The sequence below is a fragment of the Lolium rigidum genome, chromosome 6 (assembly GCF_022539505.1).
Source record: "Lolium rigidum isolate FL_2022 chromosome 6, APGP_CSIRO_Lrig_0.1, whole genome shotgun sequence".
In the NCBI taxonomy this organism is placed as follows: domain Eukaryota; kingdom Viridiplantae; phylum Streptophyta; class Magnoliopsida; order Poales; family Poaceae; genus Lolium; species Lolium rigidum.
The window spans coordinates 223,431,163-223,499,858 of NC_061513.1; the positions used below are offsets into that span (position 1 = coordinate 223,431,163).

At 48.1% G+C, this 68,696-nt stretch overlaps 4 protein-coding genes across 5 annotated transcripts; 2 read left to right on the forward strand and 2 right to left on the reverse strand.

The window, feature by feature from the left end:
- The first annotated feature begins 18,791 nt into the window (after positions 1 to 18,791).
- Positions 18,792 to 28,684, forward strand: LOC124663794 (pentatricopeptide repeat-containing protein At5g57250, mitochondrial). Its single transcript, XM_047201455.1, has 7 exons — positions 18,792 to 22,134; positions 22,217 to 22,297; positions 22,392 to 22,477; positions 22,562 to 22,742; positions 24,874 to 24,966; positions 26,549 to 26,852; positions 28,128 to 28,684. Exon 1 carries the CDS (start codon positions 18,792 to 18,794, stop codon positions 22,068 to 22,070), a length of 3,279 nt encoding a protein of 1,092 aa, XP_047057411.1. The 3' UTR covers positions 22,071 to 22,134; positions 22,217 to 22,297; positions 22,392 to 22,477; positions 22,562 to 22,742; positions 24,874 to 24,966; positions 26,549 to 26,852; positions 28,128 to 28,684.
- LOC124666807 (peroxidase 72-like) lies at positions 25,167 to 26,861 on the reverse strand. The gene is made up of 3 exons (XM_047204135.1): positions 26,625 to 26,861; positions 25,843 to 26,034; positions 25,167 to 25,751 (listed from the first exon to the last, which is right to left on the reverse strand). Exons 1-3 carry the CDS (start codon positions 26,850 to 26,852, stop codon positions 25,167 to 25,169), a joined length of 1,005 nt encoding a protein of 334 aa, XP_047060091.1. The 5' UTR covers positions 26,853 to 26,861.
- Positions 28,685 to 32,917: 4,233 nt separating the features above from the next.
- Positions 32,918 to 34,606, reverse strand: LOC124667348 (peroxidase 72-like). Its single transcript, XM_047204641.1, has 3 exons — positions 34,370 to 34,606; positions 33,615 to 33,806; positions 32,918 to 33,502 (listed from the first exon to the last, which is right to left on the reverse strand). The coding sequence occupies exons 1-3, from the start codon at positions 34,604 to 34,606 to the stop codon at positions 32,918 to 32,920; spliced, it is 1,014 nt and encodes a 337-aa protein (XP_047060597.1).
- Positions 34,607 to 56,164: 21,558 nt separating this feature from the next.
- Positions 56,165 to 64,338, forward strand: LOC124666327 (peroxidase 72-like). Of its 2 annotated transcripts, XM_047203670.1 has the most exons (5): positions 56,165 to 56,172; positions 62,915 to 63,125; positions 63,294 to 63,485; positions 63,575 to 63,740; positions 63,815 to 64,338. In XM_047203670.1, exons 1-5 carry the CDS (start codon positions 56,165 to 56,167, stop codon positions 64,234 to 64,236), a joined length of 999 nt encoding a protein of 332 aa, XP_047059626.1. In that variant the 3' UTR covers positions 64,237 to 64,338. The 2 variants fall into 2 exon arrangements, with proteins under 2 accessions (XP_047059626.1, XP_047059625.1); XM_047203669.1 differs by lacking the exon at positions 56,165 to 56,172 and having other exon boundaries at positions 62,895 to 63,125.
- The last annotated feature ends 4,358 nt before the right edge of the window (positions 64,339 to 68,696 follow it).

Sequence of the window (68,696 nt, forward strand, 5' to 3'; positions counted from 1 at the left end):
CCTATGGACAACTCCTACAAATATAACTCAATGCAAACATTAGTCCATAGGGATTGTCATTAATTACCAAAACCACACATGGGGGCTCCATGAACTTTCACCAAGTTCTATCTAACCGACACGTATCCTACTATATTTACAGATACACGGGCAAACTAGCCCAAACTTTGTACACAAGGCCGATTCATGTATATCTTCCGTGTATACCCTTCAAGCCCATCCTAATCGCGGCCCACCTCTGATCCGGTCAAATTCTGGTGATAACACATGCCCCCCTGGTTTTGGGAATGTTAATTCCAAAATCACTCTGCTTTTCTTCGTCGGGTCATGTCGTGGCAGAGCAGAACCGTCGCAGTACCCTTCATCATGATGCCTTGCCTTATCAACTTCTCCGCAACATTTGATAGCTTTAACATCACTTCCTCGGAAACCGTAGTGGCATTAAACCTCCACTATACCCCCCTTATTTAACTGTGCCGAACGGCTCGCCTCTTCATCCCCTTGTTCTGTTCCAACCATCGGCACCAAAAAACCCTCTTTCCCTGTAGCAATGTCTTCCTCTTCCTCTGCCTCATCAAGCCTTTCTTTCCAATCTTCTTCCTCGAGCGAGCAAGAGTGGAACTTTGACTGCGTGCCAGATGGCCCACCCGAGGCCCTCGTCGGGTCAGATGGTGACTTACCCCTGACCGATGGGGATGACGACCTCCAGTTCCTCATCGAAGGGGAGCTGGAAAGCGAGAGCAAGGACGACCTCCACTCCTGGGCGAACTCCACCTCCTCCAACGAGGAGGAGGAAGAAGAAGAAGAAGAGGAAGAGGAGGAAGAGGAGGATGATGAATCCTCCTCCTCCGCTGGGTATCCGCCGGTGAAGCGCTTCCACGCTTGGGCGCATAGCGAAGACGATGATGATGACGAGGAGGAAGAGGCTCCGGCCGAGGGCTGGGGCAGCAGCGACGAGGAACTCTCCGGAAGCAGCGCCGACGGCAGCTACGATGCCGACGACGAGGCCAGCGAGGATTAGTAGTGTAGGGCTAGCAGTTCCTGAGCAATCGGCTCTTCTTTTGTTCTTCCTCCCTTGAGCAATCGGCTCTTCATTGTAAAAACCTCCTTATTAATGAAGAAGCGTTTCCAGTTAATTTTGCCGATAGTCAAATTCAAACAATCCCCAAAAGAGCCGATGGCATCGCATCGGCCTCTACCATAAAACACGAGTACGGCCAACCTGATTGCCCCTCCAAACGGTAACCTGCGACCTCCGTCTGAGAAAGCAAACTCAGATCCCCAAATCGCCGCCCAGGCAGCTCCACGAACCTCAGATCTTAACCGCGCCGTCCCAACTCCACAGCGCATCAAATGGCGGAATCATCCAACGCCAACGCCATAGTCTCCGGTCTGAAGGTAATCCTCAACCGCCTCTTCGCCAATCGAATCAATGTTAGGATTAAACAGCAAACACTTGAATTAATGACCTATTCCATTATTAATTTTAGGTTTCAGACATCCTGCTGCCGCATCCTTCTCTCCCAAATTCTATGTGTCTTGGCCCCCGTTCTTCCAAGAGTCCCGCTCACTTAATCTCATGCGAGGCCAATAGAATCCCCTTCGTGAACCAGAATCTAGATCTGACTTCCTGGGCCGACTGCCTGCGAGCCTGGCCTAATCCTCCTGAAGGTTGGGTGGCATGGTACACTAGAGTGTCTAAAACTCATTATGCCACCTGGGAAACGATAGGGATAGCCGATGCTTTGTCATTATCATTGTCTCCCCTTGAAAAGAATGAGAACATTCGAAAACCATCGGCTACTTTTGGTCCGATGCACCTGAATTGCTTCATGTTCGGCCATGGCCCCATGACACCAACTCTGCTGGACGTGGCCATGATCACGAGCTCTGGACATTGCATCTTCAAGCCCCTCTGCCTTTAAGTTGCCAAAGGTCCCTTTCACCCTTTCCTCTAAAACAGAGTGTACAAGCTGGGGCGCCTACCTCAGGTGTTATATGAAAACCAAAGGCCCTGTGACAGAGAGAGAGCACACGGCCTTCTTAAACTTCTGGCTGGAGCACTTCATATTCTGTGGTCCTTCACTCGCCCCAACCAAGAATTACCTTTCCTTGGCCTATGAACTCGCCAAAGGCACTCAACTTGGCCTTGGCAAACTGTTCCTTGGAGAGGTCTATCGATCTCTTCAACTGATGTCTGTCAAACTGTTCTCCCAAAAGACGGTTAAAACAGGAGGCCCCCGGTGGTTTATTCGAGCTATGGGCTCAGCTGTACTTTCAGAACCAGATCCCAAATTTCCCACCTTTGGCCACCTGCACCTTCCCAGATGCTAATGGGAGGGAGATCCGATGCACTAGCTATGGCCAAGCTCTGTATAGCCTCCCAGGCAGCAGGCTGATTCCTAAGGAAGCAGCAGAGTGGTTCAAGATTTTCTTCCAAGGCATGGGCAACCCCCTGTTCTTTCCTTATACTGAATCGGAGAACTTTGAGAACCCAGTCTCCTTCCGGTTAGATAGCTTTGCCAATGACGCTAGCACCCGGCACTTGTATTCCATTATGATCCGTCCTTGCTTTCTCCCAGTTGGCATGAGTACCTCAAATAGGATCACCAAGCCTGGTTATGAGTCTTACCAACCGGTGGTAGTAGCCCGGCAACTTGGCCTCGGGCAAGTACCCCCACACTTCTTTCTCCACCACCTGACAGCAAGCAGAGCTGAACTGCCTGACATCCTTACTGGCCATAGGTGCTATACCTTCTTTGACGCTCTGGCCATTCCAATTCCTCACAACCTCTGTTTCACCATCACTACCGATGGTTTCGAGACTTGGTGGTCCATGTGGAAGACCCACGCCTACAGAAGAGCTCTAGGACCGTTGCTCGAAGCAACTTGATGCCGAATATGACGTTCCCGCACACCAGGTACCATTACATATAAATTTCTTGCAATGGCTCATGATGATTGTCTCAGTAACCTCGGCTCTATCTCTTGGCGGCAACAAGATGGTCCAGAGCCCACGCAAGCCGATGGCTCCCCTTCAAATTCCTTCCACCAGCCCCGGTGGTTCTCTTCGCGCGAGCTCGCCTCCTCTGAAGAAGGTCATAATGCAGAGCCAGCCGATTTCACCGAAATCGGCTCCCAAGAGTAAAGCATCCTCGGGGCCAGTCGCCCCCCGAGCCTCAATCCAGGCGAGGAAGGCAGTGAGGAAAGTAGCTGCCCGAAAGACCCTGAAGCGCAAAGCTCATGCCCAAGAAAGCTTGCATGTAAGCCGACTCGTGCCTTGACTAAACTTATCCGTCCTCCCAGCCTTTTGCAACATGCTTGTACTTCTTTTTACAGACTTCCACCGAAGAGAACTCCAGCGGGGAGGCACAGTCCAGCCAAAGGGACTCGAACCCGGGCAACTCCGGGAAATCCACCACACGGAGTCAGACGGACTCGCCAGCGTCGGCTTCTAGAAAAAGGTCTACTCCCGAGCCTGTTGCCCCTCAAGCTCCGATCAAAACAGGGTCACGCGTGAAGTGTCGATGCGTCAAAAGGGCTTGCAAAGACCGACGAGTTTCCTCGCCAAGCCAGGAGGTTTCAAATGTAATTACTTCACCAGTCCATGCCGACCCATTGCTACTTGGATCAGCTCACCGTTTCTTTTGCAGACTAAGGAGACCTCTAGCGGGGATGTTGAAGAGGTACTGATGCCATCCGCCACGCTAGACCTAACCACCTCGACGAGCGTGGCTGACCAAGTGGCTAACCTAGCCAAGTCCACGGAAAAGCCGATTATCACAACATCGGCTGCTCCTACTACTTTGGGAGAGGTACACTCCACTCCCTTGGCTCTACCCTTTACTTTGTTGTATACTAATACTGCTCTTGTTCGTCTGTCAGGGTTGTGATCTTTCAAGCTTGCTGACGTTCGATCCTGAATCCATCGAACCAGCTACTTCCAAGGCAGGTGAAGAGCCAAGTCCTAGCATGGTCCATGGTCCGCTCCAGCGTCTAAAGGCTTTGCTCTCCTCCTCAGTTGAGACCCTGGTTGAAAACCCTGAAGCAGTGAAGGGCATCCTCGAAGACATTCAGCCCCATCTCCCGGTGACACTGCAGGTGAAGCTTTGGCCAGCTGTGACTCTGTCGGTCTTCAGGTCAAGGGTGCAGTCGGCTCGTCAAAGAATCATTCTTCGTCACGCCCAGCTTTCGTTGAGAGCCGATATTGCATAAAAGTGTCAACGGCTCAACGAGAAAAAGGCTGCTTTAGACGTCAAAACTGACACTTCTGCCAATAGTGCCGAACTCGAGACCCTGCGTAAGGAACTGGAGGACCTTGAAGAGAGGGTCAGGGTGACCAAGCAGCTTATCCAAGACAAGGAAACCTTCATTGCTCGCTCTCAAGAGGAAGCAACAGGCCTCACAGCCGATCTGAAGACCGATCTGGCTGAAATTCGTGCCCTGAGCAGTCAGCTGGTGATGGGTAAAGACGAGGACGACGAGGCCGAGATCGCCGAGGTGGATCGTATCCGTGCTGACGCCCTTCACGCCCTCAACGCGTTTCTTCAGTAGAGCCTCTCTGTGTACACTGATAAACTTCATTATTGAATTTGTACTAGAATCGATGGCTGTGCATCGGCTTTGTTTCTTGCATGTACACTTTTTTTCTCTCTCGGCACCCCATATTTCACTGCCCACAATATTTCACTGCCCATGTATCGCACATGTTCATCGGGCATGTTCATCTGGTTAAGTGCCCCCCCCCGAGCCGAATCTGCCAGGTAACTGCAGATATCGGCACTGTAGTTAGCCAAGGCACTGTACTTGAACATCAGCCGATGCAAACCCATGTCCCAGCTTTCCGTCGCCCGTTAGATCGACGTTGAACACAGGCATGACGTATGGCGAGGATAATTTTGGCCGATTGCTGGAATCGGCCTCCATGTTGATTGAATTGCTCAATGAAGGTGTACATCTTGGTCTTGCTTTGCTATAACTACGTGACATGCTTGAGACCAGATTATCCCTTTTTTTTGGGCCGATCACAAGGATCGGCCTCGCCACGTACGTCCATAGATTTTGCTCTTGTTACACGGTCAGGCAGGTGGATAAGACCAGCCTCACCCCGCTTTTTGTCACGTCGATGCGCTCGCAGTCGTCCAAAGTGATGCCTGAGAGTGGCTCTTGGCCTGCCGTCTCCCAAACATTCATGCCAGCCGTTGAAATCTCGGCTGAGTCATCTGCGTGGACGACCTCTACTTCATCTCCATCCCACCGTATTAAACATTGGTGCATCATGGATGGAATGCAACAGTTGGCGTGGATCCAATCTCTCCCTAGCAGGACAGCATAGGTGCTCTTGCTATCGACATTAAAGAACGTCGTAGGGATGGTTTTTCTTCCTACGGTCAGATCCACGTTTAGAACACCTTGTGCTTCAGATGCTTGGCCGTTGAAATCGCTCAGTGTAACGTTGGTCTTAATCAGATCCGAGCTAGAGCGTCCCAACCGACGTAGCATGGAGTATGGCATAATGTTGATCGCCGCTCCGGTGTCCACCGAGCATCTTGTTGACAGGCTGCCCATTGATATAACCTCGTAAGTATAGGGCCTTCAGGTGTACGTAGCTTCTTTCTCGTGGCTTCTCAAAGATAACTGGCCGTGGGCCGCAGTCAAGTTGTGCCACGGGTGCTTCGTCTAATCCCGGAGCACCGAACTCCGCCGGAAGGATGAACACCATGTTTGTGCCGGCCGATGTCTCATCATCGGCTTTCCTTTGTTTGGGGCGCCACTCTTTCTTTTGTGGCCGACCTTCTTCGTCCGGAGTTCGCTAAATTTTCGCGGCCAGATCAGGCCGCGCCTTCCTTAACGTGTGCAGGTATAACCTTTCGGCTTCCTCCAAACCACGTAGTCGCTGAACCCTACGCTTTTGGGAACGGCTGAGTCCATCAGGGCACCACCTTGGACGGTGGTACTTATCTTCTTCTTCATCGTCGTCTTCTAACTCCTCGAGATCTTCCACCCGAGAGGACTCAGATTGCTTGTTCCGAGATGGAAGAGGCCCTAGACGTTTGAACACTGACACGTCACCTGCACCCTTCTTCTTCTGTCTACATTCTGGGCAGTTGCCGATTGTAGGCAATCGGCTCATTCCTGAATCCCAGCAGTGTCTGAAGAAGGGACAGTCCCAGTGCCTATCCACGTCGTCTTGCTCTCTTGACTTTTCCTTGGCATGGCGCTCATATCTCCCCTCGTCGCGATCATGCCGACAATGTCTCCTGGCGTCTCTGCTAGCCAGAAGATCTCTTTCGTCATCGTCATCGTATCGTCGGCGTTGGTCGTATTGACTCACGTATTTGTTGAGGAGGTGATCAGAGAGAGGTCGCTGGTATCGCACATTCCTCACTTCTCCCTCTGTGATGTAGCGCTTGCCATCGTGCCGGAGCCGATCGCGTGGAACGACTTCCTCTCTGTCCTTGTTATGAGAGCAGCTGCCCTCGTCTCTGTCCTTACCAGGGTGGTGCCCAGGTCCTACCATGTTGATGTTGAACGAGAAACCTGGCTGGCACCTCCCAGGGTAAGTGCACTCCACCATGTTAACGGCGGGGAAAGGGTGTGTGTCGACTTTCATGGCGTATCGGCTGAAAATTAGACGCCCTTGTTCTATCGCCATTTGGATCTGCCGACGCCACACCCTGCGGTCGTTGGTGGTATGGGTGAACGTGTTATGCCACTTGCAGTATGGCTTTCCGTTCAGCTCCCGTGCCGTGGGGATTTTGTGGCCTTCGGGTACCTTTAGCTGCTTCTCCTTAAGTAAGAGGTCGAAAATTTGCTCAGCTTTGGTCACGTCGAAGTCAAGCCCTCTTGGAGGACCTTGGGGCTTAACCCATTTGCAGGACACGTGGCTTGCCCCCCGAGTCCATTCAGCCACTGCTACCTCTTGATCTCCCGCGAGCCTTCATCTTCATCCGCCTCCACCGGGACTACCGCACGCTTGAATTTATCCTGGTACAGCTACGGGTGGCGCTCGTTCATATGATGACAGCTTCGAACCATATGCGCCGGTGAAGGGTAGTCCGCTTGGGAAGCCATATCCTTGATCGGTGATGCGAGACCCACCACCGCCAACTCGATCGCTTCTTTTCGGTCACACGAGCCGAATAGCATCGGTTCCTAACGGTCTCGAAGCGCTGGATGTATTCTGACACTGTCTCTCCGCGCTTCTGTCGCACTTGTGCTAGATCGGCAATGCCAGCCTCGGAAGCCTCTGAGTGATACTGCATGTGGAACTGTTCTTCCAACTGCTTCCAAGTCCAGATTGAGTCTGGTGGCAGCGATGTGTACCACCCGAAAGCCGATCATGTGAGGGACTGTGCGAAGAACCTCACACGTAGTTCATCTGATGCTGAGATCGTGCCTAGCTGCGCCAAATATCGGCTCACATGTTCGATTGAACTGGAGCCATCTGTCCCACTAAACTTGGAGAATTCAGGGAGCCGATATTTGGGTGGTAGTGGGATCAAATCGTACTCGTTGGGGTACGGCTTGGAATAGCCGATTGCCCTCCTTTTCGGCACCATGCCGAACTGGTCTCTCAAGATTGTACTGATCTGATCCGCGGTGCTGGTTGCAGGAGTCGAACTCTGAAGATTCGCTGGAGTGGCATACTTGGCCAGCCACGCTTGCTTCTCAAGCTCTGAGCCAGCTGCAGGAGTTGAGCTCTGGGGGTTCGTCGGAGTGGCATACTTAGCTAGCCACGTCTGCTTCTCAAGATCTGTTCCGGAAGTTCCTCCTACTGTTCCAGAAGTCCCTGCTGTTGCAGTCTGGTTCGTGAGTGCCCGATTCATCGCGGTCGGCACGTACGTGCACGTGTACCCGTGAGGGATCTCCTTAGGCGCCTCATACAAGAACTGGTAATCACTAGGGTCACCACCGATCTTGTAGACGACGTATGCCGGTGAACTCGGCACTTCTGGTGCTGCCAACGCGAACGGCAGTGGTGGTCGGGACTGGAGTGGTATCTCTCCTTGGTGAGTCCCTAGAGCAGGTCCTGACGGAGAATGCTGATGCCTCATGATTTCCTGGATCACCCGAAGGGCGACACGCTCCAAAGTGTTCACCAGGCTCTCGGAATGGCGGTGCAGCGAATGAGCTACCATGAAATTAATCTCCCGACGCGGAGACCTGGTGCGTTCCTCTGAAGGGGCGGACAGGTCCACTCCATCGAGCGCGCCTTCAGGTGAGAACCCTTTCCACCTAATGCCGTGTGAGCGGGTCCTCTGGAAAGAGCCGATGAGGTCGGCTTCGAGGATAGCTTTGACCTCGTCATACTTCTTCTTGAGCTCCTCGGTCGGATCTTCGTACGTGATCGGAGTACCTTCCGCCATCTCGGATGTAGATGGCGATGCGCTTGATGTCGAAGACTCGTCCCACCGGGCGTGCCAGAATGTGTTGCGGTCAGAAACCCACCGGCGAGCAATGACGGGCAACACAGTAGAGCCGGGAGGCTCCCAGAGCTGCGGCTGGCCCTGGTCCCTCGAGCGACGGCCCGCAAAGACTCGGCACGCACGTCCGATGCTGGTGCAAGGGCGTGCCACCTGACCTATACCTGTTCAGGAAGGTGATGGATTTGCTTCGCTTAGTTTCCTGCATGGCATACACGTAAACATTAAATACGAGCCTCGATCGGCTCTCAGGTTGTCCTGTGAATCGGCTCAAGGAGCCGATCCACCCATGGTTCGTATGAGGTCTACGATCACATGGTGGTCCTGCTTGATCAGAATAAAGCTAAAGCGACCTACGACGATTTAGGGTTTTCACCACATAATCGGAACATCCTACGCGTGATTGAGCCTGGCAGCCACACACGGTGATGATAAACCAACCCTAGACAAGGCCTAAAAACCAACATGGAGTTGATCCCCGGAACATCTTATCTAGGGCTAGCAAACTACACCCTACGTGCTACTGGATCCTTCAATCCGTTTGCAAGGCCTAACTATGTAGATATTAAACTAATCCTTGAAGAACAAGGAGCAATCATAACAGATCGGATCTGCTAAACAATGATCAAGCGGGGTGCCGCCCTTACACCTAAGATAGGTGTAAGGGCGGCTAGACGTCTAAGGGTTGCATGGACGAAAGCATGTAACGCGGTGAAACAATGCTAACCCTAACACATCTATGATAACTACGCTGCTGTTATCACCAAGATTTGACCGAGTCGGAGGTGGGCCGCAGTCAAGATGGGCTTAAGGAAATATACGTGGAGAATTACATGAATCGGCCTTTTATACCAAGTTGGGCTTAATTACCCGTGTATCTGTAACATATTAGATCGTATTTTAGTTTAGAGATAGAATCTTACTCGTGCACGGTTTAGTGCACGCCCACATTAGAAAGTCCCCTGGACTATAAATATGTACCTAGGGTTTATGGAATAAACAACAACTCACGTTCAACCCCAAAACAAACCAATCTCGGCGCATCGCCAACTCCTTCGTCTCGAGGGTTTCTATCAGGTAAGCGACATGCTGCCTAGATCGCATCTTGCGATCTAGGCAGCACAAGCCCCACGTTGTTCATGCGTTGCTCGTACTGAAGCGCTTTTGATGGCGAGCAACGTAGTTATCATTAGATGTGTTAGGGTTAGCATTGTTCTTCGTTTAAGCATGCTTACGTAGTGCAACCCTTGCATATCTAGCCGCCCTCACGCCTGTCTCGGGCGTGGGGCGGCACCCCGCTTGATCATTATTTAGTAGATCCGATCCGTTACGATTGCTCCTTGTTCTACAAGGATTAGTTTAATATCCGCAATAGTTAGGCCTTACAAAGGGGGAGGATCCAGTGGCACGTAGGGTGGCGTTCGCAAGTCCTAAACGGGATGTTCCTAGGATCAACTTCATGTTGGTTTTTGGCCTTGTTTAGGATCGGCTTACGAGCACCGTGCGTGGCCGCAAGGCCCAACCTCGGAGTAGGATGATCCGATTATGCGGTGAAAACCCTAAATCGTCGTAGATCTCATTAGCTTCATCTTGATCAAGCAGGACCACCAAGTATTCGTGCACCCCGTACGGATCATGGGTGGATCGGCTCTTTGAGCCGATTCACGGGATAACCCGAGAGCCGATCGAGGCTCGTATTTAACGTTTACATGTATGCCCCGCAGAAACTAAGCGAGGCATCCTCATCACCTTCCCGACCGGGTATAGGTCAGGTGGCACGCCCTGCACTTCGCATCGCCGCGTGTGACCGAGAAGAGCATTGCGGGCCGTCGCTCGGAGGGGTCTCGGCCAGCCGCAGCTCTAGGCTCTTCCCGGCTCTACGGTGTTGACAAGGCCGCTGCCCGCCGGTGGGTTTTGGCAGTCAACACATTCTGGCACGCCCGGTGGGACCATCGTCTACATCAACCACATCGCCATCTACATCCGAGATGGCGGACGGCACGCCAGTCACCTACGGGGATCTGCCTGACGACCTCAAGAAGCAATACAACGAGATCAAGGCTACCCTCGAGGCCGACCTCATCGGCTCTTTTCAGAGAACCCGTTCCGGTGGCATCAGATGGAAGGGGTTCTCACCGCAAGGTGCGCTCGATGGGATAGACCTCTCTACCCCGTCGGAGGAACGTACCAGGGGTCTGCGGCAGGAGATCAACTACCTGGTGGCTCACTCACTACACCGCCACTCTGAGAACTTGGTCAACGTGTTGGAGCGTGTCGCTCTGCGCGTGATCCAGGAGATCATGAGCCACCAGTACTCTCCGTCAGGACCAACTCTCGGGACTCATCAAGGAGAGTTGCCATTCCAGTCCCGTCCACCGCTGCCATATGCGTTGGCAGCACCTGCTGAAGTGCCGACTACACCGGCATTCCTCGTCTACAGGATTGGTGGCGACCCTAGTGACTACCAGTTCTTAATGGAGGCGCCTAAGGAGATCCCTCATGGATACGCGTGCATGTATGTGCCGGATTGTGGTGACTGGGCACTCACAAACCAGGCCACAACATTGGGGACTCCGGCGAAGACAGGAGGAACATCGGCGACAGAGAAGACGTGGCTAACTAAATACGCCACACCGACGAAACTCCCGAGCCCAGCTCCTGCAGATGGCTCAGAGCTGGAAAAGCAAACGTGGCAGGCCAAGTACGCCACCCCGGCGAATCTTCGAGTGCAACTCCTACGGCCAGCACGGCGGATCGGATCAGTACCATACCGAGAGACCAATTCGGCATGATGCCGAAAAGAAGGGCGATCGGCTATTCCAAGTCGTACCCCGACGATTACGAGATGATCCCGCTGCCACCTAAATATCGGCTCCCCGACTTCTCCAAATTCGGTGGATCGGATGGCTCCAGCTCCATCGAGCACGTCGGCCGATATTTGGCTCAATTAGGACCGGCTTCGGTGTCGGATCAGCTACGCGTGAGGCTCTTTTCACGAGTCCCTCACGGGATCGGCTTTCGGATGGTACACCTCTTTGCCACCAAACTCCATCCGAGTCTTGGAAGCAATTGGAAGAACAGTTCCATATGCAATACCATTCGAAGCTTCCGAGTGTGGCATTGCCGATCTAGCACAACTACGTCGAAGCGCGGGAAACGGTGACGGAATACATCCAGCGCTTCAGGAATCTTAGGAACCGATGTTATTCGGTTCGTATAACTGAAAAGGAAGCGATCGAGTTGGCAGTAGCGAGGCCTTGCAACACAGCTCAAGGACATGGCCTCCCAAGCAGATTATCCCTCGTCTGGCGCACATGGTTCAGAAACTATCGGCATATGAACAGCGCCACCCCGACCTGTACCAAGACAAGTTCAAGCGTGCGATAGTCATGGTCGATACGAGAGGAAGATGAAGTGCTCACGGGAGACCAAGAAATAGCGATGGGCTGAGTGGACTCGGGGAGGAACCCCGTGGCCCGCAAATGGGTAAAGCCACCGGGGCCGCCCGGGGGATTTGATTTTGACGTAACCAAGAGTCGAACAGATCTTCGACCTCCTGCTCAAGGAGAAACGAGTTGACGGTTCCCGAAGGTCTCAAGTTCCCCACGGCAAAAGAGCTAAACGGAAAGCCATACTACAAATTCCACAACTCGCTTTCCCATGCCACCAACGACCGCCGGGTGTGGCGTCGGCACATCCAAGCGGCGATAGAGAAGGGGCGGCTAATTTTCAACCGAGACGCCATGAAGGTCGACACCCAACCCTTCCCCGCCGTTAACATGGTGGAAATCACCTACCCCGAAGGTTGCCAGCCGGGTCCCTCGTTCAGCATCAACATGGTAGGACTCCGGAAACCACTCGGCAAAGATGGAGATGAGGGCAGCTGCTCTCATAGCAAGGATACGAGAGGGGCCGCTCCACGCGATCGGCTCCGTCATGATGGCAAGCGCTATGTCACGAGAGGAGAGGTGAAGAATATAAGATATCGGCGACCCTCTCTCGATCACCTCCTCAACAAATATGTGAGTCGGTATGACCAACGCCGACGGTCCAATTACGATGATAGAGGAGATCGTCTGGCTAGAGAAGCCAGAAGATATCGTCGGCAGGATCGCGATGAGGAGGAACACGAGCGCTGTGCCACGGAAGCATCAACGGAGCAAGATGACAACGCCAGGCATTGGGACTGCCCTTTCTTCAGACACTGCTGGGATTCAGGAATGAGCCGATTGCCCACAATCGGCAATTGCCCAGAATGCAACAATAAAAAGAAGGAGGCAGCCAACGTGTCTGTGTTCGAGCGCCTAGGGCCTCTCCCGCCACAAAGCAAACGCGGCGAGTCACCTCGTTGGGCAGATCTTGAGGATTCGGAAGACGAGGGAGAAGTGGAAGAAGATAGGTACCACCGGCCAAGGTGGTGCCCCGACGGACTCGGCCGTTCCCAAAAGCGCGGGTTCGGCGATTGCGCGGCCTGGAGGAAGCCGAAAGGTTGTACCCGCATACGCTAAGGAAGGCACGGCCTGATTCGGCTGCAAAGGTTCAGCGAACCCCGGATGAAGAGGGTCGCCCACGGAAAATGGAGTGGCGCCCTAAACGAGGAAAGCCGATGATGAGACATCGGCCGGCACAAATATGGTACTCGTCTTGCCGACGAGCTTAGCGCTCCACGACTCTACGGAGCACTCAAGGTGGACGACAGCAAGCGCATCAAGTCGAGAGGTCGGGTTGGTTTTATCCAGCTCGACCAAGTAGCAAGATCAAACCAATAAGCAAACCAGAGAGAGGCCGATCCTTGTGATCGGCCCCAAAAAATTTATGAAGGGAACTTACAAAACCTTCAACGAGCAAGCAACGTGGAGGCCGATTCCAGCAATCGGCCAAAATTGTCCTCACCCACCATTCCGCCTGGGTTCAACATGTTATCCAACATGAGCCGATACCATCAATTCTCTTGACAGAATCGGCTCGGGGGGGCGCCCAGGTAGATAAAATACGAGGATATGCAACGGAAGCCTCTCATCTTCTGTTGATGGGTATTGGAATATGGGGGCCGATGCACAGGTCGGCCGTAAAAACAAAAGGGTGAAAATTCGAAAATTTTCGAACGCAGCCGATGCAGCAGGCATCGACTTAAGGATCTGACAGCCGATGCATGGCCATCGACTCAAGGGAGATTTCTTCAAGAACAATGTCAGGAGCAGCATGGGCGTGCGGATCAGGTCAAGGATGGATTGCACCAGGTCCATCAAAGGAAAGGAGCCTATCTGGCCGGCGAGAACTGAAGAAACTCGGGGGGCAGCTCACCTTGAGGGCTCTCTGCTTTGGGAGGCCGATTTATGTTTAAATCGGCTAGCTCGGCATAAGGAGCTCCTTCAGACATGATCGAGCCCAGGTCCATACAGCTCTGTTTTGCCTCGGCTAAGACTCGGGGGGCAACAAGCCTGGAAGATGCCCTGTTTTTAAGAGCCGATTAGAGTCACCTCGGCTGCGGCTGCATCATGGTCGTCTCGGGGAGGAACCGGGAAGGAAAAGCCGTCGTCTAGTACAGTGGCTTGGACTCGTGCTGTTGCCGCAAGAAAAGGAAAGAAGTCCGACGCGTTGCTATCGGTCTTAGCATGACAAACGGAAGGAATGAAATTGGAGCGATTAAAAGATGAATGGAAAGAACAATTTCATTAATTCCAAGGAGCGGCTTTACAAGAAAGAGCCGATGGCTCTCAAAAGAGGGATCCGGTGCCTAGTACACCGCTACTACTAGTCCTATACTACTAGTCGTCGCTGTCCTCGTCATCGCCGCCGTCGACGTCGTCGGCGCTGCTCCCGAGGAGCTCCTCGTCGCTGCTGCCCCAGCCCTTGGCCGGAGCCTCTTCCTCCTCGTCATCATCATCATCCTCGCTGTCCGCCCGGGAGCGGAAGCGCTTGGTCGGCGGATACCCGATGGAGGAGGAGGAGTCATCCTCCTCCTCTTCCTCTTCGTCATCATCTTCGTCCTCGCTGTCCGCCCACATGCGGGGCGCTTCTTCGGCGGGAGCCGGGCGGAAGGGGAGGCCTTGGCCTTTGTCGCTTCTCCTTCTTTCTCCTCCTTGTCGGAGGAGAAGGGATTCATTGCGGGGTGGAGGCTGTCCTCGTTCTTCTTCTTCGGCGAAGATTGGGGGAAGAGTTTTGAGAAGGAAGAGGAAGAGGAAGACATTGCTACAGGAGGAGAGGGTTTTTTGGTGCCGATAGCTGGGATGGAATAGAGGATAGAGAGAGCTAACCGATCGGCACGGTTAAATAATGAGAAATTTGGTGAAGGTTTAATGCCATTACAGCCTTCCAAGGGATCGATGCTAAAGCTGTCTGAATTTTTAGAGAAGCCGAGAAGACAGGGCATAATGATGACGGATGCTCGCAACGGCTCGCTTCTGCCACGACATGACCCTTCGAAGGGAAAGCATAATGATTTTGGAAATGTTATTTCCAAAACCAGGGGGGCATGTGTTATCACCAAGATTTGACCGAGTCGGAGGTGGGCCGCAGTCAAGATGGGCTTAAGGAAATATACGTGGAGAATTACATGAATCGGCCTTTTATACCAAGTTGGGCTTAATTGCCCGTGTATCTGTAACATATTAGATCGTATTTTAGTTTAGAGATAGAATCTTACTCGTGCACGGTTTAGTGCACGCCCACATTAGAAAGTCCCCTGGACTATAAATATGTACCTAGGGTTTATGGAATAAACAACAACTCACGTTCAACCCCAAAACAAACCAATCTCGGCGCATCGCCAACTCCTTCGTCTCGAGGGTTTCTATCGGGTAAGCGACATGCTGCCTAGATCGCATCTTGCGATCTAGGCAAGCACAAGCCCCACGTTGTTCATGCGTTGCTCGTATCGAAGCGCTTTTGATGGCGAGCAACGTAGTTATCATTAGATGTGTTAGGGTTAGCACTGTTCTTCGTTTAAGCATGCTTACGTAGTGCAACCCTTGCATATCTAGCCGCCCTCACGCCTGTCTCAGGCGTGGGGGCGGCACCCCGCTTGATCATTATTTAGTAGATCTGATCCGTTACGATTGCTCCTTGTTCTACAAGGATTAGTTTAATATCCGCAATAGTTAGGCCTTACAAAGGGGGAGGATCCAGTGGCACGTAGGGTGGCGTTCGCAAGTCCTAAACGGGATGTTCCTAGGATCAACTTCATGTTGGTTTTTTGGCCTTGTTTAGGATCGGCTTACGAGCACCGTGCGTGGCCGCAAGGCCCAACCTGGAGTAGGATGATCCGATTATGCGGTGAAAACCCTAAATCGTCGTAGATCTCATTAGCTTCATCTTGATCAAGCAGGACCACCAAGTATTCGTGCACCCCGTACGGATCATGGGTGGATCGGCTCTTTGAGCCGATTCACAGGATAACCGGAGAGCCGATCGAGGCTCGTATTTAACGTTTACATGTATGCCCTGCAGGAAACTAAGCGAGGCATCCTCATCACCTTCCCCGACCGGGTATAGGTCGGTGGCACGCCCTTGCACTTCGCATCGCCGCGTGTGACCAGAAGAGCATTGCGGGCCGTCGCTCGGAGGGGTCTCAGCCAGCCGCAGCTCTAGGCTCTTCCCGGCTCTACGGTGTTGACAAGGCCGCTGCCCGCCGGTGGGTTTTGGCAGTCAACAGCTGCTCGCCATCAACAAGGCTTCAGCACGAGCAACGCATGAACAACGAATAAACGTTACTGCCTAGATCGCAAGATGCGATCTTGGCAGCATGATGCTTACCCGGAAGAAACCCTCAAAACAAAGGGGTTGGCGATGCGCCTAGATTGGTTTGTGATGAACGTGATTGTTGTTTTTCTCAATAACCCTAGATACATATTTATAGTCCGTAGACTTTCTAACGTGGGAATAATCCCAACCGTGCACGAGCCAAGTTCTATCTAACCGACACGTATCCTACTATATTTACAGATACACGGGCAAACTAGCCCAAACTTTGTACACAAGGCCGATTCATGTATATCTTCCGTGTATACCCTTCAAGCCCATCCTAATCGCGGCCCACCTCTGATCCGGTCAAATTCTGGTGATAACAATCGCTGAGCCCACAACCTAATATCCTCGATGCACCTAGGGGAGACTAAGCTATGTCTTCATCATCTCCATTGAAGGTCCGTGCGTTTCTGCATTTCCAGACATCCCATAGAATGGCCGTGGTAATGGTGGCTTCCTCGAAGCTCTGGCATTGAAAAGTCCACAGGTCCGAGAGGCGAGAAAAGTATCTGGCAGCGAAGTCGGAGTAGAAAAAGCTCCCAACTTCATGGGCCCGGGGGCATAGAAAGAGCAGGTGATACATGTCTTTATCTTGGTTGCATGAGAGGCATGCAACCGTGGGGCTGAGATGGTGTCTCAACCGTCGTTCATTTGTGGGAAGGCGCTTCTTCCTGGTGAGCCAACAGAAAATATTGCACTTGAGGAGAGCAACGCTCCTCCAAACCTTGTCCGCCACTTCATCGATCTGCAGATGCCTGAAAGAGTTGGAGTAGAAACTTTTGTTCGAGAACTTGTTGTTAGTGAGGCGGCTAGAACGAACATCAGGTACATCATGACGCAGGGACACCGAACTAAACTGATTTGCAAGGTCACGAAGGTCGGCCTCAGCGGCCTGCGAAAGGCGCGGTCCAAGAGTACCGCGGAAGTGGGACATCATAGCTATGGCCACATTTATATGAATCTGAGTAGAGTGAGGGAAGATGTTGGGAAAGCGATCTTGAAGGGTAGAGTCTCCAATCCAAAGGTCAAATCAAAAGGAAGTGGAGGTCCCGACACCGATGGTAACCTGAAAGATCAAGCGGAAGGTCTTGAGGCTAGCCACTTCAAGATCGGGGTGTCGAGATGGTGTCCGTCGCTAAAATCCCTAGACTCGTTCCAACCGTAAGAGCATCTCCACCGGTAGCCCCCAAATAGGCGCCGGCAAGGGCGCCGACACTGCATCCTCTATTTGGGGGAGCGGTTCCCACACCGGCGCCCCCAAACACGCGGCCCCGATAGAATTTAAATTTAAATTGACATTTAAACACCGAATTTAAACGAAATTCATACGAACAAAAGTACGTCGAATTGATACAAAACGAAATTCAAACGACATTTAAAAACCGATTTTAAAAATGTGAACTTAATCAATCTACTACGGGGCGCGCGACGGGCCTACCTCGTCGTTGTTCTTCGCCTTTGCCGCCTCCATCCATGCCCACCTCTGGGCCCTTCCTTCGCGCATGGCGGCTGGCGTCGCAGGAGCTTGCCGGCGGCGCCGTCCCCGTGCTTCCCGCCTTTGCTCGTTGTCGGCGCGCCTCGCTTGCTCGCGGGCAAACACGTCGTAGTGGCGATGGGCGTTGAGGGAGGCGAGCAGTAGGCGTCCCGCCTCCTCCGTGGCCGCTCGCTGGCGCGAGATATCGAGGGCGTGCTCGAGATTAGCGTCGTTGATGAACTCCCGCTGCTCCGCGTTCAACGACGTCAGGATCGCCGCCTGCTCCGGGTCGGGGGGTGCCTGCGGCTGCTCACCCCACTGTGCCGCCTCCTCCGCCGCCTCAGCTTCCGCATCGGCATAGTAGGCCTCGCGCCACACCGCGCACCTTAGGTCTACGTCGTCGTCGGAGCTGTTGTCCGCGTCGGGCTCCGGCTCCGGCTGCGGTGGTGGTGGTGGCAGCGCACGGCCGTTGAGGCCCAGCATTGAGTACGTCGTCTTCAGACGACGCGACATTTTGAGGTGGAGAGAATGGCGCCGGCGGCGGTGGTTGAGATGAGAGGATAGCACCGCGGTGGTGGATGGCGTGCGTACTATATAGCGGCCACAGCTGCCCGCATTAACGACGACGTACGCGACTGGACGCCGCGTGGTCAGTCGCTGCCCTCGTGGCCGCTTCGGTTTGCGCGCGACAGACCATTAAACGCCGACGATCAACCTTCCCGCGTCGCGGCCGATGCGAACCCCGCACCGCGTCCTGTTCCTGACAAGGCGTCCCCACCCGCGAAAACCGTTGTTCCGCGAGGCGCCGGCGCGCCCGATTTACGCCCTTGGTCAAGGGGTCGACACGGGGTTACCGGCGATTTTATTGAGCTCGAAAATTGACTGGCGCTGTTTGGGGCGTGCCGATGCAAGCCCATTTTCCCCAGCCCCCAAATTACTATCGGGGTCGCTATCTGGGTCGCCGGTGCGACGAAACCAGCAGGCCCCATGGGCCGAGTTATTGAACGCCCAGTCCCATACCAGGCGATTCAGATGCAAGTGAGGGCCCGGCGGTGGCGGTGGCAAGGAGCGGCGGCACTTCGAACGTTCCACTCACACTCCAACCGCGGCAGCAGCCGCCCGCCGCCCGCCGCCCGCCGCTCGCCATGGGCTTCCCCGGCGGCGAACCCCCTCCGCGGCCGCTGCTGCCCACGCTCATCAAGCTTGGCCGCGCGATCACCGCGCGCCACGTGGACCGGCTCCTCGCGGCGCTCCTCCGCCGCCGCAGGCACCGTCTCGTCGGCACCCTCGCCCGCCAGGCGCTCGCCAACTCCCTCCGCCCCACCCCGCGCACCCACCTCCTCGCCGCCTGCGCGCTGCTGGACTCCTCCCGCCCCCGCGACGCCTCTCGGCGTCTCGCGCTCGCCGGGCCGGCCTCCTCCGCGTCTCGCCTCTGGGACGCGCTGCTCCGCCGAGCCTGCGCTGCGCATGGGGACCCGCGCCACGCGCTGGAGCTGCTCGCCGCTAGCGTAGACGACCACGGAGCCGTGCCGTCTCCGTCCACGTACCGTGCGATGGTGTCGGAGCTCTGTGCCCGCGGGGACATGGCCGGGGCGGTCAAGGTGTTCGATACAATGACCGCGAGAGGGTGTCAGGTGGACGATGGTGTTTGCAGCGTGATCGTTTCTGGTTTCTCCAATGCTGGAAAGGCTGAGGCTGGGTTGGAGTTCTACGACAGGGTGAGGAAGGAGGTCAGCGGGTTTGAGCCAGGCCTGGTGACGCTGACTGCTGTTGTCAGTTTGCTCGGGAGGGAGGGGAGGATTGGCGAGGTGGCAGAGCTGGTAAGGGAAATGGAACGGAAGGGGATGGTGGGTGATGAAGTGTTCTACAGCAGCTTAGTCCATGGATACATGAGGAGTGGCCGGCTGATAGAAGGGCTCCGGGAGCATCGTATGATGTTAGAGAAGGGCATTGCAGCTGATGTGGTTAATTACACTTGTGTTATTGATGGGATGTGCAGAGAAGGCAGTGTGGAGAAAGTGATGGGGTTTTTAGATGAGATGGAGCGAATGGGTACTAAACCGAATTTGATCACTTATACCTCTCTTGTTGGTGGTTTCTGCAAGAGGAACAGGTTGGAAGATGCCTTTTCCGTGGTGAGGAAACTGGAACAAACATGTGTAGTGGTGGACGAGTATGTATATTCGATTTTGATCGATGGATTGTGCAAAAAGGGAGATTTGGATAAGGCTTTCTCTTTGCTTGGAGAGATGGAGGGCAAGGGGATAAAAGTTGGGACTGTGACATACAATTCTGTGATAAACGGCTTATGTAAGGCTGGTGAGACTACCAAGGCTGTTGAAATCTCTGAAGCTGTTACTGGTGATAATTTCACATACAGCACACTGTTACATGGTTACATTATGGAAGAGGATACAACTGGTGTTATGGAAATACAGGATAGGCTTGAGAGTAGCGGGATTGCACTTGATGTTGTCACGTGCAATGTACTTATCAAAGCATTATTTATGATCAAGAAGGTGGATGATGCTTGCAGCTTGTTTCACAGAATGCGTGATATGGGCTTAAGCCCTAATACCGTCACCTATCATACGATCATAGACATGCTGTGTAAACATGGAGAATTTGATAGGGCAGTTGGGTTGTTTGATGAGTACAACAAAGAAACATCATTCTCCAGTACTGTTGTTCACAATGGCCTGATTGGAGCACTATGCAATGCAGGAAGGGTCATCATTGCTGAGCAAATCTTTTATGATCTTATTCATAAAAAACTAAGGCCTGATTCTTGTACTTACATAAAGTTGATTCATGCAAACTTTAAAGAAGGTGGTGAAGAAGGTGTGCTGAATTTCATTGGTAAGGTGGGTGAATTAGATATGGACTTGTTTTCATCGGTTTGCAGTTACGCTTGTAGTTTCTTAAGCACCAGGGATTGTTGTCAAGCAGCATTGGATGTCTACAAGATAATCAGAACACAATTCTTTGCTGTATCTAGCAAAACATTCTACAAGCTACTCAAGAGCTTACTCCGAAATGGAAATGAACAGGTCATACAACCATTGTTGAGTGAGTTCATTAAGATTCATGGCCTGCACGAACCTAGAGTGATTAATATGCTGTCTTGTCACCTCAGCAAGAAGGGTGTTGGTGAGGCTATTCGGTTTTCAAGTTACATGAACAATGGCGGTGTTCCTGTCAGTGTTCTAAGGGGAGCTGTCTATGCACTTAAGAAAGAAGGTGAAATACTGGATGCATATAACTTCCTGAAGGAAGCTCAACAAAGTGGTTTTCCGGTGGATCTAGCCATGTATTCCATAGTAGTGGAAGGCCTTTGTAGAGGTGGTAATCTTGAAATGGCGTTAGACGTCTGTGGAAGCATGAAAAAAGAGGGGTTTCATCCAACCATTATCATTCATAACTCAGTTCTCAGTGGTTTGTGCCAGCATGGATGCTTTACCGAAGCATTCAGGCTCTTTGACTACTTAGAAAGAAGCAACATTGTTCCAACGATGATCACGTATGCTATACTTATAGGCGCTTTGTGCAGAGAGGGTTTCTTGGATGATGCATATAAATTTTTTCAGAAAATGTCCAACAATGGTATCAGACCCACTACCCATGTTTACAACCTGCTGATAAGTGGTTACTGTAACTATGGGTTAACTGAAAAGGCACTTGAGCTTTTGTCTCATTTCGAGGAACCTTTTCTACTTCCAGATGCTTTTACGCTTGGTGCAGTTATCAGCGGGCACTGTCTGAAAGGTGACACTGAAGCTGCATTAAGCTTCTTCAATGAATATCATTGTAAGGAGATGGTCCCAGATTTTGTTGGTTTCATGAGCCTTGTAAAAGGACTCTATGCAAAAGGAAGGATTGAAGAATCCAGGGGCATCCTGAGGGAGATGTTTCAGTGCAAACAAGTTGTGGAGCTAATAAACATCGCTGGAGATGAGGTCCAGACCGACTCTTTAGTTGGTCTTCTGTCTTCCGCATGCGAGGAAGGAAGGATTGATGAGGTTGTAACTATCCTCAGTGAAGTGAGACTCATGTCTGTATCCTCTTCAGATTCTCATAATTGTAATATGCTTGCTCACCTCAAGAAGCCGAAGAAAATTGATGATGCATGCGATCCCAGAACCGATTCAGACCAAGTTTTAAATTCAGTTGCTTTTGATGTTTCTGGTAATGGCCTTGATGGAAGTTCTGAAAGCACATTGCAGCCCATGACAGAGAGAATTGATAATTTGTGCATATCAAGTGATGATACTGATATTGACAATGCTAATTTGTTAGGGAAGTCTTTTTATGACGACTTTGACACATATTATCCTGCTATTGCTTCACTATGCTCGAAAGGGGAGCTTCTCGAGGCCAATAAGGCAATTGAAGCAATGATTCGGAATTCGGGATATGTTTGGTAAGCAGTACAATTTGATAGGGAATTTCTTCTGGCCCATGGTATCACCATCCATAAACACATCTCTTGTAAGTACGCAATTTTCTTGTAGTTATAACTGATGGTGATGCACAATTGAGACTTGTACTATATCTATTTTGTATTTTGTAGGTGAAGAGAACATTTGTCAACATTATTGACCATCTTGGAGTTAGCAACAGAAGGGTTCACAAAGATGTAAAACTGTAACACGTCACACCATCTATCACTTGTAGCAAAAATAAACTACACAAACACATATACCGTTGATGATCTGACTGCTCTTTCTTTCTTTCATTCACCCCAGCAATAAAGACCAAATGAATTGAGAGCCCTGACTGTCCACAGGTTCCAACAGTTAGAGAGGGCCTCTGCTGATGTGGTGAACACATGGTATTCATCTTTCATTTTCCCATCCACATTGTTCATTTGGTTTTGCATATGTTTTCCAATATGGTTCAAAATTTTGAATATCAGGATATGCCTTAGACTGAGCAGGGCATGAGAAAAGAGCAAACCAGTGCAACTTCATCATGCAGGAATACACTTAAGTGACAAATCAGATCAACTGAGGGTAGTGAACCAGCAGCTACCAGGGTTGTGCGGTAAGAAAAGGGAGGGTGCAAACAGAAAAGCTGTAAGAGCAATGGACCTGCAGGTAATTATTTTTACTACATGCTCTTTGTTGCTGTAATAGTGTTGTTATTTTTACTCTCTATCTACATTCCAAATCTAAGTTCCTTTTGAATTGTAGATACTGTAATAATAATGCACTAAATCTGGCTGCACATACAAATTGTTTAATACATGGAAAAGTTGCCAGTCCCCCTTCACATTAATTCCCGGCGAACCATCTCAAACTAACACCTTATACATATGAACTGAATCAAATTACCCTTTTTTTTTCCTATACTTGGATCTTATCCGCCCATTTATTTAAGTGAGCTTTAATCTTTCAAACAGAACATGTACTTTTGATTCAATTGGGTGAGATCAGCCCACAACTATCTGGGAACTGAAAGATTTGAAACAAACAGGATTTAAAAAAATGTTAATGAAGAAACCTGCACATCCTTTTGAGAACTGTAAAGGAATAAGAGGAGTTCTTCTATGCTTTCTGGCAGTTTTTTTGCATGAAAATTGAAGCAAACTAATGGTTGTGATTAGAGGAACTAATCCACCACATTGTAGAAAAGGGTAGTTTTGTCACTTTATCTCAGTCCAAAAAGAAAAATACATGGCCCATGTCTGGAAACAGAAGTTCGCCGCCATCCTTCGCTGGCAGCTGCTAGGCACGTAGATGAACACACTTGGAGAGATGTCGCCGCACACAGACGAACGCAGAGATGTCGCCACACCAGGTCTAGCTGGAGTCAGGTGACACGGAAGAGATGAGGGACAAGCCGGATCCGTGCCCTCCGGTTGCCAGAGACGAGGACCTGGCGGATCACACGCTCCGGTCTCCAGAGATGAGGGGACGGCTGACCGTAGTCGACGGAGATTGTGCAGTACCATCAGAAAAAATAATAGCAATGATTATTTTAGTTTGGGTCAGCACTAGCGTTGGTATGGGGAACTCTGATCTACTGGTCTTAGAGCTTGAATGCCACAGAAGTGAATTATTTTGATCGGTGCAGCAACTGTTGCACTGGAGGAGGGTTGCTTTAGAGGAGAAGGTCACATTGGCGGCGTTGGCAGAGGAGCGCCGGGAATGGATTAAGACGAGGAGACGAGAAGGTGATTGGCTGAGCGAGATCGTGTTCTCTTGGAGACATGAGCTGGTATGGAGGATCTGTAGTGGACTGGACTTCAGATGTTTGTTCCTAGCTTCCCTGGATTGTGAGTTGGTTGCTTTCAGCTAACGAGTGACTTCTTGAAGCACAGAGTCTGCCAATAAATCCCTCTCTCTGCATGTGCAACTGTCAATCAGTGACTTCTGCCATTCCCTACAAACCTCCCCAAGGGCTGGTCCACTTGTACAGTTCGGCACAATCTGTCTCCTTCGTTTTGCTCTCCTCTGTGCGGGTTATTAAGCGATTGTGAGCAAGATTTTCTAAGTATATTGAAGTTCTTCTCACTGAAATTTCAGATAGTTTGTTCTGACACTGTTTTCTTTGAACTTTTGGATTTTTCTGTACACACATTATCTTCCAAGAACACTTTATAGAAAATCAGAAATAGGTTCCTGCTTTTGGTATGTATAGGTATTCCACTATTCACAAGTCAGGTGTCAATTTTTTACATAATTTACACTGGTGTTGAGCTTAGCCCCTGTGAGTTATAGATGCCATGATGCAATCTTTTTTTTTTCCGGAGGCATATATTATGCAATAGCACCTTTGAGGTGTACTAGCACACTCGCTCCCAAAATATACATTAAAAATCGTTATTTTTTTTTAAAAAAATCTTTCATGCTACGTACATAATTTCAATTCTGAATTTGACTTGATAAATAAAAAGACCAACATGCTGTGAATAGTATCAAAATGTGAAGTGAATAGGGTCATCCTGTACTATTTACAGTGGAATGTCTTTTTTTGTTTCTTGAGTTGTGTGTTGAATTTCGATATTAAATTATGTGACATGGTATATACATTTTTACCAGTTTGGATTTTTTTTTCCAAATTTCTCAGAAATTTTGAATGTTGAAATAAAGGCCTAGTGCACTAGTACACCCCAATGTGCCGTCGACTGGTTCCATTATAGCCCGAGATATTTTTGGAGGCACAAGATTGGGTTTTCGTCACTTGTAGGTATCTTGTAAAAACTAACTTTTGGTCTTTTGACAGGAAATATATGTCAGAGGAAGTTCGGCTGGAGTACTACGAACAGGCCTGACTACGAACACTCTACCATGTGCTGGAACTTGGGAGTCAGACTTGGTAAGTTATGTAAAACAACAACCTCTAAAGAAACCAGGTGGACTCATCTTATATGAATTTCTTGTACATAAACATTTCTCAATGCAGTTTACAGAACATAAATGATCAAGAAAAATTGGAAATTACAACCACACTTGCTTATTCAGATAAAACTTGGCGCCAACTCCACACACAATTTAGCACAGAGCACATTCAGTAACTCAGTGATAGTTGTTGAGCCTCCTGCAGTTCTTCCTGATCTCCCCCTGTGACCCGGTCAGCGGCATGATGTTGCCCATGTTCACCATCGACTGTGCAAAGTGCTGGAAGAAGAGGTGCACGTCGTCTGCATATGCCTTGACGAGCGCCGCCGTTTCGGCGCTCTTGGTGAGTAGGATCTCATCGGAGCTGAGAAGGCCCCTGCCGGCCAGGATGTTCTTGAAATAGAAGTTATCGAACTTGGTCGAGGTGACAACGTCGAGCGGGAAGAGGTTGTCGTCGCCACCGGAGCGTGGGCACCCTTGTCTCAGCTGCGCAGCGTAGGACACATCCAGTGTGCTGTCGGCTAGGCCGTTACCTGACTGGTTGTACAGCCTCTGCCGGAAGCTGGTGCACCGGGACAAGCCAATGGTGTGGCCACCTGAGAGGGCGACAACATCGACGACATTGAGGCCGAGACGCTTGAACTTGGTGATGATGGTGGGTAGGGTGTTGTTGGGGGCAGGGATGTCATTGTTGGAGCCCTGGATGCTTGCGCCCAGAGAGTCCCTCCGGCCGAGCGGCACATCCCAGTAAGGGCCACCAACCTGGACATTAATTTGGGTCCAGAAGAATCACACATAATGCTACATTATTTAGCTCGTGCTAGTTAGGAACAGAGTTATGATGAACACATACGAGGACAGTGGAGTCGCGGGCGGCGAGTGCGAGGATGTCGGCACAGGAGACCGTGCCGGGGCAAGCTGTCTCAAGGGCGACCTTGATCTGGTCGACGACCTCGAATCCCCGGAGGGAGTTCATATTGGGGTTGGACCCCTTCTCACTGACTATGCTGCTGCTGTTGTCCAGTAGCACGGATGCATCACACCCCTATACACAGAAATAAAGAAGATGTCAGAACAGGATGGTAAATGACTAGGAATGTGAAACTGTAATGTCGATTGGGTGGATTGGACACATGCAGCAAAACTGTAGTGTCGATTGACCAGGTACATGCATCGAGTGAAGGATGTGCATTGCTTAGTGAGTCTCAATTATTGTGCACTTAAATGAGGCAATCACCAATTTATTTGGGAAAAAAAGCACTCATGTTACAGACTCGATCATGTCACCGAGACAATAAGTAGTGTGTACATTGTAGGTAGGATATCTTATAGTTGGTAAAAACTTCAAAAATATCTAGAAAGATTCTTCCATGTTCCTCAGGACACAATTTTCAATGCTAAGGACAAGTATAGCAAAAGTTTAAAACTGAGCACTTTGCACATTGAGTTTAAGCATTTGAACTGTTTTTTTTCTGGGCGCGTTTGAACTGAAGTTAACGAATAAAATGCACATCTATCATATTAGTCATAGATATGTAATTTGCTGTCTTACATTACAGGAACTATCTTCAGCAAGCATCAATATATTGTTGTAGAAACATGTAAATAATACTGCAGCAAAGAGGAAGCAGAAACCTTGACAAAGCAGTCATGGAAATGCAGCCTGACCAAGGATGCTGCCATCCTGGTCTCTTGGGCAACAGCCTGTGCCACGATGGACTGCACAATTTCCTTGGCCTTCGGGCACGAGTGGTCGTAGAACTGTGGGAACAAGCTATACCATGGGTTGGCACGAACGGTGCCTGCAAGGAGGAGTGGACAGGCAAGGCAGAGTACCAGCAAGCAACCCATGGAACTAGCCATGTAAGTAATTTGTTTGCTGCACTTCGTTACAAGTAGAAGATAGTTGCTGGCTGTTTGCTTCTACTCTTCTTGTGGGTGGTCAGATATGGGGATGAGGTGCTTTATATAGTAGGAGGATGGGGCACTTGTAGTGTAGGAGATGGAAAGAAGGGTGGTTTCCAGGAGAGGACTCTGCAGTATGGCAGCTGGGTTGTTAGACAATGCGTATATAATAAGCGAGCTACCAGGCACTGTTTTCAACTGCTTGGCCATTAATTCTTCTATCAAGCAACTCCAAAGGTTCAAATCATCTGTTTTTCTTCAAAACCGTGGTATGTCTTAATGTCTCATTTCGGTCATCATTTCTAGTGTGAAGCTACTACAAGATTAAGCTTTGGTAAACAAGTGTAGATTGAAACATTTCTCAGACAAGTTTAATATCAGTATATATTATACTGAGAAGCTAAAGTAAAGTGTACACTGTAACTCTGATGAAACATCTTAGAGCTAACAGCCATTCCTCTGAAATTTCTTCCAAATTGCAAGCATGAAACACTGATAAGAGAAGGAAGTTATGGTAACTGCGGTGTCCACTGTACACCACAATGCCTTCAACAAACATATCCATAGACCATAGTTTGTGAATTAATCACTTTTTGTGATCATGTTATTTAACCCCCTTGTGTATATAGATGCTACACTGATTGGTTTGAACTACTTTTATAAGGCAGGCACTTTCTAACAATAGATCAACCACATGTCCCACTTTAACGTTTTCCATCACAGTAGGCTGTAGACCCGCCCTAACACTTAAGAAGTCTGTAGGAACTAGCCCGACACATGGCAATACAACAACCCTAAAAACACATGGCAATACAAGTATACAACATATATCGTATGTGAAACCAAGCTACCAAAGTACAGAAGAAGGCGTAACCAAAAGTGAAAGGTTTGCTTCCTAATTAATACTGCTACTTTTGTTATACACAAGAGTTGTTACAGGTCGGATGGTATTAATTAACGCTAGCACAAGTATTATGGAGGTTTTCTTATTGTTGGTGATCATAGGAACAGGGATTCGTGTCCCACGCCTTTGGGGATAAAAGTACGCTGGCTACAGCAGCCTTAAGTAGAATACAGGTTTTGGACGAAGGGTATTGTCTAAGATTTTTTTTTTTGGGGAATGTCTAAGATCTTTACCCCCACATTATTGTTGTGTATTGTTGTAGAATCATACCAAATTAGGTTACCTTTCCTACCTTACTGAAGCTTTTGGATGGTTCATCTAATGGGCAGGCCAGAGAACGTTTGTAAGCATGCTGCCTTCTGCTACAGCTGGTGCTTATCTCACTAACTAACACACGTGCGGTCGATGCTGATCGGGTCAAAGGAGATGTGCGATATTGTACCAACTTTGGAGGACACGGGATGCGTGATGATTCTGCGTTAGGTGCTTGCATGGCCTACATTCATGTCTGGAGCAGGTTCCTGGAGCTGGAAGTACTTTCAACTGTTCCAAGGCTTTGTCACGGGCCCAGCTGCCTTATTCTTCTGCAGTTCTGCGCATCAGTGACCGTTTCTTGAAGAAAACAACAGCGTGCCACAGAGAGTCTCAGAGACTTGCATATGACTTGCAGGTATGTTCATGCTAAGTGTATGCATGGGAACCGTTATTGTTGATCACGGATATTGTTACACCAGAGACCTAGTACTATTGTAATCTTTATGCAAATTCATGTCCTAGTTCAATATACATAGGTAGAATGATCATAAAAAAATTTCATATTAAAGTGAGCTTGTAGTTTTCAAGTTTGTATTGAGCTTTACACCGCGCCACTGTTTAAAACACAAGATTTCTCCTCAACCCCATATATCAGCTGGATAATCCAGCTGTGTTTTTCATTTTCATGGCTCTTTTATAGAATCTTTGATGACTCCTGTTATTTATGCGTTTCATGTATTTTTGTACTTTCCACTAACATAAATACTTGGTTCAACCAGTATTCTCTAGTGTTCTCACATGTAGTTGTTGGGATGTAACTACCTGCTCATTTGACTTCTGCTGCGTTAGGATGATCCTGATTCATGATTGTTTCATGTTTCCTCTTTCACCATTGTCCTCCTATAACCATCTCTTAAGACTTAACAGCATACCAGGTCCTACTTACTGACTTACTGTAGAAGAAGAAAGCAAATAGTTTGAATAGGCCCACACATTTCTTAGAAGTTAACCAATACAAATTTTCAAATCAAACTGAAAATAATCAGGCAATGATTTCTTACAACTTGTTCCCAGAATAAAGGACTTTGCAACTAAGTGACATGATTAGAGAGCGCCTTAATGTATTGTACTGATCTTCAGTTTACCAAACACAATCTGCTTAAGCGATCTTTTGTTGAGAGAATAAATTATTAAGCAAAGCTCTTCTCAACTACCCTAGTTTTTTTTTCCTCAATATTTTGTTTGGCTTCCCTATGTAACTGAAGAGTTTTAATAGGTCCAATCTAACCTTTTCCTTCTTGATGTTACACTTACTCTATTCTTGATGTAGCATAGAAGACTTTTGATTGTGTTATGAAAAGGGCAAGCATTTAATGAGATACATTGGCATAGAAGCCTACAAATGTGATACATTGTTGCAGACCATCGATATAATAATAGTGGATTCTGGAAGGAGCCAAGTTGATCACTGCTTTATTGACGATTAGAGAAGGTCCTTAGCTTCCAAGACATGGTTAAAATTTGTTTTTGTCCATGCTCTATCTTCCCTTTTGTGGAGTGTTGTTGGCTGGACCGAGAAGGGAGTGATGTGCTTCAAAATAGCACTTTATGCAATGTGTTGTGTGAACATTTGATACCATGGCTGCGTACCTTGTATGCAACGTTAAATTTCACAAAAGTAAACATAAATTAGAATAAAAAAATACATGCTGGAGAAAAAGAAAGGACATTCTTAAGAATATGATACTGTTATTCCGCTTATTCCACATCTTGGAATAGAGGTTAGTCACACTTTGTTTTGGCAAACTTGTTTCCAATCAACTTGATTAGTTACTGGTCTGAATGCGCAAAGTTATAACTCTGAGTACTATACAATAGTACAGTTAGATCCATAAACACAAATAATTCACCAAGCTATAGCTAGGAAGCTGCCTTTTATAGGAATACAGTTGTTCATGTGTTTTTTCACGCTCTACTTTCGTACATTGATCATCAAATCTATCACATCGTGGCAAGAATTCAATATGATGACTTAACACGCTTTGGGTGTCGTTGGGTCCTTCGCGGGTAGCTTCTTTGTTTCTTATCATAGCCAGTTAGCCACTGGCTATACAAACGAAATGATTGAGCAATGTATGTTGTAGATGTGGGAGATTTTATATTTTATTCCATTACTTGAGTAATATCCCTTTAGCAATGAGTCATGCTTCCTTTTCCGATTAAAAGTTTCAGGCTACCTTCAAATGCTTTTGAGATTAAACTAGACTGCTTTCTAGCTGTGCTGTAGGCAACAACAAAAAAAAAAAAATCACGCAGAACAAAGAAGGATAAAGACCCGGTAGTGTACTTTTTTTTCGCCTAAACTGGCAGTGTACAAATGTGGTGCCACCGTGGTGCCGTGTAAACCGAAATGATCTCTGTTAGTAAATCAAATCGAATCTACTCCTAGCTAGCCATGGATGCGTCTTTGACTCTTTAGTAGCACATAAATATGTCAGTAGGTATATATATGATTTTGTTAACATATCATAGTACTCCTACGCTTATTTATCTATCTGCTCCACATAAAACAAATGTACTAATCACAATCAAATTTCCCATGATACAGATTTTTCAAGAAGGCAAAGTACGTTTTTGTTAGAAGTTCCAATAATGAACGCCAATGGGGTTAGAACTACAACAGTACAACTACAAAAAATACAATGGCAGGCTAGTGCAGCATAGCTAGTGTACCAACTCTAACGAATCCTCGATTCATCTGCTTCCATCTGGATGTGTCTGTAGTTATTATATTGTACGGACTTTTCACCTGCCAGTCGGCAACTAGTTGTTGTACATGGAATCTAGATAAATCTGCACTTGACCTTGAGATTGATGACTGCACATCAATCATATGGGACCTAGCTATTTGTTCATGTTGATCTTCATTCATCTTTAGAGGTCAAGGCTCATACGGAGTAATACTCATCTGCTAGCTGTTGGCGCTAGAACAGGCCATCTTTAACCGAGCCATTTAATTAGATGCATGCTTTGTAGAAACATTATATAAATGGCTTGTAAAGTAAATTACATTGTGTTGAGATTAATTTCGTCCAAAAGGTTTTTTTGAGTTAAATGGTTGTATGTAAAGTTCGGTTGATTTTCATATTATTATTTTTGCGAGAAGGATCAAAAATCTATTATAGAAGTTTACAAGAGGTATAATGCGCCCAAGATATAATAAAAATTACATATAGGTTCTTGAACCACCTAAACAACCACTCCGCCGTCAAAATGAGCCACCAACGTGCCATTGTCGCCGTACCCTTACCTGAGCAGGCCTGACTTTGTTGATGAGAAACATGAAGTTTTCGTACATCTGCCTCGGCCTAAGGACGTGCCTCCAAGGGCCAACACATGCATAGAGCCTAAGTTCGTCGCCATTGAACCCTTGAATCGATATGAATCTCATGACATCAAACTTGTGACATCAAAACTTGATACAACGACGGGGAAGCAATCTGCCGTCCTCAAGACTACCAGCGAGATCACCACCGATAAGGTGGACAACGAGAAGAGGAATCTTTTTTCTTGCTCCGAAAAGCATGGTCATACCCACCATAATGTTTTTGTCGGTTGATCAAGCTCAAACTTCATGGACCTAACTACAACACCGAGCGCAGGTCCGAGATCCCTGCCTTCTCCCTCTGCCGGAGCATGACAAACAGAGGAGGTGTGCGCCCGTCGATTTCTGGCCAAAAGTGGCGGATACATGGCATTTGATTGTGGCAGCCCTAGATCGCCTTCATAGTCGCACTGGAGGAGAACATTTCACTCCTGCTTTTTTTTTTTCTATTTTGTTAGCTCTTTCGTTATTTTGTTTCATTTTCATTGATGAACAATGAGTATGTTTTCGTAAATAAAAAAGAAGAGTTCAGTTGAAAAGTTACAAACCAGTTCGGCACATCCCTTTGTTCCGGAGGTGCATGGAATGATTGAGCAAGCGTGTAATGAGTTTGCTAGCTATTTGCATCTTTTAGAAAGATGATGTTCAGTTGAAAAGACCGGGACTGAGCTCTTTTGCGGTTGTATCTCTACGTTGATTCGATCGATCAATGAAGTGGCCCTTCCTTCTGACAGAGATGGGTATATCCACTGTGTGGTTGCTCATGATTCACCCACCATACACGCGCATCTGAGCGCTAGCATTGCTACCTTGACCTAGAAAGGCCGGCTGGATGCTGTACTACAGTGCAGCCACTAGCCAGATGTTACCTACCAAACGAACCAAAAGAACGAACTCATAATTAACCTAGTACTATGTACAAAAGTACAACTCCCTCTGTTTCTTTTTTTTTGCGGCTTTTAGATTTAGAATCTAGCTTTGTTATCTTTGATCAAATATTTACCCAACTGTTTTAACATTTAAAATATAATATGAGTGAGAAGCTCTGTGTATATTCAAGGATAATCGTCATAAACTATATTTTCATATAATATGTATCAAGTATTATGCATATTGATTTTTTTCATACAATTTTGGTCAAACTTTGTAAAATCTGACTTTAAGTAAACACATAAACACGTGAAGTAAATAAAAATGGAGCCAACGAAGATGATAAATGTGCTTGAATTTTTTCCATCTCCGTGGGCGGTTTGATGGAGCGAAGTGCACGTCCATTGTCACTAACCAGGAGATAAACGAATAGCCAACTTCCATGCCCATGAATATATACCACTACTCCACGTACTTCAATTCCCCGAGGCTCAAGATTAAGCACAATCACACTTGTTTATTGAAAAAGGAAAAAAAAAGCGACACACAAGGTCCATGTAAAATTAACTGAGCACACAAATATAGCAGCTAGCATTTGTGAGTAACCGATCAGTGGAAGTTGTTGAGCCTCCTGCAGTTCTTCCTGATCTCCCCCTTTGACCCGGTGAGCGGCATGATGTTGCCCATGTTCACCATGGACTGCGCGAAGTGCTGGAAGAAGAGGTGCACGTCGTCGGCGTAGGCCTTGACGAGCGCCGCCGTCTCGGCGCTCTTGGTGAGCAGGACCTCGTCGGAGCTGAGCAGGCCCCTGCCGGCGAGGATGTTCTTGAAATAGTAGTTGTCGAACTTGGTGGAGGTGACGACGTCGAGCGGGAAGAGGTTGTTGTCGCCGCCGGACCGTGGGCATCCCTGCCTGAGCTGCGCCGCGTAGGAGACGTCGAGCGTGTTGTCGGCGAGGCCGTTGCCGGACTGGTTGTACAACCTCTGCCTGAAGCTGGTGCACCTGGACAGGCCGATGGTGTGGCCGCCGGAGAGGGCGACGACGTCGACGACGTTGAGGCCGAGGCGCTTGAACTTGGTGATGATGGTGGGAAGGGTGTTGTTGGGGGCCGGGATACCGTTGTTGGAGCCCTGGATGCTGGCGCCAAGCGAGTCCCTCCGGCCGAGCGGCACGTCCCAGTACGGGCCGCCAACCTGCAGGTTAATCATTTACAAAGTAAAAACATGAATACTCTGGCTGCATTGTGTTCAGATAGCTCGCGCTAGATAGGAAACTATGGTGGTATTGGACTGTTAGTGATCGTACGAGGATGGTGGAGTCACGGGCGGCGAGGGCGAGGATGTCGGCGCAGGAGACGGTGCCAGGGCAGGCGGCCTCGAGGGCGGCCTTGATCTGGTCGACGACCTCGAATCCTCTGAGAGAGTTCTTGTTGGGGTTGGAGTCCTTCTCACTGACAATGGTGGTGCTGTTGTCCAGCAGCACGGACGCGTCGCACCCCTGCATCATACAACAATCAGAGAGGAATTAGGATGTGAGAAAAGGAAGATTAGATTAGGCTAGGAGCATGGAGGAAATAGAGCATATACGATTAGGCACGTGCGTATGAGACTTTGAGTTGACAACGTATGTTGCATGGATAGCAACATCATTTGAGCATCTGGATTAAACAATCATGGTACTAGTGACTCGAGAAGTCGAGATCATGCCACCCAGACAAAATAAAGTGATGCTCACATGCATGGGAAATGTAGGTGGGCTATCTCATCACTGGTAAACAGTTAGCCTAAAAACTACAGATTCTCTTCCATGCTCCTAGCGACACCTTTTGCGATTGCTAGATGCAATTATAACAAAAGTTTAAAGGTAAAAGCTTTGCACATTTAATTTAATTATATGTGTTCGAACATCCAAAGGCTACCAAACAAAATGAAAATACTATTGTGCTAAAGTAAGATATTTGCTGCGGCGCATTGCATGGAGTGGGTATGTTCAGCAAGCATCGTCGTTGCATGTAAAGAAGAGAACGCTACAGCGGAGAGAGGAAGCAGAGTAGATAGTACCTTGACGAAGCAGTCATGGAAATGCAGCCTGACGAGGGACGCCGCCATCCTTGTCTCTCTGGCCACGGCCTGGGCCACGATGGACTGCACGATCTCCTTGGCCTTGGGGCACGAGTGATCGTAGAACTGCGGGAAGAGGCCGCCGCCGCCGTACCACGGGTTGCCGCGGACGGTGCCGGCGAGGAGGAGGGGAGACACGAGGCAGAGCACCAGCAGACAACCCATGGAAGTAGCCATGGATCTAAGGTTGTCTAAGGAGAAACTACACTGCTTTGCCCTGCACTAAGTTGCAAGTGACGAGAGGAGGAGCTGCTAGCTTGGCTGTTGCTTTGGGTGGTGGTGAGATGAGTCGGGCATTGGGGGTGGTTTATATAGCAGCAGGATGGGACGTGTGTAGGGATCTTGAAAAAAGAAAGTGGTTTCGAGAGCAGAGTAGAGGACGGGTGAGAACCAACCTGAGGTTGGGTGGTTAGGAGGATGGTTGTATCCCCAGCCCACCAGAGTTCAAACCCTAGGTTTGACATCTGTATGTCTCATAAAGGCGGAATATTCATTCAGTGAAGGCGACGTCCCCTCGACAGCGAGGCGCTTGTGGCGACTTCGTTAATTTCAAGATCCAATCCGCCGGCTAAGTCTTCCGGAGATGCTCATAGGGGTAGGGTGTGCGTGTGTGCGTTCATAGGGGTGAGTGTATGCGCGTGTATGTGAGCGTCTGCGTTTGTACTGTGTTTCTCAAAAAAAAGAGTAGAGGACGGGTGTTGAGATGGAGCTGCTGGCTGGCTGGGTTGTTAGGCAATCCCGTTAGACAGGGGCGCTCTTTTTCAACTGCTTCGTCAATAATTCTGCCATCAAGCAACTCATTCTGAAGTTCCAAAATTGCCCCACATGCACAAGCCAAGGCCTTAAGGCTCAGATCAGAGTGCGTAGGTGTGCTGCTAGTATCAGCGTTCTCTGTTTTTAGTGTCTTGGAGGTTAAACTTTCTTAGATGCAGGTTCGATTAATTATTGCAAATGATCAGTCATCACATGTCTCCACTTTAATCCTGACCATAGTTAGCCTCGAGGTACACGTGACAATACAGCTTAGCAAATGTGAAAATCAAGCTTACATACAAAAGTAATACTCCCTCCGGCCCTATATACACTTGTCACAAGTTTTACCCTACATTTTGCCAAAACCCGCGACAACTATTTAGAGCCGGATGGTGTAAAAAAAGAGAAGGTGTAGATAGCTAAACATTGCCTCCAAATTTGTTATACACGAGTATGGGGCTGTTATCACCAGAATTTGACAGGATCAGAGGTGGGCCGCGATTAAAGATGGGCTTGAAGAATATACATGGAAGAAATACATGAATCGGCCTTGTATACAAAGTTTGGGCTAGTTTACCCGTGTATCTGTAAATATAGTAGGATACGTGTCGGTTAGATAGAATTTGGCTCGTGCACGGTTGGGATTATTCCCACGTTAGAAAGTCTGCGGACTATAAATATGTATCTAGGGTTTATGGAATAAACAACAATCACGTTCACCACAAACCAATCTAGGCGCATCGCCAACTCCCTTGTCTCGAGGGTTTTCTTCCGGGTAAGCATCATGCTGCCTAGATCGCATCTTGCGATCTAGGCAGCACACGTTTATTCGCTGTTCATGCGTTGCTCGTACTGAAGCCTTGTTGATGGCGAGTAACGTAGTTATCATAGATGTGTTAGGGTTAGCATTGTTTTCATCGCATCACATGCTTTAGTCCATGCAACCCTTAGACGTCTAGCCGCCCTTACACCTATCTTAGGTGTAGGGGCGGCATCCCGCTTGATCGTTATTTAGTAGATCCGATCCGTTATGATTGCTCCTTGTTCTTCAAGGATTAGTTTAATATCTGCATAGTTAGGCCTTACAAACGGGTTGAAGGATCCAAGTGGCGCGTAGGGTGTAGTTTGCTAGCCCTAGACAAGGATGTTCCGGGGATCAACTCCATGTTGGTTTTTAGGCCTTGTCTAGGGTCGGTTTACGATCACCGTGCGTGGCCGCCGGGCTCAATCACGAGTAGGATGTTCCGATTATGTGGTGAAAACCCTAAATCGTAGTAGGTCGTTTTAGCTTTATTTTGATCAAGCAGGACCACCATCTGATCGTACACCTCGTACGAATCATGGGTGGATCGGCTCCTTGAGCTGATTCACAGGACAACCTGAGAGCCGATCGAGGCTCGTATTTAATGTTTACGTGTATGCCATGCAGGAAACTAAGCGAGGCACATCCATCACCTTCCTGATCAGGTATAGATCAGGTGGCACGCCCTTGCACCAAGCATCGGATGTGCGTGCCGAGTCTTTGCGGGCCGTCGCTCGGAGGGACCAGGGGCCAGCCCGCAGTCTTGGAAGCCTCCCGGCTCTCATCGTGTTGCCCGTCGCTGCTCGCCGGTGGGTTTCTGACCGCAACACATTCTGGCACGCCCGGTGGGACAATCTTCGACATCAACCGCATCGCCATCTACATCTGAGATGGCGGAAGGCACTCCAGTCACGTACGAGGATCTGACCGAGGAGCTCAAGAAGAAGTTTGATGAGGTCAAAGCAATCCTCGAAGCCGACCTCATCGGCTCGTTCCATAGAACCCGCTCACACGGCATCAGGTGGAAGGGGTTCTCACCTGAAGGCGCGCTCGATGGAGTGGACCTGTCCGCCCCGTCAGAAGAACGCACCAGGTCTCCGCATCGGGAGATTAACTTCATGGTAGCTCATTCGCCGCACCGCCATTCCGAGAGCCCGGTGAACACTTTGGAGCGTGTCGCTCTTCGGGTGATCTAGGAAATCATGAGGCATCGATACTCTCCGTCAGGACCAGCTCTAGGGACTCACCAAGGAGAGATGCCACTCCGAGTCCCGACCACCGCTGCCATTCGCGTTGGCAGCACCGAAGTGCCGAGTTCACCGGCATACGTCGTCTACAAGATCGGTGGTGACCCTAGTGATTGCCAGTTCAACATCAACATGGTAGAACCTGGACACCACCCTGACGAGGGCAGCTGCTCTCATAGCGAGGACAAGGAGGAAGCCGTTCCATGCGATCGGCTCCGACACTTCCAAAAAATCCTGGTTACAATCAAGATGAAGGCCGATTCCAGCAATCGGCCCGTGTTATCCTTACCACACGTTCTCCCTGTATTCGGTGTCGACCTCACAGGTGACGGAAAGCTAGGGTATGGGTTTACATCGGCTGATGAGCTAGAAGAAGTCGACATCGGTCCTGGGGATAAGCCGCGACCAACTTTTATCAGCAAGAAGTTAGATCCACATCTTAGGAGTCAGATGATAGCTCTGTTAAAAGAGTACCCAGATTGCTTTGCATGGGATTACACGGAGATGCCTGGGTTAGACAGGAGCATCATTGAACATCGGCTCCCCCTTAAGAAAGGATTTCGGCCGTTCCAACAACGAGCACGTCAGATGAAGGCCAAAATTCTGGAAGAGGTCAAGAAAGAGATCGAGAAGATGTTGGCCACCGGGTTCATCAGGCCATGCAGGTATGCTGAATGGATCTCCAGTATCGTACCTGTAGAGAAGAAGGACGGCCGATGGCGTGTGGCCATAGATTTCCGAGATCTCAACAGAGCCACTCCGAAAGATGAGTATCCGATGCCTGTGGCAGAAACGTTGATCAATGCAGCTGCTAGCCACAAGGTGTTGAGCTTCATGGATGGCAACGCTGGCTATAACCAAATTTTCATGGCTCCAGAAGATATACACAAGACCGCATTCAGAGTGCCAGGGTCAGTAGGCTTGTTTGAATATGTGGTCATGACCTTTGGGTTGAAGAATGCTGGTGCGACATACCAAAGAGCCATGAATTATATATTTCACGATCTGATCGGCAAGTTGGTGGAAATCTACATCGATGAAGTGGTGGTCAAATCTGTCTCCACGGAGGGGCACTTGGATGATTTGTGACGCATCCTAGACCGAACTCGGAAGTTCGGACTGAGAATGAATCCAAAGAAGTGTGCTTTTGGTGTGACGGCCGGTCAGTTCCTAGGTTTTCTGGTTCACGAAAGGGGAATTGAGATCGTCCTGAAAAGTCAAGAGGCAGTGCGTACCATGCAGCCGCCTACCACGAAGAAGGAGCTCCAACGTCTTATCGGCAAGATCAACTTCGTCCGACGATTCATCTCTAACCTATCAGGACGAATCGAGCCATTCATAGCGTTGGTGAAAATTAAATCTGATGACGAGTTTCACTGGGGGGCAGAACAGCAGCATGCGTTTGACGAGATTAAGCGGTATCTGACAACACCGCTTGTGCTAGTTCCACCCCAACAAGACAGGCCATTCTATATCTACTTATCAGTAGCTGACACGTCCATCGCCACAGTGGTGGTGCAACTCTATGAGGGTGTTGAAAAGGTCGTCTTCTACCTCAGCAGAAGGATGTTGGACGCGGAGACACGGTATCCTGAGGTCGAGAAGCTATGTCTCTGCCTGTTCTTCACCTGCACCAAGCTCCATCATATCCTTTTGACGGCAGAGATCATCGTCGTATGCAAGTCAGACGTCGTCAAGCACATGCTGTCGGCCCCTGTTTTGAAAGGCCGACTTGGTCAGTGGATGTTTGCGTTGTCGGAGTTCGATCTTCGGTATCAGCCCGCGAAAGCAGTCAAGGGACAAGCGTTGGCCGATCTTATAGCTGAACGGATTAATACTAATATAGCAGCACTATCTGTACGAGCATGGGCTATGTTTTTCGATGGATCGGCTTGTGACGATGGTTGTGGCATCGGCATTCTCGCTCGTGTCGCCTCGGGGGCAACATATTCTTTCGCCATCAGGCTATCTATCCCGTGCACCAACAATGTTGCTGAGTATGAGGCAGTACGCAAGGGAATGGAGTTGCTTTTGGAAGCCGGGGCAGAGGCGGTGGAGCTTTTTGGAGACTCGAAGTTGGTGATCTCCCAACTCACGGACGAATACAAGTGCGAGAGTGAGTCACTTTTCCCATATTGGATGGAATGTCGTGAGCTGATGACACATTTTCGGTACATTAATTTCAATTGGGTCCCAAGGTCTCAGAATACCGACGCCAACAATCTCGCACAAATGGTGTCAGGATACAAGGACATACCAGACGGATCAGAAGTTCAGGTGCAGTTCCTGGAACAGGATGACTGGAGAGCCGATATCTTCAATTATTTGAAGGATTCGGCTCGGGGGGCACCTAAACGGATAAGATACAAGGCTATGAAGTATGTCCTTATAGGAGATGACATGTTCTACAGGACGTTGGAAGGGTTACTACTCAAATGCTCGGGACCAAGCGAGTCTAATCGGCTCTTACATGAGGTGCATGAAGGCGCCTGTGGAACTCACCAATCGGCTCACAAGATGAAGTGGCTAATTAGGCGATCAGGGTTTTATTGGCCCACCATGCTTGAGGATTGCTTCAAGTACTACAAGGGATGCCAAGCGTGTCAGATGTTTGGAAAAATTCAAATGGTACCCGCATCAGCGATGAACCCCATCATCAAGCCTTGGCCATTTCGAGGTTGGGGCATGGTTATGATCGGCAAAATCCATCCTCCGTCGAGCAAAAACCACGAGTGGATTCTGGCCATTACAGATTACTTCACCAAATGGGTGGAGGCCGTTCCTATGAAGAAGGTAAAATCGGAGGACGTTATCCAGTTTGTCGAAGAACACATCATTCATAGGTTCGGGATTCCCCAAACCATCACGACCGATGGAGGTTCGGTTTTTGTCTCTAAAGAATTCAGAAAGTTCTGCGATGACATGGGGATTAAGCTGATCCGATCATCTCCATACTATGCTCAAGCCAACGGGCAAGCCGAAGCATCCAATCAAAGCCTCGATCAAGCTGATTAAGAGGAAGATTGACGAGAACCCTAGGGTGTGGCATGAGACATTGTCAGAAGCTTTGTGGGCTTATCGCATGTCATGCCATGGAGCTATAAAGACTTCGCCATACCAGCTTGTTTATGGGCAGGAAGCCGTATTACCTTGGGAAATTACGGCTGGATCGAGACGTGTCACGTTTCAGAATGACCTGACACCGGAAGAATATGCAGCCTTGATGAGTGACACTATTGAAGATGCAACGGAACTTAGACTTTGGTCGTTGGAGAAGATTAAAGAGAACAAAGCCGAGTAGCTCGTGCATACAATAAGAAGGTGAGACCAAAGGAGTTTCAGGTTGGTGATTTAGTATGGGAAGCCGTGTTACCACTAGGAACCAAGGATAAAGCATATGGCAAATGGTCTCCTAATTGGCACGGTCCTTACAAAGTTATCCAGGTTCTGAGGGGCAATGCCTACATGCTTGAACAGCTGGATGGGGTAAAGTTCCCAGTGGCCGTTAATGGCAAACATCTCAAGAAGTATTTCCCAAGCATGTGGGATGATGGGCAGTGAGGTATGGGGGCCGATTTAAAATCGGCCAGTAAAAAAAAATCACCACAGCCGATGCACGGACATCGACTTGAGAAAATATGCGAAGACAACAGTATGTTAGTACAGCCGATGCACGGACATCGACTTCAGAATAAATAAAACCGATGCATTGCCATCGACTCTAGAGGAACAAGCTCAATTGAGCAGGTTAACAGATCAGTTTCTGACCATAGATCATGATATTTAAGATGAATCTCCTAGTGGATTTGCTGAGAAGTTGAATCTGCGCATTTAAGGTTGGAGGATGGTTTGGACATAGTGCAAGCCGATGCCCTGCCATCGGCTCTCTGTACAGCGACTTCGTTCGACAATCGGCAAAGTGACAAGAAAGCAAAGTTGAATGGGGGAACATTTTCTTCATTGATAATGGGATCTCTTACAAAGAAAGAGCCGATTGCTCAAGGGAGGAAGAACAAAAGAAAGGTCTATTGACCAATCTACTACTACTAGGCCTATACTAGTAGATCCTAATCTACGGGCCGTCGCCGCCCTCGTCGTCGTCCTCGGAGCTCTCGTCGGCACTGCTGCCGGCGGGCTCCTCGTCACTGCTCCCGTAGCCCTCTACGGGAGCTTCATCCTCCTCGTCATCGTCGCTGTCGTCGTCATCCCACCAGGTACGGAGGCGTTTCGCCGGTGGGTAACCCTCGAGGGGGTCGTCGTCGTGGTCTTCCTCCTCCTCTGCCTCGGAGGAGGTGTACCCGTCCCAGGAGAACGAGTCGTCCTCGCTCTCCGATTCCAGCTCCCCATCAGCGAGGAACTGGAGGTCTTCATCTCCGCTGGTCAAGGATTTGTCGTCCTCGAACCAGACGGAGGAGGCGTAGTCCTCCTGATCCCACTCCTCTGGGGCGCGTATGTCCTCCGGCGTCGGCTCACGGGAGGAGGAAGACCGGTAGGAAAGACCGGAGGAAGAAGAGGAGGAAGAGTCCATGGTGGGAGAAGGGTTTTCGAGTGCTACGGAGGAATAGAAGATGAGGAGGGAATGGAAAAGCGAAGTGCTCGATGCGGTTAAATAAAAGGGATACGGTGGAGATTCAATGCCATAGCAGTTTCCGAGGAAGTGGTGCCCAACAGAAAAAAAAAATTGCCAGGTCACACGGAGAACTGGAGGAGGCAAGGCATCGTGATGAAGGATACTGCGATGGTTCTGCTCTGCCACGACATGACCCGACGAAGGAAAAGCAGAGTGATTTTGGAATTGTCATTTCCAAAACCAGGGGGCATGTGTTATCACCAGAATTTGACCGGATCAGAGGTGGGCCGCGATTAAAGATGGGCTTGAAGAATATACATGGAAGAAATACATGAATCGGCCTTGTATACAAAGTTTGGGCTAGTTTGCCTGTGTATCTGTAAATATAGTAGGATACGTGTCGGTTAGATAGAATTTGGCTCGTGCACGGTTGGGATTATTCCCACGTTAGAAAGTCTCACGGACTATAAATATGTATCTAGGGTTTATGGAATAAACAACAATCACGTTCACCACAAACCAATCTAGGCGCATCGCCAACTCCCTTGTCTCGAGGGTTTTCTTCCGGGTAAGCATCATGATCTTGCGATCTAGGCAGCGCACGTTTATTCGATGTTCATGCGTTGCTCGTACTGAAGCCTCGTTGATGGCGAGCAACGTAGTTATCATAGATGTGTTAGGGTTAGCATTGTTTTCATCGCATCACATGCTTTAGTCCATGCAACCCTTAGACGTCTAGCCGCCCTTACACCTATCTTAGGTGTAGGGGCGGCATCCCGCTTGATCGTTATTTAGTAGATCCGATCCGTTATGATTGCTCCTTGTTCTTCAAGGATTAGTTTAATATCTGCATAGTTAGGCCTTACAAACGGGTTGAAGGATCCAGTGGCGCGTAGGGTGTAGTTTGCTAGCCCTAGACAGGATGTTCCGGGGATCAACTTCATGTTGGTTTTTAGGCCTTGTCTAGGGTCGGTTTACGATCACCGTGCGTGGCCGCCAGGCTCAATCACGAGTAGGATGTTCCGATTATGTGGTGAAAACCCTAAATCGTAGTAGGTCGTTTTAGCTTTATTTTGATCAAGCAGGACCACCATCTGATCGTACACCTCGTACAAATCATGGGTGGATCGGCTCCTTGAGCCGATTCACAGGACAACCTGAGAGCCGATCGAGGCTCGTATTTAATGTTTACGTGTATGCCATGCGGGCCGTCGCTCGGAGGGACCAGGGCCAGCCGCAGTCTTGGAAGCCTCCCGGCTCTACTGTGTTGCCCGTCGCTACTCGCCGTTGGGTTTCTGACCGCAACAGAGGCTTTACAGGTTGATCACACGGAATTAGTTGATTACTGAATAAGGCTTATAAATTTAGTCAAAAGTTAAAGATGACAAAATTTTACCAAATATAAATAAGAAAATATAAGCACCACAACATGAGAAAATGTTATTATGAAAATTTATTTTACGGTGAATCTACGGATATTGATTTGTTGTCATAAATGTTCATATGTTTGTATAATATAACATTGGTTAAACTAAAGAATGTTGATTTTTCACTAAATTGTTAGGCTTATTCATTCGAATTTGGAAGGGTGGTGGTATTATGTTGTTGAATCATCATATACGTGCTGACATGCTGCTATACAATGTGGGGATGAAAATTAAACCTGTGTAGTACTTAGAATTCATTGAATCTGCGATAAGTATTTAGAACCGGAGGAGTACTACATTTTAGCATCACGTACACATGCATGACAGATGGACAGTACTGCATGGAACGTAGGTACGTACAATGTATCATCCATTCACGTGTGAAATCAAGATGACAAAGCAAGGAAAAGGCATTGTCATAAAGTTAAGCAGAGGCTTTGCTTCCAAATTAATCCTCCTACTTTTGTTATACGCAAGTATGCATGCATGGTTACACGAGTCGGCCAGCATAGTATGGATAATAATGGATTAGTGCGCAGAACCATGTGCTAGAAGCGTAGAACATACATATATAATAATTTAGATAGAAGTATAATCAACCAAAATCATACCAAACTAGGTTACTCCTCGTTGTACAAATCTGGCGCTGCAGATCTCCCTCTCTGGACCGGCTGAGGTCAAAGGCAGAAGACGCATGCGCGATGATGCACGCATATGCGCCAACTCTATACGTAGGACGCGGCCGGCTGGATGCGTGATCGTTCCGGCGACGCGTTTGGGAGCAGGTTCATTCGCGGAAGGAGACTTCTTCCAACTGTCTCAATGCCTCGTCAGCGCCCTGCCCACGCTTTGTACTTCTTCCGTCAGTACGTGCCCGTTTCTTCAAGGAAACAAGTTAAACAACTGGCTGCCTACGTGCATGGTTGTTACTTTCAGAGGCGGGCTAAAAAGTGACGACAGACACAGATCGGTTCGTGTATACCATGTGACATTTTTTCGAGCAGCCGGCTTTTCATTTAAGGAGAAAAAGAATTGACCGGTTAATATGAATGCTGGCCAAAAACTGAGTACATGTGATAAACTAGGGTAAAGCCGTGTTTAGGGTTTTCTAGATTGGATATTTTGATTGAAATTCCACTAAATGAGGTAATACTTAATCTTATTTTGGAGCTTGCACTAGTGGAAAAAGGGGCTCCAGTCCCGATCCATTTGGGCCTTCAGTCCCGGTTTCCGAACCGGGACCAACCAAGTGGGACTAAAGGGTCCCCCTTTAGTCCCAGTTCAAATGTGCACGGGTCCAAAGGGGCTGTCACGTGGTGCGGCCAGGAGGCTCGTGGTCGAGGACTTTTAGTCCCGGTTCGCGATACGAACGGGGACTGGAGGGTCTTTGCCGCGGCAGAGAAAATGGCCGTTTCTCTGCCGCGGCAGAGGTTTAGGGTGGAGCAGCGTTTCTCTGCCGCGGCAGAGTTTCAGGGTTTTATATTATTCATTCAATTATGCAATGCATAGATCATTCAAGAAACCACAAACATCGTCATGAATATATGGACATCGTCATGAAATACAGTACACGTAATGCATGTTTACAATATAAAATCGGACCTCTTTACTATATCTATCTCATATATGCCTAACGACGATGTCGATCAAGATCTATGAACTTCCGATAGTGTTCTCCAGTTGGGGCAAGGGCCTCGTTAAGAAAGAATCCCACGAGTTCCTCTTGAATTTCTCGTATGCGATCCTCCGTTATGAGAGTGTCCCACAGACGTATCATCTATATAAAAAAATGAAGATCAATATATATGAATGGAACTCAATACAATTGATGCTAATAAAATAAGATTAATTGTAAAAAATTGTTCACGTACACGAGTGGCGTGTATAGCCTCCTCCGCATCCCTGTGACAGGCCATCTGATGAATGAACTTGCAGACGTAGTATCCACATAAGTTATTCCCGGGTTCGTGCTTCAAACACTTTACGAAAAAATAGTTCGATCAAACTAATTAATAATCAAGCATCGTATTGAAAGAAAATATCAAAGAGATTCACGGACATAGCTATATATATAGTACTACTTACAGGGTAATCTTTAAATGTAAGCTCCGGTTTCCATTTACCCGGAACAATATTGATGAACCGTTTCCAAGCTCTGCCCGGCAAAGAAAAAAATGAGTAAATGAGTTATTGATTAGTTGATGATATCGTCGAATGAAAACAGATGAAGATGCCGATACGAAATTGATTGAAGTTACCTCTGGAGCATGGCAGCCATGTTCGCCCATTCCGCATATTCTTTATGTTTCGAGTCCATGATAAGTACAAACCGGGACTAAAGGGGTCGGAGGCCTGACATGGCCTGACGTGCCCTGCTGCAGCCCCTTTAGTCCCGGTTTGTGTTACATACCGGGACCAATGGCCCCAAACATACCAGGACCAATGGGTGGGGTCGCCCCGCGCAGAACGAACCGGGACCAATGCCCACCATTGGTCCCGGTTTGGTTCAAAACGGTGACATTTGCTCCCCAGGGGCTTTGGACGAAAGACCTCTTCTCCACTAGTGTTGTGACACTAATTACCTCTTTTAAAAGCTTGAACCCTCGTTTTCTGATGCATATCCGTTGGGCATGTTGTGAGCTGATGATCGGGGCTCAAAAATATCAGGACGACGATGACATGGAACATATAGATAAAGACATGATCATCAATGACGCACTCCACTCTCTACACACGATTTATCACGCCCACACGTAACATGCCGGATCCCTAGACCCATGGTATCAAATGCTGCAAAAATTGTTAACTTGGCCGAGACAGAAGTGACTCGTACGTGTGTTAGGATACATATGATCCTTATGTTGTGTTCCTCCTCCCCCCCCCCCGCCCCAAGGAGCAATCGAACAATCTTCTTGTTGTCCTTCCATTCTTCCAATTCCCTGTATGTTCGATAGAGCCTAATATTCCCCCAGAGTACGCCGCTTACCCCCCGAACCGTACAAGATAGTTACCACCTATCATACGGCTTTCTAACTCCACTTCTTTTTCTGGTCGTTCCGCTCTGTCGGATCGATGGTAGTCTCAGAGATCTGGTAAGCTCTGATACTTTGCCCCCTATATTCAAATCATAGCAGCGTAAAAATAGTGCCAAATTAGATTTAGTAGATCCTACATATTTCTTAGAAGGTAACCAACAAAACTTTCCATTTCAATAGAATTGTAAATAATTTACCAATTATTCATGACACCTTTTTTCCACCACTGCATGACTGAAACTACTTACAGATTAATCAAGAAACTTTCTGCCCAACCTGCCCAACCTCAAATTGCGTGTAAGCAATCTTTAAAATAAGCACATGCGTGACGATGTTGTTAAATTGCATTGCCTTTACAATAATATGTAATAGTTTGCCTCGCTGTTTCATTGTCGTAGTAGGTCAAGTCTTGCCCGTTTTTTCTTCATGTTCACATAGAGTAGGATTACTCAGTTAAGCATGCAAAACTTTTGACCTGAGTTATGACAGAGAGCTAGTATCTAATTAGATACCTTGGCACAGAAGCCTACAAATGAAAACGTTAACTGTTGCAGATAATTAAAACTAGTAGAATGATGGCACGTAGTTGATCATAGAAGAAGACAAGTTGATGACTGCTTTGTTGAGTATTACCTAGCAAAGCCCCCTGGCTTCCAAGGACATGGATACTTTGTTATATCACCTCTGACCCTTTTTGAAGGGCAGAGAAGGGAGTTATATGCACTGTCTTCATACGCTTTTGGAAAATATAAATTTACGCAATTGATGAGTCTGACAAATATTTTAATGATGCTAGAAGCCAGGCATGCATGTTTTGTTATGCTGCGCAGAACTGAAAAACATTCGGAGAAAGTTGTGCTATGTTTACTGAGTTATCATTTCAGAGTTTCAAAAACTTCTGATAACAAATAAGGATGTAGCCAGTGTTGTATTCCACAAACGTGTAAACTATCAGTTAGAAATCATAAATATTTTAGGATACAAAAATTGACAGAAGTGTCGATCTGAGTATCACAATTTCAAGTCAAAAAATATATCAGATATCATTTTGTAAAGCCCATAACAAAAAAAGTTCTCATTATGATTTCCATGTTTGTTGGATATATCATTGGAAAAGTTCAAAATTATTTTAATTTTTCTGAAACTTATAAATATGATTTAAATAAAATTAAGGTCAGTCACTGGAGCTCATGTGCTAGCAAATTTAAAATCAACAAACACGTCCAACCTTCTCATTATTTCACATGTTGCATTCTTACTAATTATTTTATACAATTTTTTTTGGGTTAAACTCACATGTAGATTACTAAGCGTGCAATTTTGTACTGATTTTTTTACAAGCGAGTAGACTTTGATTTTTTTTAACTTTCTGCACTAGTAGCACCGGTACGCTAGATTCAAAGTGACTTTTGATAGATACCTCAATCTTCAAATCCAAAACCTTGCAAGGATCTTGTCTAAAACTAACTATTCCCCGTAACAAAATTCTACATGTAACTAGTCATATTCCGAGACTTCCCCGATGGACTTTGTTGAAGATATTGATCGCTAACTTTTTTTAATTGATGAATAGAAATAATGATTGTTCAATCTTCTTAGAAAGAGCACGCATGTCTAGTTATAGTGTCTTTAAAAAGAGGTAAATATGCATGGACTATATCAATATAAACACGTAGGCATGACAAACAATGGAGACAATTCATCTATGTATGCATTAAGGAGAGAACCATGTACTTTCTTGATTGCTAGAGTTCATGATGATAAAATCGTGCACCAGGTTCGAGTTGCAGAGTGTGCAGCCAAATTTAACGGGATGCTATGGGCATGAAAACGAAATGCTGTAGAGAGTACTAGATAGCTTAGACTATGTACTATGTGTGAGAAAAGCGGTTCCTAACCCCCTCTCCTCCTTTTGAACCGGTTCAATGCATAGTAGGGAACTGGCTCATATGATCTGACGCAAGAAGCGGCTCAACAATATGTCTCGTTTCTTTCATGCAAATGTGGGACCCAACAGCAGAATTGTGAGAGAGAAGAGGATGCATGCATGTTAGAAATGTGAGCAGAAACGGCCCCACAACCAATTTTATACATAGCAGCATATACATAGCGGTTCCAAGTTCTGACATAATTTTTTTTACCGGCGCTACATAGTACATGGTCTTAGAGTTAAGGGAGGGATGTGTCCCACTGTAGCCGCGTTTTTTTTTCAAGTGAAAGGAGACCACATTTTATATATTCGCTAAACAACATTATCACATCTAGGTATCTATCTTCTGCATACATTATTAACAAAAAAAAATTAATTTGCCCATACAGGGAAAAGAATCAATTTTGCCCATAGCCATACATTCCTAAGAAGGTAAAGTACGTACATATATATAGAGAGCATAAAAATCTAATATTGCTACTATTAGCTAGTACTGGTTTATATTATATTGCAGCTATCTTTATTGGTAGAGCTAAGGAAAAGAAGACAGTAGTAGCTAGTGTACCAACTACGTACAGGACCCCACCCTACTCAGCCTAAAACTAATCCGGTCGACTTGTCCGGTTCTATATGAGGGCTTTTTCACCTGCCCCGGCCGGCGACTGAACGGCACCGAGAACAGAATATTGAGAGCAACAACTTCCGTCAGCGATCAAGTATTGACTTTGAGTTTGATGTGGGTGTGTCAACTATATGTTCGTTAGTTCATGTCGTTCTTCTCCTTTTAGGTCAAAGTTTATGATCCTCACCCGCCCCTCTTCACCTGCTAGTTGTTGGTTATCGTTTGCATCTTCTTACAAGTTGGTACGTGGAAGCCTCTGCATAAACATATAATTTCGCCCTTCTTTTGTTTCCTTAAAATGGATCAATGATCAACATATCAAGTTAGGGCATGTATAGTTAGTGGCGGACTTAGAAACTCTTTGAAGACTGGGCAAACGTGCCTTGGATGTAATTATTTGGACAAAAATATCACACAAAGTCAATGTTGCAAGCTGCGACGCAGCTCGGAAGCCTTGGCGGCCGCCTTTACATCCGCCCATGTGTATGGTAGACAGTTTTGCTAATTCTGCTCACAGTCGAATATTCAACCATAGAATTGTACCTTGATTTATTGCCAGCATGTTTTGTAACCAATATTTTTTTAGTTGTAAATGGGGTTGCAAATGAGAAAGAAATGGCCGGAATGTTGGATTGCCTCACGATCGTGCTAGTCATGAGTTGCAACATGAGTTGCAACTGCTTTAGACCTTCGGATTGCTTCGCGATTCCAGCTACTCATGACTGGCAATTGAGATTCGATGACATCACATGACTAAGAATTAGCTTAATTATCAGTCAGCTTAAACTAATCACAGCCTAAAATTAAACTAGAAAATGTGTAATGATAAACGAGCATGGATATAATTTATTCTATCCATCCAAAAAAGATATAATGTGCATAAGTAAGCATGCAATCAGTATTTTTTCGATTTCGGTCATTTTTTAGGCGAAACAATGGGAAAATTATCCACTGAAATATTTATGAAAAGATGTCTCATATTTTCAAAATTTGAATGTATCTAAACAATTGGAGTACATCTTTTGTGGGATGGAGGGAATACGCATGTAAAACATTTTATGGATTGAGCATACAAAAGTTGTATATATTAATGCTGTCTCACAAACCTTTGGCATGCATTTTATGTACATATTTGTAGACATATTACAAGCAAAAGATATAGAAAGACCTTGCATTAGAGACCGTGAAAAATCAAAGGCATGAGGATGCATATATCTTTTTTCGTAGTCGTGCTGTAACGTGTGCTACAGAGTTCCTAGATCAGTCCTAGCTTGAGCCTGAAAAGTAGTAGATAGTTATCGTGGCTAACTTTGTGCGATGACGTTAGAGCATCTCCAGTCGCGTCCCCCAAACCGTCCCCCAAAGGGATTTGGGGCGCGCCGGACAAAAAAAGCGTTCCAGCCGCGTCCCCCAAAGCCCTTTTTTGTCCGGCGCGCCCCCATTCGGTGTCCGGCGCCCCGAGCCCGTCCCCGTCCCACGGGGGACGCACCGGGGACGCCGGACACAACGAAAGCGAGGCGGGGAGTGGCGGGGCCGACCCGTCAGCGGCACAATTAATTTAAACCTAACCGTCGCCTACCTCGCGACGGAAGTTATTGGCGCGCAGCGACGGTGCAGTTCCCGCAGAGGGCGCAGCGACGCGTCCCGTCGCGCCTAGCTCTGCGTGCCGGCGTTAATGAGCGCCACCGCTCCTCCGCCTCCCTCCGGCCTATAAAAAGGGGCGCCTCTCATCGTCCCTCTCACACACAAACCCTAGCGCCTCTCTCCCAAACCCTAGCCGCCACCATCTCTCAACAAGACTCGACGCTATGTCTGGTAGAGGCGGACCTCGCGGCCGCGGCCGTGGTCGTGGTCGTGGTCGTGGCCGCGGCGTAGCTGAACGCTCGCCGTCGCCTTCCACGCCGCCGCCTTCATCATCGTCGGAGATGGACGTGGAGCCGGACGTCCTGTTCGAGTTCGTCCACGTCCTCAAGGGCGACCCGCGCGGCATCCGGAGGCTGCCGGACTCCTTCGCCGAGTACGTCGGCGGCGTACGCCCGCGCACGATGCATCTGCGGGAGCATTCGTGCGGCTACTGCCGGTGGATCGTCAAGGCGATCTACGACGCGCGCGGCAAGATGTACCTCAACATCGGCTGGGAGAAGTTCGCGCGCCACCACAGCCTCCAAGCCGGCTTCATCCTCGTGTTCTCCTACTTCGGCAACAGGGACATGAAAGTCAAGGTCTTCGACGAGAGGCGCTGCCTCCGGGACTACCACGTCGACAGGGACGACGACAGCACCGACGAGGAGGACGACTGAATGAGTGTTGTTTCTTCGCAGCGAATACGTGCACGGAGGTTTCTGCCTGTTCGCCTCATCGGTAGAACCAACAAGGGCACCATCCTCCCGCTGGATTTTCCGGTTTAGGTGATCGGGTGTGCCCTCGAGTGTTCTTTCTTAGCAGCGAACACACGAAACCTTCGATGCACGGCCTAGTTAGGTTTAGTTTCTTTGCAATATTTTATATTTGTGTCCACCATGGTTCAAACTATGTATTAGTTTGTGGAAAACCATGTTCCAAACTGTGTTTTCGTGTAAACCACGTTCCAAATTATGTATTAGTTTGTGGAAATTGAAATAAAAATGCCAGAAAAATTATTTTAAATGTTTGGGGGCGGCGTTTGGGGACGCGGCTGGGGAGCGACGTCCCCCAAACGCGGCACGAACGAAACACGTCCCCCAAACGCTCGATCCGGCGCGGTTTGGGGGACGGTTTGGGGGACGCGACTGGAGATGCTCTTAACCGCAAGAAAGTTAGCTATCTTTGTGAAGATGAGCACGATGCATGGAGTGACGTGCTTGTGGTGAGCTCGATCAGTAGTGCGAGTGTGATCTGCTTTTGCTCATGCCGTCATGCGCATTACACCCTTTTCTTCAGACAGCGATATATGTGTTTACATTGTCGATTGACCTAGCTGGGGTCCTGGAAAAGTGGAACGGCTGTCTGGCTCCTATATATCTGGACAGATGTTACCTCAAGTTATAACTAGCGAGCTAGTTACCAGATTAAGTGTATGGCAACTGACCAGATTGACTGTTTCTTTCCATTGATTCCACGAACAACGACTCCGCGACAGGATCCACACGGTCGTTCCGGAGAGAGTGCGTACTCAAAAGAGAAAGCCACACCTACAATTCTCGGCGCGTCCTTAATGCCGTCGCTATTGTTTCTACACTGACTTTCACACTCGTGTTGTCTCGTCGGCGTGGTCATCGCCGTGGTCTAGCTGAGCTATATAGTGCGCGGCGCCGAGTCTAGGCCCTCGTGGTATAGCTAGGCCGGCCCATTCATGTTTACCGAGACACACAAAATGCGGAAAATATCGGTGGCACGCATGAGAATTGAGAGGTTTAAGCTGCAACGTACACTAGCTACTGGATATCTTGGATGCAGAAGTCACGTCCCAGCGTTATCCTCATCAAAAAACTAAAACCAAGATTGATAACTTTTAATAATCAATCTCTTTTGGCACGTAGCCTGTCTCATCGTGATCTCATGTCATGGTGCTCACTCTGTACTGGTACATAGATATCACACGGGCATTCAAGTTTCATATATTATCTACGAGCTACACCATGCGAGCGTTGCTCGAAATTCATAATGAGGTTGACACCCTGGCTTCTGCATTGAAAAGATGCAATTTTGTTAAAAGCATATTTTAGATCGGAGTGGTAGCTCACGAAAACATACAAGCTTCTTCTGTGCTGCCGACATACCGCTAAGGAATCCCTCCACGCACTCACAAGCGGAGCTCAGTTGCCGCCGGTCACCTCCGGGCTTTGCCTGTCAACGTTAGCCGGCGGTGGCGAGGAGGAGGGAAGGAGAAGGTGGGGTGATGATGGCGGACTAGTGCTACCATCCGAGTCGCCCCTCTGGGACGACACAGGGCAGTTCCGTTTTTTCCTCAAATTCACTTGATCTGTGATCGACGTATTCAATTTGGATGAAGTGGAGAAGAGATGAGGAGACGAAGAAGGTAAAGCCAATCACAACTTAAATGATGTACTCACCCGGACTAAATTAATTGGCGCATTCATATACTATGTCTAGTATAAATATACTCATTCCACAACATGCACACACATGTTGGTCTTCCATGTCATTCAAAAGCATAAAGTGAGCCACATTTGAATAGAAAATTGTTTGTCTCATATCCACTCTTTGTTTTTAGCTACAGTAGTTGAGAATCTTTGAGAGTGTCTCGGGCCAAGCCAAGGTACTCTCCGGCGGCGCACCGCTCAGAGATGGCTGAGGTGAGGCGCTGGTGTCTCCTCTGTTTCTAGTAGGGTTAGGGTTGTGTCTTGTCCCGTTGTAGCTTCTAGGAGTAGACTGTCATATCTAGAGCTTGCGCTACTTAGGGAGGAGTTGGGAGCAGGGATCTTCGACAATAAGGTGGTTGTCTCAAGCTTGGCCCTATCGCATCCAAGCTATGGCGAGGCTGAGCCAAGCTTCTTTCACTTGATGGAGCTCCAAAGGTCGGAGTTTGATTGGAGGAATAAAGGGTCTGGCGACTTGGTCAATAGGGTCGAAGTGGTGGAGCTTGCAACGTTGATGCTCTCTCTCAATCTTTGCATCACTGTGCGAAAGACAAGAGAAAATGGCCTGATCTTTGGCTCCAAAGGGAAAATCTTACTGCAAATTATTGTTCAGCTCATGGTGGCCTCTCGCTTCTATACTATTGACGAGGACATCCCCATCTATTGGTACAACTGATCCCCATCTTCGTGAAAATTATTGTTCAGCTCATGGTGGCCTCTTGCTACCATCTTCTTCATGTACAAATACAAGGACCTATCACTCAACCTCGTGCCAAACAACTTAACTACCATGTACTTTCGTTTCTTGAAACTATTCTTGACATACATGAGAATATGATCCTGCTAAATCATATGTGTTTGTTAATCTTAAGAATGATGGACCTAGCACGGATAAGAGGGACAAACATTGGAGCATAGGATCACACATGGAGAAGATGGCAGCAATCGTGCGAGGGTTGAAGAGTACGCCGCAACTGGAGATTTCAGAAATTTGAAGCCACCATAATGAGAGATGAAGACATGGACGAAATATACAGCTTTCCACTTCATAATTTCGTCCATATAATTACATGGTGCTGCGTTACATTTAAGTTTGGGTCAGATCCATGTAATTTTTGTCCAAATTAAAGTGCCGGACTTTTAGAGTTCGCATAAGTGGAGGAAGCCGACCTAAAGAGGGTTTTCGACTTCTTTTCCAAGGCTGACCGCATATCCCTCTATTCCTCCATATATACCTACATTAGGTCATCATTTAGACTCGGATTTTGTTTGGTTCAAGACTTAGATATTTTCTACTCTTCGCCATAGGCACAAGTGTCAACCAGACCTTCTGTACTACGCACTTGCAGAATCCCATCAATAAAATTTTCATCTAAATTCGCAATATCTTAATTTTATCTATAATTTTTGCCAGTTCTCCGATTGCTTCCAGGAAATGATCTTCGTGATCCGGTTGATCTAGCTCCGGCGTAGTCAATAGCCTTGGAAGTTGGTGTAGCGATTGCTAAGGCTCAACGCCTCACATGATTGTAGTTGAATCGTCAACGTCGACCTCCACCATAAATCGATAGCTACCTCTCATCGAAAGATCGAGCAACATTTCCCCTATCACGTATGTATTCTCTAGATTTTCGAGAGCGTACCAACATTAGCTCTTCTTCGGCGGCTTGGAGTTGTCCATATGTTGTATCTAATGGTCATCAAGTGACCATTCCGAGATCTGGTGACGTCCGTGTGCTGGTTCCATCTCTATATCTCCTTCCTAGCCGGCGTGCCAACGAGGGTCTTCATCAGCTTGGCTGCGACAGTCGCGCATGGCCGTCTCAAAAATATGTTGTATCTAATGGTCATCAAGCGACCATTCGGAGATCTGGTCCCATCCCTGGCGATGCAAGGGTGGTCCCGTTTCGAGCTTGTCTTCATCGATGGTGGAAAAGGATGTGATGGCGTTTTTTGATATCTTTGTAGTCGCGCTATTTGACCCCTCTATCTTTGCAACCGTAAAAGATTTTGATGTCACGTAAATTTTGTCTTACTGCAGTAGTGAAGTAGAACATAAAAAAATAGACATGTCAAAAATACATAAAATTACGTGATATACAAAAATATGATGTAAAATACATATTTTTGGTGTTTCTACACTGTAATGACTCATAAAATGTGTTTTTATATCGATTTTTTTGTTGGGTAGAGATAGTATTATTTCTGTATTGTACGGGCTTATTTTTAGCATGGACATGTATGTGTTGTTCTTCCACGTCATTCAAAAGCATGAAATGCTAATAAGTTTTCTCCATGCAGGAGATTACTTTACACTCTCTTTTTCATTTTTCATAGGGCAAAATAAAATGCTTTTTAAAAGCTGTACAGTAGGTTCCCTACTGCTTTATGTATTTTCTTATAAAAAGAATTTACAAGGAGAAAAGAGGAAACTAATATAGGGCTTAGATACCCCTAAAATTGGGACCCATATCAAGGAAAATGCAAATATGTTGTCCTTAAAGTAGTTGGTTTACAGCTCACCCTATGACCTATGGGCGCTGATACCCTTCGATGCAACCTTCCAATTTGCTAGATGCTTATCACATGATTATATCATCTAATCATCAGATTTAGTTATATACATAAGCACACGGTAGGCATTTAAGTACCCATAGATAATCAAGCATCCATACAGATGCAGCCAGACCGGAAGGAAAAGTCACTTCTCTCTGTAAGCACCTTGTATAAGTAATCCAAAGCATGCATACCATGTCAGGTTGCACGATGTCATAATATATTATCAGAAACATACAAAACAGCATTAACAGCTAGCAGGCGATCAGGACGGATTATGAGCCTTGACATAAAAACAAGCGATCGAACGACATGAGTATCTTTGTATCCAAAAGTCAAATAAAGTCGTTGTCAAGATTCTAGGCGCAGTTGCCGGCCGGGCAGGTGGAAACGGGGCCAGATGGAAGAAGCAGACAAACGGATCCTAAAGCGTTGGGTGGGGCTTGTTGTTGGTTCATGAGTATTCCTTTTTTTTCTCTCTCTCTCTTTAGCTGTATTTTCTTTGAAGCTTTGGTGCACTATAACTAGCTGGCTTGCATGATCAAATCTGTGTACTTTGCCTTCATGGGGATCTGTTTTAATTATGACCAATTATGTTGGATCACATATATGGTAGATAGATGTAAGTATGATATTTCCAAACTAATAGATGATGCTAGATTCATCGCCTCTCTTTTTCTCGAGTTCTAACAAATCAGATTAAATGCTTGATATATGGGGTGGTTAGGTTTGGATGCAACAAGATGATCGAGGTGTTCCTCTTTAGTATTTTTTAATCCTTTTATTTGTATGAGCTGTGGCCATCATTCATGAAATGCTTTCGAGGGTACTAGCTAAAACATCATCTAGTATATATAGTGATTGTGCCATAATGCATGTGCCGCTCAAAGAGGAATAACACAAGATTATACCCATCGCTTTACACTACCAAAGGATGCATAGAAACAAGATTATTGCAAAGTTGAGAAATACAAATAAGAAATACGAACAAATCCCATGTTGACCTGATAGTTGGTGGTAATACACCCAACTCGACAACAATTAGCATCTCTAAAACTACCACATCGTGAGAGCAGGTCATTGGCAGGACGTCACAGGAACAATGTACTTATTCTAAGACAGCGGCACACGCTCATTCGGCCCTCATTCCTAAACCTTCTTCTTTTTTGAGAAATCATTTCATAACCCTTTCTTGTAACCTACCGAGTGCTTTTTTTTTGACAGAAACCTACCGACGCTTGTATTATGAGGTGTGACAACCTATTTATCCTGACCAATAGCCTCCTCCAAACGAGGTCAAACAAGAACCTGATTTTGTAATGTTTCCGCAATGCTCTTGTAACAGAGCGGTCATTCCCCCCTTCCCAGCTCTCGTGAGTGAACAGTCCCCTTGAGAGGCTCTTCTTCTTGCTGGCTCCCATCTCCCTCTCCTCCGGCGGCTTCGCCGGCCAGAGTGACTGGGAGAGGGGAGGCCGGCTCCCCTCTGTACATAGTAGGTGTAGGAGTTGGCTTTATGCCGGTAGGTGTTGGCTTTATGCCGTAGTTTGGCGATCTGCCGAGGAGGCGACCAGATCTTCTGGCCAAGATCTGGAGTCACCTGGTTCTTCTCTTCCTTGATGCGGTGCTCCGGTGGTCGGAGACAGAGGCGTTCAGGAGGAGGAAGGCTGGATCCTCCATAAATAAAGGGCCTTTCTCTATGGCTGCTGCTGTCCATGGTGGAAGCGGGATTTCTAGCTTCTCCTCTCGTCATGGTGACAAGGAAGAAGAGGGGTTTCCTTCTTCCATCAATGGGCGGACAGGCAAGCCGCAAGGGAGCTCCGAAGCTGCTCCCGGGAGTTCATCTACGGCTGCCCTTCGTCGACAGCCGCTCAAGATGGTCGTCAGGCGACCACTCCCACCCTCCTCGTCGGCGTCGGTTACCTCCGGCCGGCGATTAAAGGTGCACAACAACCTCCAGGCTCATATGCCAAGGCGGAGGCCCTCTTGCTCCACTGCAGTTGGCTCCCGGAGCCTCGCCCCAAGTGGTTCTGTCCCCGGCGACGAGGTTCTTGACTGCGTGGTGGAGCGGCGATGTGGTGGATTTGGAGCTGGACCCAATGGCGTTTCTTCAACATGTTTTAGGGTCTTCAGTGCAAAAAATCAGGGCTCGTTTGTAATTTGTTTTTTTCCCTTTGGCCCCTCTTGTAATTGTTACTCCACCGCTCAATGAAAGCTTCTAGGTCCCTCTGGGACCATCCCCTGTTCAAAAAAAAAAAACTTGTGCACTAAACCAATTTCTTCCGGCCACTAAATTTTTTTTTCTTGGATAATTTGTGACGCTAGCTTGAGCAACGGTTCCCTCACTATATATTCTGCAACCAGCCTCTGACGGAGACGTGTGACAATCACACGATCCTGCCTGCTTGCTTGAAGAAACGGCCGTTGAAATGTGCGCATAGCGACGAAGCTTTAGAACATGCGAAATATATACGTGGTCTTTCCAGGAACAAACCAACAGCATGTATCATATCGCGCGCGCATCTCGGGCGTGTCCCACGGAGACGGAGTTGGCACAACCCTTTTGGTCTGATAGCGTGCATGCATGAGTGCAGCAGTGCGTTTAGCTAGGCAGATCGACCGGCCGGCCCCCACAGATCTTATGACTAAACATAGCCTAAATTTGTTGTGATCCTACCGGAATCCCAGGGTTTGGAATGGTCACCAAATGCGGTCCTGCAGTTGCAAGCAAACTAGTTTTAAGTTTTTGGCAGCGAGCATAGTTGTCAGCTTGGTTTGAAATATCAGTATATATCACACGCTGTAATTTTCACGCGTTTTTAAGCGGGGGTATTATCGCGTATTGGAGGGGCTACAATTCGTAAACACGGTTAGGCTCCAACTGCGCCCGTACCCCATTTTTTGTTGTGATACTTCTAAGTTTCCAAAAAATGCAAACTAAAATTCTAGACATACATTGTGTTGTGTCGTGTGCATCTGTGAAGTTTTATCCAAAAATATGTCAAAATGTGACATGTGTAAAAAAGAGAAGACATACGTAAATAGTGTCACGTACTATTTACAGATCATTTGTTCTTTTTGTGTAGGCCACATTTTGACATATTTTTGGATAAAACTTCACAGATGCACAAGACACAACACAATGTATGTCTAGAATTTTAGTTTGCATTTTTTTGGAAACTTGGAAGTGTCAGAACAAAAATGGGGTGCGGGCGTAACTAGTTGCGGAATATCCCCTCTCAAAGCCAACGGCAAAAATGCTGCAGGTTCCAAGACCAATACGTACAAATAAACAAAGTGAATGAGTTTTTTTTTTTAATGTGGTCAGCTCATCCCACATCTTACAGGCCGCCACTAGCGCATCTAAGATGTGTGATAAAGGTGACCTCGTGTCATCCCCGCGTGCCCCAAGGAAAAGAAGCAGATGCAACATTTGCAAAGAGTAAGCCCTACGCCTTCACGTGATAGATATAAGGTCGAACAACATCGTCGACGATCTTGGTGTTGCAACTTGCATATGCAGTCCTAGTGCTTCAACTTGCAGGAGTTGTGCTATACTAGTCTATGATGATCTGTATATATTGTGAGTTATGCTAGGGTGGAACTTCCAGGCGGTCTTGGTGTTGCAACTGTCAAGGAGACTGGCGAAAGGACTTGACGCCGGGGACGAGGGTTATGTTTCCCACGGCTGCACGAAGTGTGGTAGCTCATCTATGTCTAGTGACGTGGAAGACTGATGAAAAGAATAACACACTAATCAAACATGTATAATTATAAGATAGAGCCGATTGTTTTCAAAGGAAAATCCATGTTCAAAGCCATCAGATCCCCCGACCCCCGCGTCGCTCGAGCGGAGCGACTCGGGGGAACCCTAACCGCGCCGCCGGCCAGATCCCCCCTCTCGGCTACCCCTCCGCCGCTGCCGCCGACGTCGTCGCGGTGGCGGCGGCCCCAGCCTCCGAAGGCGGCGCGGGGAGAGCTCGCGGTGGACGCGAAGGGCGGCCGGGCGTCGACGGCTGGCCCTGGAGGCTTCTGGCGACGCGGGATGACGGGGTGGCAGCCCCGGGCTTCGACGGCGGGGTTGGCTCGCTGGGTGCGGCGCGGCTCAGGCCGTGCGCCTGGAGTGCCCGATGTGGCGTGGGGCGTCGGAGGGGCTTCGGCGGCAGCTGGCTGCGGGTCTTCCGGCGGCGCCCGGGCGTCGGCAGGCTGGGTGGCGCGGCAGGAGGTGCCGGCACCTGAGCTTGGCGGCCGGCGGCGGTGGCGCGGCCGGGGCCCGCTCCGGGCTCGGAAGGGCCCGATCCGGGCCTGCTCGAGCTTGGAGGCGCGCCGGCGCAGGCAGGCCGGGCGGCGACCCCGGGGACGCGGTGGTGGCGGAGGTTCCGCCGTTCGGCGGCCTTGCTTCTCCTCCGGCTTCTCCTCCGCACGGAGGTCGTGTGGAGGCCGTGGATCGGGGTTCCCGCGCCCTGATCTGCTGGAGCTTGGTGGCTTTGGAGTACCACCGTGTGTGGCAGGCCGGCCGGGGCGCGGCCCGACTGGCATCTGCAAGCCGTGGTGGAGGTGTGCCACGGTTCAAGGACGGCGGTGCGGCGGCGCTGCTTTTGGTTGGCCAAGCGCTGCAACAGCGCCTTGGGGACGGCGGCAAGGTTGGCGTGAGGTGTTGGCCTGCTGTGCGTGGAGGCCGGAGCGGCGGCTCCGGAATGTGCGTGGAGGCCGGAGCGGCGGCTCCGGAATCGTGGTCGTGTTGATGGTTTGCTTCTGGCTGCGTGGGTGGCAGGGCATGCTTCCGTGGCGTGGACGACGTCCCTCTGGTCGGTAGTCTGTGCTCGTCCGGTGCTTTGGGCTGTCCTTGGGACAGTGGAGGTGGTGCGGGTCTCCGGACGAAAGTCCTGCCTGACTTGGTCGGTGCCGGCAATGGCGGCGCTCGAGGGCGTCGTTTTTCCTCCTTGGAGGCGTTGTTGTGGAGTCCCTCACCCCTCCGCCCACCATTCCAGGGTGAAAGCCCAAATCCGGCTTTGCCGGATTGGATGACGACGGCGTCTTTGGATGTCGTGACCTCCTTGGAGGCGTCATTTTTTCGGAATGTTTGGGAGCCATCACGGCAATGCCTTGACTGCTTCTTGGGTCGACGTTTTCGGGTATCCGTCGGTGCGTGAGTGCCGCTGGCTTGCTTTTGCGGCCTGCCTCACCCCTCGAAGCTTGAAAGGCCTAGCCGTCTCTTTCGGCTGTGACTTCCTTTCCAGGGACGTGGACCGGGCAGTCGCGGCGCTCGCCGTTGCCGTCGTGCTGGTGTCATTCGGCGGCGCTCCAGACCTAGTTGCTATAGGTCGAGTGGCCAGGTGTGTGGTTTTCGCCGGTTTCTCCCTGAAAACTGTGTCGTATGGTTTTTCTTGTCTGGTTTTCCTTATAAACTGGACACGGGTGTTGCGTTTGTATCGGTTTTCGGCCAGTTTCCCTTATAAACTGGTCAAATTTCCCTCTTCTTAATGAATAGGCAGAGCCCTTGCCGGTTGCTCCAAAAAAAAAATCCATGTTCAAAAGACCATCACAACCTTCTTAACAAATAGGTAATTTCTACCCACCTTTGATTTTAAATTGACAATGTTCCGATACTATAGTCATATATGAAAGTTCAATAATAGACACCAGAAATGGCCTCCCAAAACGTAGACAATGAAACAACATAAATACCAAAATCGAGGTCGGCCTAAAAGAAGCCTGATTTTTTAAAATGTTTGAGTTTAATGTTTTTGAAACATATATGAGTTCATATAGATATCTTGTATGCACATCTGAATCTTTATTGAAATATATTTTTAGCTCTACAGAAAAAGACATATTGGAAGACCAAATTGAGTTATTTTTCCTTTTTAAAGCCCATTTGATCTTTTGTGTAGCCTAAAACATAAAGTATTATTAAATTAAATTTTAGAGGTTTGCAGAAAACATGTGTATGTATCTGTGTGAAAAGAATCAGAATTCTTTTCTCAAATACCAATTTTCTATTTTTTTCTTCAAAATACCAAGTTCTATATAAACTGGAAGTTTTGTTTTTTACTAAATACTCCATCTGTCTCACAATATATGATGTTATTATAACCAATATTTACGTTAGCAGGTCATAATAATATAATATTCTGCGGGATATATAGAAGGAGTAAAGGTACTCAGAAAGTCAGAATGGATCCCCAAGAAGACATTAACATGACTACAATAGTTGACGTAGCAACTTCAAAATCGTTGGTTTCGCAAAAAAAAAAAAGTTTAAAATCGTTGTAGTAGCTTGAAAGAAGAATTATTTTCGAAGCAGTTGGCCAAGATGGTCTCGCGTAGGAGGATCACCGCTTGCTCGGTGAGAGAGGGCCTGGCCGGCCAGTGGCTGAGGGACTGTGGGCCGGACATGGATGAGGCAGCCCTCCCGGAGTTCTTCATGTTGTGGCAGAGGCTGGCGAACGTCCAGCTTGTCCCGGAGCGGGAGGACGTGTTGCTGTGGAGGTGGTCGACGGATGGCATCTACTCCGCCCAGTCGGCGTACAGAGCATTCTTTGCGGGCCAGGTGAGGGCCCCCATCTCAGAGGAGATCTGGCGGTCTAGGGCGCCGTACAGTTGCAAGTTCTTCGCATGGCTGGCCTCGAAAAACCGTTGTTGGACGGCGGATAGGCTTCGACGTCGGGGCTTGCCGTGTCCGTCGGCCTGCCCGCTTTGCGATCAGGAGCCGGAGACCTTGCAGCACTTGCTGTTGGGTTGCGTGGTGGCGCGGGAGACCTGGGCTTGGGCTCTTAGGTGTTGGGGCAGGGAGGAGTGGCTCCCGGACCCGGACACCGATCTGGCTGGAGTGGTGGACGTCCCGGGCTTGTCCGACAGCTCACAGACGGGACATGTGGACTGCGATCATACTTGTCTTCTGGTGCATTTGGAGGCATAGGAACGATGTGGTCTTCAACGGAGCGGTGGCTTCGCATGGCGCCATCAGGGACAAAGTACGGGAGGAGTTCGAGCGTTGGCGCCTAGCCAAGCTTTTCCGTGGCACTGTCTTTGTTTTTCTTGATCCGACCGTTGTACCGTGGCAGGACGGAGAGTAGGCGTGTGTTTGGGGAGCTGCCCCCCTTGTGGTAGCGTTATCTTTGCCTTCTTGACACTCTTCTATATGATTGATACACCTTCCAGGGTTTATTTTCGAAAAAAAAATTGTCTAGGTAAGCTTGATCCCTTATTTTATATACGCATTGCCTAACAATTTAACAAATAACAAACGAAGCTGCCCTGCTGCACCTCACCGTCCCCTCTGCTCCATACTACCCCACACCTCTTTCCATTCCATCCTTCGAATATATAAAAACCACACCATGCGCGCCTTATCTCACCACCCACAACACGAGAGGCAAAGTTAGCAGCTCTGATCACTTGCAACATAGTGCAGGACAAAGTACAATTTTGCCTGCATTCATCCATGGCGACTTCCATGGTTAGCCTGGTTTTGCTCTGCCTCGTTTCTCCCTTGCTCCTCGCTGGCGCCGCCCGCGGCAACCCGTGGTACGGTGGCCTGTTCCCGCAGTTCTACGACCACTCTTGTCCCCAGGCAAAGGAGATTGTGCACTCCATCGTGGCGCAGGCCGTCGCCAGGGAGACCAGGATGGCGGCGTCCCTCGTCAGGCTGCATTTCCATGACTGCTTCGTCAAGGTCGAGTCTGCTTCCTGTTGGTTACACTGTTCTTTGCATGCATCATACTCCCTGCAAATTTCATTCTTTCAATTTCATATGCGTAGTTTAATTTAATAAATTTGCTATTGCTCAATATGCACGTGCCTAATCTGTCGTGAGGCATTTTCTGACATCATTTTACTGTAGGGGTGTGATGCATCTGTGCTGCTCGACAACAGCACAAACATTGTGAGTGAAAAGGGATCCAATCCCAACAAGAATTCCATCAGGGGATTCGAGGTCGTCGACCAGATCAAGGCTGCACTCGAGGCTGCCTGCCCTGGCACCGTCTCCTGTGCCGACATCCTCGCCCTGGCCGCTCGTGACTCCACAATTCTTGTATGTTAATAAAAGCAATAGTTAGCATGAGCTGAACAATGCAGCCACTATGTGTGACTCTTTGCCCTTGGACCCAAATCATCCTGCAGGTTGGTGGCCCTTACTGGGATGTACCACTCGGGCGGAGGGACTCTCTGGGTGCCAGCATCCAGGGCTCCAACAACGACATCCCTGCACCCAACAACACCCTCCCCACCATCATCACCAAATTCAAGCGCCTCGGCCTCAACCTCGTCGATGTTGTTGCCCTCTCTGGTAACCTTCAATCTCTTTATCCTTCCATCCTTCGTTATCCATCACAAATATATGCTGACATGACGCACAAACAGGTGGTCACACCATCGGCCTGTCCCGCTGCACCAGCTTCAGACAGAGGTTGTACAACCAGTCGGGCAACGGCCTCGCCGATAGCACGCTGGACGTGTCCTACGCGGCACAGCTCAGGCAGGGCTGCCCACGCTCCGGCGGCGACAACAACCTCTTCCCGCTGGATGTGGTCACCTCGACCAAGTTCGACAACTTCTACTTCAAGAACATCTTGGCTGGCAGAGGCCTTCTCAGCTCCGACGAGGTCCTCCTCACCAAGAGCGCAGAGACGGCGGCGTTGGTCAAGGCGTACGCAAATGATGTGCATCTTTTCTTCCAGCACTTCGCGCAGTCGATGGTGAACATGGGCAACATCTCGCCTCTCACTGGGTCGCACGGGGAGATTAGGAAGAACTGCAGAAGGCTCAACAACTACTACCACTGAGTTATGTGCTTTGTGTTATCAACTGTATCCCTACATCGAGCTTTGTCTGCTGAACTGTACATGTACTGTTCATACCCTCGTACCGATCGAAGATTTCTAGAAAGCGTGTTTCATTTTACATTTGTATGGAATAAAATCATAAATGTTTAGCTTCCTGCAATGAATCTTACTACTATTCAAAGGGCCGGGTGTTTGTGTTTTTGCCACCCCAAGATACTTGGTGGCATTGATGTGCTTTCCATGGAGAAATTTAAAAGAGCTCTCATGTTATGTTGGCCTTGGTTAGAGTGAACGGATCCAACAAAGATTTGGTTAGATACTGGCAACCATTTCACAGCGAAAGATATGGACATATTGGGCGCGTTTGGTAGACTGCATTTATTTCCTGCACCACTGGCGCACAGTGGGAAGAAGCCCCCTGCGCGTCCAAGACGGGCCATGGGCCATAAAAGCCATGTTGTTTTGTGGCCTTACGTTGGCCTTGGTTAGAGTGAACGGATCCAACAAAGATTTGGTTAGACACGGGCAACCATTTCACAACGAAAGATATGGACATATTGGGCGCGTTTAGTAGGCTGCATCTATTTCTCGCATCACCTGCACAGTGGGAAGAAGCCTCCTGCGCATCCAAGACGGGTCATGGGCCATAAAATCCACTTTGTTTGGTGGCTTGCATAGAGTTTTTTCGGCCCCGTGTAGATTTTGGCTCTGCCCGTTTGGTAGGTCGATTTTCAGGCCTTGTAGCAGTCCAGAACGGCGCCACTACTATTTGGTTGCAACCCATAATCTTCTTCTGCTTACCTCTTCCCTTCAATGGTGAGGTTACCAGCGATCAACATCACAAGCAAGAACACAATCATAGACGACATAGAACTTAACAGTGATCATAGATGAAACAAGTTCACGACACACCATTTTTCAGACATGATCATAGTTCTGGACACGGCACGCATGATATAGTTCAACACACTAGACACGAACAACAACTAGACACAACATGGTACCATGTTAGCTTCAGACATGATGCTCGGAGACGACACACCTGGTGACATCGCCATGGTACGGGCACCTGCTCACCACCTCAGTGCAGGTGTGGTCGAAGATGACCACACTGTACTCGAAGGAGGACACCTTCTTGAAGGTGAGGAACTGGCCTACCTTGAGCTGATGCGCGATGGCGATGGCCGTCCACCCCTAGTCGATGAATGCGTCATAGCCTTCTCTCCTCATAGTCATCCTCCAGTTGCATCCGGTGTTGGTGGTGACGATGATGTTGGAAGGAATTTCACCGAACCACTTGACGAAAGCTTTAGGGATCATGAGCCGGCCGAAGGTGGGCTTGAAGATGATGCAGAGGAAGTGGTCCGGCCCTGCGTCCTCATGGAAGTGGCCGACCTTAGCCGGCCTTCCACGATGCTTCTTCGACGGTCCCTCGCCGGGAACCTCAGCAGGTGACCCAAGCATGATCTTCTTAGTATGCCAGAAGAACACATGCAATTAGAGCTGTGCCTGCTCATAAGTAGCTTAGATGAAAACGGACATTGATAACATTAGTAAGGCCTCATACATTTGCTCACACGGCAGGCATAGAGAGTGGCCACAAACTAAGTGTAGTGACTGTGACACACATGACTAAGTTTGAGGCCACCACCTAGCCTTCCATTGTTCCTCTGTTGAATCATTTGCCAATGCAAATGAGGCCTCATACATTTGGTCACATGGAAGGCACAGACTGTCCCCAAACTAAGTCTAGTGTGCAAGAATATGGCACACACGACTAAGTTTGAAGGCAACACCTTGCCTTCCATTGTGCCTTTGTTGAATCATTGGCCAATGCACTAGACAAACCAAAACGAGGCCTCATATGTAGGAACACACGACATGCAAAGGGACTATCCGCATACTTAGTCTAGTGTGCCAGTAATATGGCACACATGACTAAGTTTGAGGGCAGCACCCTGCCTTCCGTTGTGCCATAGTTGAATCATTGGCCAATGCAGAATTGAAGATGCAGAAACATGGAAAGCAGGGTATCAGAGGCCTCATACAATGAGGACATATGGAGGAGATGTTTGACCAGAACCAATGGCATGGTCATGTTAAGTCATGCCATAAGTTCTGATCAATCATCTCCTCATACTATGATCCCAGGTTATAATCATTGGCCTAGTTCAATCAAGAAACAACACAAGTAGCAGTTCAAATTGAGTACATTACGAGTGGTACTTAGGGTACAATGCAAATTCTACTTAGGCCACATTACAAATTCTCCTATAGTACATCTAGAACACATTCATCACTCGTCACAAGTATCCCTGATCCTCTTGATCTTATCTTTGATTGCAAAGTTCACTTGAAGCAGATCATATATGTCATATTCTAGCTTTCTCTTCTCAGCCTCCAAAGCCTTTTTTCTGCCTCTCATTCCTGTTTCTTAGCCCTCATCACTTGTGCTTGTGTTCTCTGCAGATTCTTGAGCATAGCAACTTCGTTTTTCAAGTCCTCTCACTCCTCTTGCGTCTAAACAAACTAGCACGACCCAGCTTAATCTTTCGCACAACAATCACAACATGCTAAACCCGAACATAAAAAACCTTCCCCTCTATGCATGCACAGCTGGCAGTTTCACCAATCCAAAGCCCGGTCTATGAAGGATCTACCGCGATTGGAGATTAGAGTTACATATCTAAGCAAATCGAGACCGTGAACAGAAAGAACTGGACAAGAACAACAAGCAATGGCGAGGAACACCTTGCAAACATCAATCCGAACCCTGTCCTAATGGAAACCCTAGCAGATCTAATATGCATGTTGTCGCAAATGCCAGAGAATGGCATGTTCTGGCACAACGAGTACGAAGGTGACAAGGAGAGGTCGTTACCGCCATTGTTCCGGCCGAGGATGAGCTCGAGGTCGCGAGCGAACTCGAGATGCTGATGAAGACTGCAGAGTAGGTTGTGGCCGATGTCGCGGTGCTACTCGCCGACGTCTCCTCCTCCGGTACTGGTGCTCCTCCGTGCGGTGGTCCGGCGGATTGGTCGGCGGGAGGGGAACCTCCTTGTGATGTGGCAGTTTGGGGGAGGTGAGAGTGCGGTCGCGAGTGAGAGGAATGAGAGGGGAGCGGTGAGGCTAATTATGGTGCGTGTTCCTGAAGGGACGCGGCATTTCCGCCTCCCTTCCCCACGCGTGCAGCCTTCTGGCTGCAATGGGCCTAGCCCCGGAGAAACTGCCATTCCGGGCATTCCTCCAGGGGTGCTTTGAGACCCGGTTCATGCAAGAACGCGGTGGCCTGCAGGCAACCAAACGGGCCAAAATTTGTTGGCCCGATGCGAGCCAAGGTCTATCCAAGCTACCAAACGTGCCCATTCTACATGTCCAGTAGGGATTCACTTTTGAACACGCCTTGGCTTAATTGGGTAGAGCATAGAGACACCACCCCTCTCATATAGCAAAGTCTCGGAAAGAAAAAAAGTGAACCATCATGAGTGCTTTGCATGAGAATGTGTGGATTGCAAAAATCATGCTTACCGGGTAGTTCTATTTTGCTCACATGGCACAGTTTTTTGACCTATGGATTTAACTCTAAGGATTTTATGTTTCCATTGACATGGAGGACGAAATTTTTTTGAATCTATCATGAAAGTGGTAAATACTTCGTCAGACAAAGCTCAAATGCTGGAGGAAATCAACAACAACATGAATTTAATAATTAGGAAGGCTTGTGTAGCGATTCAAAATAGGCTTTGGACGATAGACCAGCTTGAAAACTTAGGGTGGCCAAACAACGGGCTTTGTTTTTTTTCGAGAAGGAGAATAATCCTTGGCCTCTGTATCATTGATGCATCATGCATAAAACCTATATTAATAAAAAGATAGGAAAGCCCAACAAAAGTAGCCATGCTTGAAGTAAATAAAAAGGCCTCTCTCCCTGCGACTCATTGGCAACCAAAAGTTATGATCCACGACATGAAGAAACATTGCGACTTGTTCTTCGAAGGAGGTGTGGATGCTATCAACTAGCAGTCCTCTCTCCCTGAATGTTTGCACAAGTGCATGGAATGGGGTGATACGTCTCAAACGTATCTATAATTTCTTATGTTCCATGCTAGTTTTATAACAATACTCACATGTTTTACATACACTTTATATCATTTTGATGCAATTTCCGGTACTAACCTATTAACAAGATGTCGAGCGCCAGCTTCTCGTTTTCTCGCTGTTTTTGGTTTCGAAATCCTACACGAGAAATATTCTCGGAATTGGATTCGGTACTAACCTATTAGCAAAGATCTTAAAGACGCCGGTTCTGTTTTTACTGCTTGTTTTTGGTTTTGAAATCCTACAGGAAATATTCTCGGAATTAGATAAAACAAAAGCCCACGGTCTTATTTTCCACGGGAGCCTTCAAAGAACACCGAAGGAGACGAAGAGGGGCCACGAGCGGCCACACCATAGGGGCG

Excerpts from the sequence above, each read along its gene's own strand:
- LOC124663794 (XM_047201455.1), top strand. The coding sequence starts at position 18,792 with ATGGGCTTCCCCGGCGGCGAACCCCCTCCGCGGCCGCTGCTGCCCACG.
- LOC124666807 (XM_047204135.1), bottom strand. The coding sequence starts at position 26,852 with ATGGCTAGTTCCATGGGTTGCTTGCTGGTACTCTGCCTTGCCTGTCCA. Across the intron at positions 26,035-26,624 it reads TCCATGACTGCTTTGTCAAG|GGGTGTGATGCATCCGTGCT; the intron begins GTTTCTGCTTCC and ends TTCTGTGTATAG. Across the intron at positions 25,752-25,842 it reads CCCGCGACTCCACTGTCCTC|GTTGGTGGCCCTTACTGGGA; the intron begins GTATGTGTTCAT and ends ATTAATGTCCAG.
- LOC124667348 (XM_047204641.1), bottom strand. The coding sequence starts at position 34,606 with ATGGCTACTTCCATGGGTTGTCTGCTGGTGCTCTGCCTCGTGTCTCCC. Across the intron at positions 33,807-34,369 it reads TCCATGACTGCTTCGTCAAG|GGGTGCGACGCGTCCGTGCT; the intron begins GTACTATCTACT and ends TGTATGATGCAG. Across the intron at positions 33,503-33,614 it reads CCCGTGACTCCACCATCCTC|GTTGGCGGCCCGTACTGGGA; the intron begins GTACGATCACTA and ends ATTAACCTGCAG.
- LOC124666327 (XM_047203669.1), top strand. The coding sequence starts at position 62,895 with ATGGCGACTTCCATGGTTAGCCTGGTTTTGCTCTGCCTCGTTTCTCCC. Across the intron at positions 63,126-63,293 it reads TCCATGACTGCTTCGTCAAG|GGGTGTGATGCATCTGTGCT; the intron begins GTCGAGTCTGCT and ends ATTTTACTGTAG. Across the intron at positions 63,741-63,814 it reads CGATGTTGTTGCCCTCTCTG|GTGGTCACACCATCGGCCTG; the intron begins GTAACCTTCAAT and ends ACGCACAAACAG.